General features: G+C 40.9%; 2 protein-coding genes and 1 non-coding gene across 3 annotated transcripts; 2 read left to right on the top strand and 1 right to left on the bottom strand.

Moving 5' to 3' along the window:
• Nucleotides 1-212: 212 nt before the first annotated feature.
• Nucleotides 213-18,973, top strand: LOC145029996 (uncharacterized). The gene is made up of 16 exons (XM_078978438.1): nucleotides 213-219; nucleotides 310-506; nucleotides 554-644; nucleotides 14,893-14,996; nucleotides 15,041-15,606; nucleotides 16,079-16,184; nucleotides 16,266-16,361; nucleotides 16,730-16,886; nucleotides 17,003-17,126; nucleotides 17,208-17,273; nucleotides 17,374-17,568; nucleotides 17,898-18,003; nucleotides 18,238-18,294; nucleotides 18,343-18,442; nucleotides 18,502-18,580; nucleotides 18,673-18,973. Exons 1-16 carry the CDS (start codon nucleotides 213-215, stop codon nucleotides 18,971-18,973), a joined length of 2,352 nt encoding a protein of 783 aa, XP_078834564.1.
• Nucleotides 18,974-21,049: 2,076 nt separating this feature from the next.
• Nucleotides 21,050-23,083, top strand: LOC145031386 (protein LEAD-SENSITIVE 1-like). Its single transcript, XM_078979929.1, has 3 exons — nucleotides 21,050-21,184; nucleotides 21,287-21,360; nucleotides 22,245-23,083. Exons 1-3 carry the CDS (start codon nucleotides 21,165-21,167, stop codon nucleotides 22,889-22,891), a joined length of 741 nt encoding a protein of 246 aa, XP_078836055.1. The 5' UTR covers nucleotides 21,050-21,164; the 3' UTR covers nucleotides 22,892-23,083.
• A 16,086-nt stretch (nucleotides 23,084-39,169) lies between these two features.
• On the bottom strand, nucleotides 39,170-39,276 carry LOC145033153 (small nucleolar RNA R71). The gene has a single exon (XR_013677392.1). It is a non-coding gene; the product is annotated as a small nucleolar RNA R71 (small nucleolar RNA).
• Nucleotides 39,277-72,089: the final 32,813 nt, after the last annotated feature.

Genomic DNA, 72,089 nt, shown 5'->3' on the forward strand with positions numbered 1-72,089 from the left:
CACCTTGTCATTGAACGCCATCGCCACCTCCTCTGCTGCTCCGGTTAAGTCGCGAACGGCCGAAGAAACCCCACCAAGAACGAAGTCAGAACTATGACCGTCGGAAACAAGTCGAGTGAGAACAAAATGCTCACGGTAAGGCCATCTATCACCTCTTTCTAGTTGTTTGAGGCTGTAACCGCCGTTGGTTGCCATTCAGTGGCGTTCCGACAATGTTTTGTGACCTTGTAGGTGGCTGATTGTGCATGTGTTCGCCTTTATAGGCTGATTGCAGAGCTAACAATGGAATATTTGTGTTATTTTGGGCAGGGAAGCAAGGTAAACTGCCGCCACCACCACGTGAGGTGGTGACTGTCATCACAACCGCCGATGTTTCTGCGATCGAGATGTCCATGGGGTGTGTTTTTCATGTCCAACACATGTTGTGTGTGTTGTGGGTGGTTTGTTTGGTCGGAAAAACTGAGAACAGCCACCACCACCATGTGCCGCCATGTAGGTGTGTTTTAGTATGTGTATGAGTGTTTTTTGATGAGTGTGATGTTATATGTATTAGTTGGTTAGCTGGAAAACCAAGAACCATGACCACCACCGTGAGGTGATGGCTGCCGCCGCGTGCCACCACCCGCCACCACAAGGCTGGTTGCGTGCGTGTGTTTATTTTAGTGTAGTGTGTGTGATTATTTTAGGAGTTCATTGTAAATTGTAAAAGCCAAAAGAATAATGCAAGAAACCTCAAACCACCACCATGAGATGGTGGTTGCCGCCACCGGCCGCCATATCGGGTGGCGGTGTGCTTAGTTGTGTCGGGATTGCTTTTTGGATGTTTGGACAAAGGACTAAAACCCTAATTAGCCTATTAAACCCTAATGGGCCCAATGAAGCCCTAATGGACCCAAAAGCCCAAATTGACCTAAGGAAAACCGTAATGGGCTTAAGGACTTGGTTTTGGGCCTATTGGGCTAAGATGGGATTGGAAACCCTAATTAGGGTTTAGAAAACCCTAATATTTGATTTATGGGCTTGGACTTATTGGGACCCACTTTTGGGCCATTGGAATGGAATTGTGTGTTAAGCCCAATCACACCATATGATTTATTTAGAAGAATGATGGACTTAATGATGGGTTTTGAGCATTCTAACGCTTCCTAAGTGTACATTCAACCCTAATAACCTTGGATCTATGTTTGTCTAATTATCATGCAAAGTTGATTTCCAAGGTTATGATCCTATATAGCATACATGGGAACAATTTTAACTTGAATAAAAGATAGAACTACATACCTTATTGTTGATTTTGATCCTTGAAACCTTGTAAGCCTAGCACCCCAAGTGTGATGCCTCAAATGCTTCACACAACACCAAATGATATGGAGTAAACTTGGAGAGAAAGTATAACACTCTAAAAATCGGCTCTAGCCCTCAAGTATGCATACATAGCCGATTCTGGGAGAAACATGAACTTTATATAGTGTTGACACATCAAGGGTTACACTTTGTAAACCCTAATGTGTCATGACTCTTCATTTCCATGACCCATGGGTTTGTAACTCCCATAGAGCCTCCATGGAGCATCCAATGGGTTTAACTCAACTTGATTATCCATGGAGCCTCTTATCCCACTATACAAGATATGGATGATTTACATAATCAACCCATATGTTTCATTAGTTATCTTTTGATCACTTAATTAATTCTATATTAATTCATGATCAAACTAATTAAATAATACTATTAATATATTAGAACTTATAATATATTAATAACCACAAGTGTTATTTCTCTAGTTTAGTCTATCCAATTGCATGGTTGTCACACCCCAAAACCTGAACGGCGGAAACGTTCTGGGGTGGATGACGTCATGTCAAGTATCACAACAAATGCAGTATAGATATCAAACTACAACAATCATTGCATTAAAAGTAATAGTTTTACATCGGTTTATATTGTATAGAATCATCAAAGTAATACAAGTAATAATGTAGATGCAACTTGGTACTAAACGGTCTTCACCAAAAGCGCCTGAGATGTACCTGTCTATTGCTGACTTGAGAATACAAGTTATTTGAAAGCGAGTATCAGCATTTTTACAAATGCTGGTGAGTTCATAAGTATTTAGTGTCATTTTATCCAAATAACTTTATATAAGTAGTAGTTTTAGAGTATACAGTGAATTAGAGTCATTTCCAGAAAATCCTATATTTTCTAATTAAAAGCAGTCTTTTACCGAGACTGGACAGAGTTATGTTGTAAAACGTAATTTTTCCCTTAACATTATCATTATCAAAATATGGTATTGATTTTAAAGAAAGTAGGAGAATATCAGGGAAAATGACATATTCCCCAGCAGTGAAGACTGCTAACTAAGGCAAAAGAAATCATAGACTCCAGGAGAGTATCGAATGAACGACGCGCCTGACTCAGTCTAACGAGAGGAGACACAGACCCCAGACAGTATCAAATGAATGATACGTCTAGCAAGGTCTAAAAACAGTGAATACAGTGTTAATTCCCGTTACCTTAAGGCCATGAATTATAAGGTAACCCCGAGATACTCGTAACCATACTGATAGACACTAGAGAACTTGACGCCCTGCAAGCATTGGAAAGAATGTGACATTTATCACCCCTTGGCTTGGTAGGTCGTGGACTGTAGCTAGCAATCAGGGTGCGGGGGTGTCAATCCCGTATAGATCTATACACAAAATGCCCGCTCTCCCTACCGGTGACTCTGGTTACCAACTAGACAACGGAGAAGGTCGTGTCCTAAAGATGCATCTCGTATAGTGAGATCTGATGTAAAATATTGGACAAGTGATAAAGACTCACAACTGAACTGGCCAATGTAAACCTATATGTCTATGCTTGTATACATAATGTATAACTAATGATCAAACGACCTTCGGATGGATATCCGATCCCACCAGACCACATCTCAACGAAGAAAAGGAAATAGGGCGAACTAGCCTTCCTAAGTCCTTTAAACATTATTTATATAACTATACAAGCACAGGCATGCATTTAACTAAGTAGAAGCGTTAACAGAGTAGAAGTATTTCATGAAGTAGAAGCGTTTCTCAAAGTGGAAGTGCTAATAAGGTATAAGCGTTTACGAAGTAGTAGCATTACTAAAGTAGGAGTGGTTCGTGAAGTAGTAGCATTAGTAAAGTAGGAGTGTTAATAGGTGGAAGCGTATCGTGCAGTAGAAGCGTTAACAAGTAGAAGTGTATCGTGAAGTAGAAGCAAATCGTGAAGTAGGAGCATTAACAAGTAGAAGCGTATTACGAAGTAAAAGTGTATCACGAAGTAAAAGCGTTAACAAAGTAGTAGTATTTAACTAAGTAGGAGCATAAACTAAGTAGAAGTATAACGAAGCAGTAGTATCTAACAAAGTAGGAGTATTAACACATGGACGAAAACTGTGATGGAAATTTTGGAAAACCATTACATTTAAGAAAATCACGACCTGGTATTCTTTTGTAGAATAAGTTTTAAAACCTTTAGAAATCCTTTGATAAACAAGTTTTAAATGAAACTTTGATAAAGCATTATAGGTAAAGAAATCCTTTGTTTAAAATACTGCTGTAACTGAATCTGAATAAAAACATACAGCGTGAGAGTCAATTTTAGAAAAGTTTTGAACAAGTAAAGACGTTTTAGAAAACCATTTACAGTATCATACTTGGTAAAACAGTTAACAGTGTAATGAATCCTTGTGCATGCGGGTTATCAATCACATGTGATTGATATGATCACTGGCATGTTTAACTTGTATCCCCCCCCCCCCATAAAAGCATGTAAAAACATTTAAAAGGTTAATTCAGAGGTATGAACTCACCTGTTGTAAGCGGATCGAACGAAGGTGCCGGTTGGGTGCTCGGTGTCAAGTAAAGACTTGAACACACTTAGTGACCTATTAACATATCATAACATATGTTTACATACAATTAGTAAATATAATACTAATTAAACACGTATACGCATCCTAAAGTGCGGAAAACACTTTGATTGAGTGATAGGGGTGTTCCGGGTAACATCTATGGGCATGTATGGCCTAATAGGGAGTTTACTCTTCAAGAGTAAACTCTTTATAGAGTTCACGGCCCTAAGACCAACTCCCCATGACTTTATGGCCGTAAAATCATGGTGGGGGTGTTCTAGGATGCTTCAAGGTCTTATATCACTCGTGGAATTATGCTAGGCTCAAATCTAGGGCTTATAAAGGGTTTAAGGCCTCACATGGACCATTTTTGGGAGTTTACGACAGTAAAGATGGAGTTTACGGCTGTAAACTCCTACTAACCCTTTCCTTTTGTGTTTTGAGGTCTTAAATGGTAGAGGATAAAGTTCTATGCATTTCTCCAAGTCAAAAGAAGGAGTTAGGGCATCATTTGGGCACTTAATGGGAGTTTACGGCCCATGGACCAATTCTAGGGGGGGTTACGGCGTAAACTCCTATTTCCTTGGTTTAATTGATGTTTAATGCCTTTACTTCAATGGGGGTTGCTTCTAGACATTTTCCAAGGCCATAGGAGGTGTTTGAGGGCATTTCTAACACTAGAATTTGAGTTTACTACCCATGAAAAGGAGTTTACGGCCCAAGCATGTTCTTGGGCAGTAAACTCAATTTTATTCCCCAAAAGTTAAGTTCAAGGTGTTCTAAGTCTGTTTTCGTAAGTCATTTAGCCATATCTAAGCCTTAGGGGTAGTTTGGAGGGGTTTTGGGGCTTAAAAACCCCACTTAAGGGTGTTCACGGTCCAAGAGTGTTCTTGGGCCGTAAACACATCATCTTGCCCCTATTTGATGTCTTAAACACGAATTTGCGTGTTAACTAAGCTATACAACAAGTTAGGATAGATTTCTTACTAGTTTGGGGCTCGAAACGAGCGTTTTTGACTTGAAAACAAGTTATAGAGAGAGAGAGAGAGTGTAGAGAGAGAGTGAAAAGAGTATAAATGAAGTTTACTCTCCCTTATATAGGTGCTTGAGTTGGGGCTCAGTGGAAATCTACCCGATACTGCCACTAAACAGTGCTTTTGGTCGCACCCGATTAAGTGGTCGTATTTTGACTTGGTTGAAACTAGAACTTTTCAAGGGATTAATGAGGGTGTTTCTAATTTGTTTTCAACCCTTAGCAAGTCATTATAAAATTCCCACATTAATTAACCACTTCCATAAAGGCTAACGGACAGTTTAATAAAACAAGGCTTATTGACGGAATGAGGGATTAAATATGACGGAATAAATTTCGGGTTGTCACAATGGTGCCATGAAACCCAAATGGACCATGCCGGGTCGGGTCAAGTACATACCAGATATAGTTATGGACTTAGACTCCTTATCCAACAGTCTCCCACTTGGATAATTCTAATAACTATCACTGAAATACTTCAGGAACTGATCAGCAATCGTAGCTCTTTCAAGGTCTCTCGGAACTGAGAAGATGTTGATACGCCATTTAAGATAAGTGATCATATAATCTTTTGTTCTAGATATCAGTCGGACAAATACATGGAACAATGTCTTATTGTCCAACAGTTTGTTTCCCAATTTCCGATTTGTTTGACAAAGAACTTAATTGAACACATCAACTTAGTTCTGACCGGGACTGGTACATACATCAAAACAAAATCATCGAGGGGCCTAGATATTAGTTTCTAATCCAAGAAGGAACAAATAAACTTCAACTCATATGCTTGTTCTACTACTTGTTAAATTACACAAAAATGCACGTTTTATAACATCGAGTTACCAATGCATTTTCGCACGATCAATGCATAACTAACTCATAATTAACAAGTCATATCTCTAGGTTTGAAGACTTATATGATATTACCATCTCGCAATCGCTCGAGATAAATTCCATGAAGTGATACCAGCGAGCGTGGGTTGAATCCAATACTCATAACTAATGAGCACTCATGAGTGTTGAGGCCATGTCCAACATCTTAGACCTCTACAACCAACTCATGACAGTCTAACTTCATATCTACTTCCAACATATGACTGACTGTGGATAATTTGAATAATATGTAAAACAACATAAATATTCTGGAAGTCAAAACATGCAAAAGAAATAATAGTAAACGATTGACAAGGGATAACAACACTTTACTCATAAATAAACAAACCTTTTATTCATCATCAAATGTCAATTACAATTTACAAATTTCACAATTACCTAACTACTAAGACTAATATCATCCTTCAGCCCTATGCTCCTAGCATGTTGGAGATACTTAACCCTACACAGTCCCTTCGTGAGGGGATCTTTCGGGTTCTCATCCGATGATACCCTCTTTGCCACGAGGGGTCATTCTTCTATACGATGTCTGATGAAATGATATTTTCTATCAATGTGTCTGGATCTCCCCTGATCCCTTGGTTCCTTTGCTAAGGCAACTGCACTTTCACTATCACAGAAAATCTCTACGGGCTTCGATATAGCTGGTACAACTCCAAGGTCTCCAATGAAGTTCTTTAGCCACATAGCCTCTTTTGCCGCCTCACTTGCCGCTATATACTCTGATTCGCAAGTTGAATCAGCCATTGTCTCCTTCTTGGAACTTTTCCAAGAGATTGCTCCTCCGTTTAAGGTAAAGAACCAGCCCGACTGAGAGCGGAAATTATCCCTATCAGTCTGGAAGCTAGCATCACTATACCGTACAACTCTCAAGTCATCACTCCCACCAAGGGTAAGGACCCAGTCCTTAGTCCTTCACAGGTACTTGATAATGTTCTTTACCGCTGTCCAGTGAGCCTTACCAGGATTCCCCTGATACCTGCTAACCATGCTTAAAGCAAAGGCTACATCAGGATGAGTACAGGTCATAGAATACATGATCCAGCCTACTACCGAAGCATAAGGCACCCAACTCATTTCTGCTATCTCATCCTTAGCACTCGGGCTCTGAGTCTTACTCAGTCTAGTGTTACTCTAGATGGGTAACTCTCCTTTCTTGGAATCTTGCATGTTGAATATCTTCAACACCTTATCCAAGTAGGTAATCTGACTAAGTCCAATTAGTCTTTTACTCCGGTCTCTCAAGATCCTTATTCCTAGAATATAGGCAGCTTCTCCTAGGTCCTTCATAGCGAAACACTTCCCAAGCCAGGACTTAACTTCCTGCAGAGTTGGGATGTCATTTCCTATGAGTAGTATGTCCTCCACATACAACACCAAAAAGCTAACTATACTCCCACTAGCCTTGACATATACAAAAGATTCATCTTCACTCCTAGAAAAGCCAAACTCTTTGACCTTTTCATCAAAGAAAATATTCCATTTGCGAGGTGCTTGCTTTAATCCATAGATGGATTTCTCAAGCTTACACACTCTATTAGGGTACTCTGTACTGACAAAACCCTCTAGCTGATTCATGTAAACATCCTCAGCCAACTTTCCATTAAGGAAAGCGGTTTTGACATCCATTTGCCATATTTCATAGTCATGAAATGCAGCTATGGCTAACAATACCCTAATAGACTTAATCTTGGCTACTGGTGAAAAGGTCTCATCATAATCAACTCCTAGAGTATGAGAAAAGCCCTTTGCAACCAGTCGTTCCTTATAAGTGTGTACATTACCATCCATGTCGGTCTTCTTCTTGAAGATCCATTTGCACCCAACTGTCTTACGACCTGGCACATTGTCAACCAAATCCCATACCTGATTATCATACATGGAATGTATCTCACTATCCATTGACTCTTTCCATTTAGCAGAATCGGGGCCTGCCATGGCTTCCGCATAGCTGTTAGGTTCATCCAGACTTACCAGTGTCCCATCACTGATAAGTGTCTCACCTTCCGCTGTAATATAGAAACCATAGTAATGCTCAGTTTATTCCTAACCCTTGTGGAACGCCTCAAAGGTACAATTGGAGGTATAATAGGATCAACAGGAGGTTCCTCCTCAAGTTGACTGCTAGGGTTTGAGGTTCCTTCACCACTTGACTCTTGAAGTTCTTCAAGGTAAATTAGCCTCCCACTGTCTCCTTGGCTTATGAACTCTCTCTCTCTCTCTCTCTCTCTCTCTCTCTCTCAAGACAGCCCTCCTTGCTACAAAGACCACATTCTCACTAGGTCGGTAGAAGAGGTAACAAAAGGATTTTTGTGGGTAGCCGATGAAAATACACCTCTCACTTCGAGGTTTGAGCTTATCATGAGTCTTGCGTCTCACGAAAGCCTCGTAACCCTAAGCCTTGATGTGGGCTAGACTAGGAACTTTTCCAGACCACATCTCATGAGGTGTTTTGGCAACCTTCTTTGTAGGGACCAGATTAAGGATATAGGTGGTAGTCTCTAAGGCATACCTCCAAAATGAGATTGGCAGCGTAGCTCGACTCATCATGGAACGAACCATGTCCAACAAGGTTCGATTACGCCTCTCAGCTACACCATTCAACTGTGGTGTCTTGGGAGGTGTCAATTGTGAGACAACCCCACATTCCCTTAGATAGTAGAGGAACTCAGTACTAAGATACTCACCACCACGATCAGATTGAAGCATCTTAATGTTCCTGCCCAATTGATTCTCGACTTCCTGTTTAAACTCTTTAAACCTTTCAAAAGTCACTGACTTATGCTTGATTAAGTAGACATATCCATATCTACTATAATCATCTGTAAAAGTCACATAATAACGATTAGCATCCCTTGTGGCAGTTTTGAAGGGTCCATATACATATGTGTGTACAAGACCCAACAAACCTTCACCCCTCTCACAAGAACCAGTGAAGGGTGACTTTGTTATTTTTCCAAGTAAGCATGATTCACAACTATCATCTGACTTTAGGTCAAATGATTCCAAAACTCCATCCTTTTGGAGTTGGCCTATGTGTTTCTTGCTTATATGTCCAAGACGACAATGCCATAATGATGCTTTATCCAAGTTATTATCATTAGTAGAATCAATACATAATACATTATTTCCTAAATTATCTACAACAGACACAGCTTCATACACACCATCACAAGGTAATGCTTTAAAATAAAACACATTATTAAAGTAAGCATTTATTTCACCAATTTCATTATCATAAGAAAAGGTAAAACCTTGTTTATACAAAGCATCAAAGGAAATAACATTTCTTGCCATTTCTGGCGAATAACAACATTTATTCAAATCTAAAGTAAATCCACTACTAAGCAACAAAGTATAAACTCCAATCTTGGTGACAGGTGAAACTTTCCTATTCTCCATGATCAAGTTTATTTTCCATGCTCCACATTCTCACTTCTTCTTAGTCCCTGCAATTCAGAACAAATATGAATACCGCAACCGGTATCAAGGAGCCAAGAGTTAGAATAGAGTGAATTATTAGATAAGATAGTGTAAATACCTGCATGGTTGGGTTTAACTTTCCCATCGTTCAAATCTTGCTGGTACTTTGGAAAGTTACGCTTCCAGTGCGCCTTTTCGTGGCAATAGAAGCATTCAGCCTCTTTGGGATCAGAAGAAGGTATAACAGAACCTTTCTTGGTTCCGCTAGAAAAGGAGCCATCAAGGGTCTTACCCTTGGTACCCTTCGAAGGGTTCTTTCTCTTCTTCCCTCTACCTTTCCCGATTTCCAGGATAGGTGCTGAGTTTGGAGTAGTAGTAGGAGTGGTCACAACCGACTTACCTTTAAGACTTGAGTCTGTGGTCTTTAGGAGTCCCTGAAGTTTGCTAATTGTAACTTCCTCCTTATTCATGTGGTATGTCATGCAGAATTGATCATAACACGAAGGTACGAAGTGAAAAATAATATCTATTGCTAACTCCTCAGGGAATTTCACATTCAACTTCATCAATCAATCCATATACCTTTGCATTTTCTGCATGTGGCTTGTGATGGGTTCACCATCTTTCATTCGGGTTGTGATCATAGAGGATATGATTTCATATCGCTCTTGACGAGCACTCTGATGGTAGCGGTCCATCAAATCCTGGTGCATCTCAAAAGGATAGTAGCCCTCATAGGACTTTTGGAGCTCGGTTGTCAGAGTGGCCATCATGATGCATGCCACTTTGGTAGCATCTCTTTCATGAACCTCATATTCAGCAAGCTCCCCAGGAGTAGCAGTTGGCTCAGGCACCTTGAGCTCCTTGTCAAGAACATATTCCTTGTTCTCTTAACGAGTGACCATCCTGATGTTTCTGATCCAGTCAGTAAAGTTAGATCCATCAAAGATGGCTTTCCCATAAAGGTTCATGAGAGAGAAGGAGCCAGTAAGGTTTAAGCCAGGAGTAGCATTGTTGGAAGACATCTGAAAGGAAGAAAGTAAGTTTAGTTTAGATATAGGGATAGTCCTTAATAAAACACCCAAATGTAATATTAAGGCTAGGATCCCATCACAATATATTATAACCTAGAAAAGGGATGCCGTAATCCAAGTTATAACATATTTGAAAGGTAGGTGAATGACGATTCACCAATTTCCACCATAAAAACGAAACATAAATTATTAGGTTTTATTTGGTTTTTAGAAATTCCTAGATTCTTTGAGATTCATTGAACTTTTCAATGGCATGTTTCAATCTCAAGTGTGCCCTTCATGTTTTGTGACTGGGATACCGAGGATCACAAAATAAGGTGTGAAGTAACCATGCAAATTACCTGGTACCCATAATGTTTTTCACTTAATCGTAGTGCCGGTAAACCACACTTACTCCTTCCAACCTCATTAAAAACCTTAAGTCACCCTTTGCCTTCCTTGTTAAGTCCAAGTTAGTGTGCCGATAAACCACACACGCTCCACCAACGACTTAAACAAGGTGCAAAGTGTAATTTCATGGATTAGCACCTTATTCACATTTTTCCTAAAGTAACTAAGATTGGGAATTTATAAAACATTTAGTTACTTTATAATAATCATTATACTTTTAATGAGAATTTTTAAGTAATTGTCCTACCCGTTCGGCTAACGACCCTCCACCAGTCAAGCAAGCGGTGGGTGAGAGTGGACAGCCATTAAGTTGCCATTTTATAGGTAACAACCTTATACCCACCTTATAGACTAGCTTCGTGAATGAGGCGTACTAGCGGTAAGACGACTTTGATCTTATATATATATATATATATATATATATATATATATATATATATATATATATATATATATATATATATATATATATATATATATATATATATTATCATTATTAACTTAAATATTATAAATATAAGGGTTGAATTTTAACTTTTAAAATTCTAAGGGTTGGAACTAGAGTTTTAATCAAGACTTTACTTGTTCCAAATCTTGAGGGCAAGTTTTGTGAACTTTCATAACTTTTCATTTCTTGTAACTTATGAGTTAGTAGAGTATTAAAAATGAAGACTCTTCATTTTTATAACTCATGTGTTATTTTAATGGTTTTTAACAAAGTGACTTTTGGTTTTCTATAACTTGAGGAAAAGTTATGGACTCCATTAAAACACATAATGATCATGAATTAATCTACCACATAGGTTACAAACAATTCCTATGATCATCTAAACATCATAAGAACAAGAACATGAATATGAACACTTTCATAAATCAAAAAATTACAGTTAAAACTTGTAATTTTTGATAATTGTTATTGTAAATGGATTAGCATAAATATTACTCCATCCAAAACATGTTTACAAGAACCAAAACAATTTAGGGTAATGTTTCTAATCCATTTCCAACAACTAAAATCGAAATTCTGAAAATTGCAGCTTCTACTCGTCGAGTGCAAGAACAAACTCGACGAGTAGCTTGCATTTCGTCATGGACTCGTTGAGTCCCCCCCCCCCCCCCCCATGGACTCGGCGGGTTCATACGAGCAGAAAACAGAAAAATGATTTTTTTTAATAGTTTGCACAAATAATCAACAAACAGCCTAGGCTTTGATACCACTGATGGGTTTTGAGCATTCTAACACTTCCTAAGTGTACATGCAACCCTAATAACCTTGGATCTATGTTTGTCTAATTATCATGAAAAGTTGATTTCCAAGGTTATGATCCTATCTAGCATACATGTGAACAATTTTAACTTGAATAAAAGATAGAACTACATACCTTGTTGTTGATTTTGATCCTTGAAACCTTGTGAGCCTAGCACCCCAAGTGTGATGCCTCAAATGCTTCAAACAACACCAAATGCTATGGAGTAAACTTTGAGAGAAAGTATAACACTCTAAAAATTGGCTCTAGCCCTCAAGTATGCATGCATAGTCGATTTTAGGAGAAACATGAACTTTATATAGTGTTGACACATCTAGGGTTACACCATGTAAACCCTAATGTGTCATGACTCTTCATTTCCATGACCCATGGGTTTGTAACTCCCATGGAGCCTCCATGGAGCATCCAATGGGTTTAATCCAACTTGATTATCCATGGAGCCTCTTAGCCCACTATACAAGATATGGATGATTTACATAATTAACCCATATGTTTAATTAGTTATCTTTTGATCACTTAATTAATTCTAAATTAATTCATGTTCAAACTAATTAAATAATATTATTAATATATTAGAACTTATAATATATTAATAACCACAAGTGTTATTTCTCTCATTTAGTCTATCAAATTGCATGGTGTCATGCAACCCAAATGGACCATGTCGGGTCGGGTCAAGTACATACCAGAAGTAGTTATGGACTTAGACACCTTATCCAACACTTAATGGATTAAGTCCTTAGTTGATTAAGTCCTTAATGGGTTAAGTAGGAAAATTAACCTTAATCATCATTTTATGTGAAACCTTAATTTGAGTTGGGCCTTTCTATTGGGCCTAGGTGACTGGGATGATAATGGGTCATCCAGGAGCAAGCAATTGAACTATAATAATTTAATGGGCCTAGAGTAAGGCCCATGTAAGGGGTTTGGGCCCAATTTAAAAAATTGGGCTATAGATGGGCCATAGTTTGGGCCTTAATGATTACATTATGTTAGGCTTTGATTCTTAGTTGACTTTGGGCCTAAGGATTGGGCCTTGGGCTTGAATAAGCCAAGCTTAGGGTAATGCAGTAATTATCCAAGTATATACTTATGGTTATGTAGTGAGATCCAATTATTAATTGGGTGTTATGTGGGTGTTGACAGTTTGGGAATCTGTCATTTCGTAGCTGGGGTTGAGTCTGCGGGACTTCAGCAATGTGGGATTGAGTCTGCGGGACTTCAGTAGTGCCAAGTGAGTCTTCTCACTATACTTTACCTAGAGTGGTAACTATGTGTGACCAAAGAGTCTTATATGCTTGTTTGAGTTGTATATGTTTGTGTTATATGTATTGTATGTTGTATCATTTGTTGCTTAGACCCGATCGAAGGGTCCAACGAACTATGAGGTCGGAAGGCTCTCAACCAGACCGGATCGAAGGGTACAACGAGCCAGACCGGACTGAAGGTTCCAATGAGCTATGACCGGACCAGAGGGTTTAACGACCTATGGGACTGGAGGGTTCCACTGAAACACATTGAACGGAAGGTCTTACAAAGTTATAGCCTCGAGTGGCTAATTACTTGTGCATGGTATTTTAGGGAGCTCACTAAGCATGCGTGCTTACCGTGTTATGTGTTATGTGTTTTAGGTACTTTGCTTCAAAGGAGAGGAGCTGGCTTGATCGCAACGCATCACATTATGGTTTTCCGCACGTGAGATCTTTGGGATTATCGTGCTATGTGTTATGTGTTTCAGGTACTTTGTTTCAAAGGAGAGGAGCTGGCTTGATCGCAACGCATCACATTATGGTTTTCCGCACGTGAGATCTTTGGGATTACACTCTGATATTGTTTTGTGATAACATGTTTTGATTACTTCTACTTGGTTTTGACATGACGTGATATTACGGATGATTTATTATATTGTTGGTTTATAATAACGTAACTAAAAATGAAAAAAAAATTGCCTGTATTTTTGGGATGTTACACTTTACCTAAAGTATATATTCTAGCACCTCGGTGTAAATATGATGAAATATTCATTTTTGTTCACTTTCATATGCTCTCATGTTCGTCTAGTTCTCTTTCTGTTGATTAGGGTTCATATAGTTCTTGTTTGTCCATATTCATTGTAATTTCAAAGTTAGAGTTAGGTAAATGTTGTAATTCATTGAGTGTGAGTGTGATTGTAGTGAGGTTTTTCCCTTGTAAGTACTAGAAAACCAACTGGATCTTAGTTTAATTAATAAAATATGTGTTGATGTTGTCATTTTGTGTGTGATTTTATCGTTATCATTATGGTATCAGAGCCCTTTTGAGCTCATTCGTTTGTTTTTCTTTATCTAGGTCTGTGTAGATATGGTTCTCTCTGTCTCTTTGTCTATGTTTTTGTAGATCTAGAGTTTTCTCTCTATTGTCTAGATATGTGTTGATCTAGGGTTTGTGTTGGTTTTTTTGTGGTTCTGTTTATCTTTCGATCTCTTTTGTGTTAGGGTTTCTTCGTCTCAGAAATCCTCGTTTTTTGGGCTTCTTTGCTGGTTGTGTTCTTGGTTGATCTTCTTCTATTGGTCATCATTTTCTTAGTTGTAAACGACTGATTAAAGTAAACACTAGTGTTAACCTTGTGTTATCATCTGGTGGTCAACATTAACTTAGTCGTCCAATTCTAAGATCTGTGTAAACGATTGACAGATCGGCGGTGTTCTGGCATTTTAATGTCCGATCATCATTAGTGTTAAATTCTGCTGGGAACAAATGATAGATCTAATGGTAACAACACAAGTGCTTGTAGATCATTTTTTCTAAGGAGGTTGTAAGTTTTTCGCGCACTCGTTTGTTCGGGTTATTTGTCTTGGGTGTTATTTTTCTTGTTTCTTTGCACTGTGCACTTATTTTTTGTATTCTTTTCCTTGATTACGTATGCAGTTCAGTGGTTCGGAATATTGCTCAATATGGTTTTTTTGGGAACTACTTATGTTGTCACATAATTTGTAGTAATCATGGTGGGAGAAACTCTCAGTGCTTCTGGCACTAAACCCGATCATTATGATTATGATGATGATGATCCTTTGTCCATGCATCCTTCTGATAATGGAGTCGTTTCTATAATAAATATGAAACGTACTGGAACTGAAAATTATAGGATCTGGATATGCTTTTGAAGGGTAAAAACAAATTAGGGTTTGCTGATAAAACTTTTCCTAAACCTATTGAGGATGAGGTCAAGATTCATAAATGGGAACGCATAAATGTTGTTGAATGTTCATGGTTATTATGTTCTATCTCTGAGTCCATCTATTCTAGCCATGCTTGTAGTGAAGCTGCTTCTGACATTTGGTTTGAATTACATGAAACATATCATAAAGTTGATGGGTCTATTGTGTTTAATTTGCATCAGAAAATTAATTCTCTTACTCAAAGTGATATGTATGTGTTTGAGTATTTTAGCAAACTTGATGCTTTATGGAAGGAATTTGATGGGCTTGTTAATCTTACTGAATATGTTTGTGCTCCTTTTGTAAAATTAAATGATCATTCTAAGCTAATGAAATTAATACAATTCTTATCTGGTCTTGATGACACATTTAATCAAGTTAAAAATCACATCTTACTAATGGAACCACTTCCTAATGTGAAACCTGCTTTTTCTATTGTTTCTCGTGAAGAGTCACATCAAAGAAATGGTTTCATTAGTCAAACTTCTACAAGGTCTCAAGAACTGCTTTTGTTGGTAAATTTAATGATAAAAAAGATTCAAATCTCGTAGTAATCAGAATTTGTAATGTAAAAATTATGGTCTCAAAGGTCACACTATTGAACTTTGTTACAAACTTATAGGTTATCCTAAAGATTTTAAATTAAAAAATGATACTCAAAGTTCAAATAAAACGATACTTAGTAATAATATTGTTGTTTCTGATTTATCTGATGGTCCCATATCAGAATGTAAAACATATGGTTCTAATGACAAGTTTTTTATGACTGGAGATCAATATTCAAAATTCTCGTCTTATAAATGAAAAATAAGGAACTACTGAGGCTGCAACAAATATGACAAGTATTTGTTGTAATTCCTTTGTTTCTAATAAACGATGGGTTATAGATTCACGTGCAAATCATCATATGACACGAAATGAATCTTTTTTAATAATATTGTTGATTGTTCTAAACTTGATTTAAGGGTGGACCATCCTAACGGTACATCTGCAAAAATGGATAAACTTGGAAATATGAATTTTTCTGAATCTATAACCTTATTTGATGTTTTTGTAGTTCCAGATTTTAATGTAAATCTTCTGTATGTTTATAAACTTTGTAAGGATAATAAATGTTATGTTGTCTTTGATGAATCTAATTTCTTTGTTCAGGATTCACAATCCAAGGTGAATGTGGGGATTGGTAATGAGTTCGAGGGTCTTTATTACCTTGACGGAACTAGTTCATCAGGTAAAGGACTCTCTGTCGTTAGCTCTTCTTGCAATGTGTCTAAACTTACATAGCATAATAGGTTATGACATACTGAAATTCAATCTCCAAATGTGCTTAGAGAGAATCTTTTTGTTGGTTATGAGCCCCTCATAGCTTGTGATGTATGTCACAAGGCTAAACACTCTAGGGATACTTTTTAATGTAGTGAACAGAAGTCTGTTGCTCTAGGAGATCTTATTCATATAGATATTTGGGGTCCTTATAGGGTTACTACTTATGATGGTTTTAACTATTTTTCAACAATTGTGGATGATTTTATTATGGTGTGTGGATTTATTTGTTAAAATCTGAAGCTGACGTTTTTTTATTGGTTCTTTGTTTTTATAATTTTTTGAAAAATCAGTTTAATAGCAATGTTAAAATTGTTAGGTCTAAAAATGGTATTGAGTTTGTTAATAAACAGTTTAAAACCTTTTTTGATAAAAATGGTGCTACTCATCAAACTTCTTGCAGTTACACCCACAACAAAATGGGGTGGTTGAAAGGAAACATAGACATTTGTTAAATGTTTCTAGATTTTTACTTTTCCAATCTGGTCTGCCACTCAAGTTTTGGGGTGAGGCTGTTTTAACATCTGTTTTTGTTATAAATTGACTCCCCATACTTGTTTTCAAAGGGAAGTCTCATTTTGATAGGATTTATAAATATTCTCCTAATTTTAATAATCTTAGAGTTTTTGGTTGTTTATGTTTTGCATTGAAACTGAATATGTCTGATAAGTTTGGTGAAAAATCTCAGAAGTGAGTTTTAATTGGTTATTCTAGTGAGAAAAAAGGTTATAAACTTTTGAATCTTGACAATAATTTTGTTTTCTTTTCCAGGGATGTAATCTTTTTTGAAGATGTTTTTCCATTTAAAATGAAAAAGGATTTGAATGATAACAACTTGTTGTCCTTTTTTTGAAACCTTTAATTCTAATCCCTTTCACACCTATACCTATGATGATATCCATCATTCATCTTTTATAGATGAATATTCTGAATCCAGTTCACATATGATGAGCCACAAGACTGATGACACTAGTGTTGCTACTCCTTTTGAGCCCGCTAGTGTTAGCAGCCAGGATAGCATGGTGCAAGTGACTCTATCTCGGGAGGTTGGTCCAGGTGTGTCAAGCTCACCTGAGGGAAGTGGTTTTATAAATACTGAATCATCCACTAGTGATCCTATAAGTACTAGAAGGTATAGGAGAGAGAGTCTAGAATGCCACTTAGGTTTAATGATTATATTGTAGAAGGAAAGCATAACTATGGTATAGAAAGGTCTGTAAATTAATCCTGTTTAAGTGTTGAGAATTTTTGTTTTGTGTCTAATTTGAACAAGACTGTTGAACCTAGGAATTATTTATAGTCTTCTACTGACCCTAATTAGTTTCATGCCATGAATGATGAAATGGAAGCCTTGTATCGTAATAAAACTTGGGTAATAACTTATCTTCCTCAAAATAGAAAGCCCATTTGTTGCAAGTGGGTATATAAAATAAAATATAAGTCAAATGGGGAAATTGAAAGATATAAAGCCAGAGCCAGATTAGTGGCTAAAGGATATAGTCAAAAGGAAGGAATATATTATAAGGAGACATTTTCTCTAGTGGCTAAGATTGTTACTGTTAGAGTGGTAATCTCTTTAGCCATAAATAATTCTTAGAATTTATACCAACCAGATGTGAATAATGTTTTTTTATATGGTAACCTTGAAGAAGATGTATATATGTCTCTTCCTCAAGGCTATAATACTCGAGGTGATAATCGTGTATGTACACTGTTAAAATCTCTTTATAGTATTAAGCAAGCACCTAGGAAGTGGAATGAAAAACTAAGTGCTTCTCTTTATGAATTTGGTTTTGTGCAGAGTATAAATGACTATTCATTATTTGTTAGAAATCAAGGTAATTCGACTGTGATTCTTGTAGTTTATGTTGATGACATTGTTTTAACTGAAAATTGTGAAAAATAGATTGAAAATGTTAAGAACTTTCTTAAATCAAAATATGTGATTAAAGATTTAGGGAAGTTGAAATTTTTCTTGGGCATTAAAGTTCTTTATACTGAAAATGGTATTTGTTTGTCTTAGAGAAAATATTGTTTGGAATTGATTCATGATTTTGGTTTTTAGGTTGTAAACCTGTTAAGACACCTCTTGATTTAAAAATTGTTATAAGTGACATTGGTATTGATGATAAATATTATATTTTGTCTAATATTACAGATTATCGAAATTGATTGGCAAATTAATATATTTAACCATTACTAGACCTGATACATCTTTTACTGTTTAAACTCTTAGCCAACTTATACATTCACCTACGACGTCTCATTTAAATGTGGATCTTCGTGTGTTGAGGTATTTACAACTCAATCCAGGAATAGACATGAGTATTGCAAAAGATGCTCTTAATTCATTAAGTGCCTATGTGGATGTTGATTGGGCAAGGGGTGTTTCATCTAGAAGGTATGTTATAGGATACTGTGTTAATCTTGGTAACTCTATTATCTCTTGGAAAAGCAAGAAACATGATACAACATCAAGATCCTCTACTAAATCTGAGTATCAGGCACTGGCTTCTGTTACTTGTGAAATCATGTAGATTCTTAAATTGTATTTTGATCTTGGGTTTAAAATTTTGATTCCCACTGAAGTTTTTTATGATAATGATTCAACTATTAAATTAGCTTTGAATCATGTGTTTCATGAAAAAAACAAAACATTTTGAAATGGATTTTCATTTTGTAAGAGATAGAGTTTCAAATAGTGTTTTGAAAATTATTAAAATTGCTTCAGAAAATCAGAGAGCTGATATTTTAATCAAGCCATTAAATATAAGACAACATAATTTTCTTTATAATATGTTAGGTCTCTGTGATCCATTTAATTCAAATTGATTTCTGCTTCTTCTCAATGTTTATCTTGAGAGAGGGTGTTGAAATATTGGTATAAAGGTGCAAGATCAACATTATTAAAAATAAGTTAATTGTTTGGAATTTGTAAGTTATTGGTTGTTGGAGGGTATGTTCTGTAAATATCATTTGTGGCAGGATTGTGGTTCATTTACTTCAAAGTCACAAAAACACACAAACTTTGGGTTGGTTAATGGGTAAGGGTTTGATATGGGTTTTACCCATACTAGCCCCGATTCTTTACTCGGAGTATATATTTTAGCAGCTCAGTGTAAATCAAATGAAATATTCATTTTTGTTCACTTTCATACACTCTCGTCTTCATCTAGTTCTCTTTGTTGATTAGGGTTCACAGAGTTCTTGTTTTTTCACATTCTTTGTAATCTCATAGTTATATTTAGGTTATGTTGTAATTCATTAAGTGTGAGTGTGATTGTAGTGAGGTTTTTCTCTTGTAAGTACCTGAAAACCAACCGGATCTTAGTTTAATCAATAAAAGATTTGTTGAGGTTGTCATCTTGTGTGTGATTTTATCATTTCGAATGCTCATGCAAGATCGAGATATGCGAAAAGTTTGAGTTAGGTGTGGGAGGAGAAGGAGGAGGAAGATTGGTTTCATTCGACATCTACAAGATGAAATGAATTTAGTTAGATCGAGTTTGTCCATAAAATATTTTTTAACCCTAAATAAATTATTAACAAGGCCATGATCCATATTTCACTTTGCAATGTGTAAAAGGATGTCGTAAACATACAACAAAGTTACTTAGGTAGGCAAAACAACTTACCAATTTCAAACTTTTGAAACTCCTAGATCATTTGAGATTCATTAACATTCAATGACATGTTAATCTCGATTGGGTTCATCTCAAATTTAATATGGAGATGCCACAAGCCATTAAATAAATGGTGAACCAACCATGCAAAACTGCTTGAACCTTGACATAAAATTATTTTAATATTGATATGCCGCTTAGCTACACACGCTCCATCAACAATATAATTTCATGAGCGAATCATCATTTAAAATTATATTCTCACAAATGGCGTCCAGGTTAATCACACACACTCCATCATTATAATATAACCAAAATGTGCGTTTTCATGGGAAGCACACGACTCACATTTTTACATTATATAAAACATGATTATTTTGTTTTATTACTTGATTAATACTTTTAATCTTGAAAGACAAAATCCAATTAAACCCTTTCGGTAACTCCACTATCAAAATATTATAGGTGGTGAGGGAGGTAAGTGCGAAACATATTAAAAACCGACTTCATTAAGAATCAAAGAGAATTCCTTAAACCGCGTATTAGAGTGGGTGAGCCTAGTCTTGATGCAACGACAATGTCTTTTATTATTAACATGTGAGGGCACATGTGATATTAACATTTTACGTATAGTAAATAATATCATATAATAAATTTAAGCTTTTAAATTTATGTTCTTGACTTTTTTTAATTTAATTTTCTCATTAAAATAAATTCAAGATAATATTAAAATTTTAATCTGGTTTAAATAACATTCAAACATAATTAATTAATAATCAAATTTAAATTCCACTTAAATTTAATAAGACTAAAATAGTAATTTTATATAAAATTGACACCAAATGACACAAAATGAACCCATAAGGAAACACTCAGTCACTCAAGCAAGAAATTGAAATGACTAAGAACTATCCGAATTATAAAATAAAAGGACTAAAGATATTACTTTTAAAGACCATTTATATACTAATATATTCATTACTTTAAGACCAAGACTTTAACTTTCAATGTTTTATTAATCTTGTAAAGGACACTTTAACTTTTCCTGAGAACAAATAACAAATAAACATGAAGGGTTCCATGATCACCATTTTCAGAAGAAAAGATGGGTTTGCTCTCTAACAGGTAAAGACCTTTTCCATTAATCTTCAGATTCAGCTTCACAATTCAGCTCCACGAATATGTGGGTGAAAAATTTGATGAAGAAACTTGATTTTCGCAATGCAGAGTGGACAGAGAGAGTCTGAAGCCAGGAGATCACATATATTCATGGCGTGCTGCTTATATTTACGCTCATCATGGTATTATTCTCTCAATTTTTTACTACTTGTTTTGTTTCTTCATCGATCTCTGTTTCGAATCGAGTTAATTTGACATACGACAGATCTAATTTACGTTATTACATCTAATTGAAAACCCTAGTTTCCGATTACCTTTTGTTCCTTTTGTAATCGATTGTGTTTTATGTACGAATCTTTCTTGTAGCTGTTCGTTTAAGTAGTTTTACTGATGGATTCGCGTTTTCATTTCTGCAAATGAGTAATGATTATGGAAGTTTTCTAAAATTTTCATCAAATTTCGATAGGTTCCAATTCGGATCTATTGTTGATTTGATCATTTATGTGGATCTTGGGGATAACTTCTTTTTTATCTGAATTCCAAAAATATGTTTTTTTTTTTTTATATAACTTATCTTATTGTTATATTAATTTAAAAAAACAAATTAGGAAGATTTAGATCAAGGTTAATGGGTCTATAGTCCTATTTACATGATTTTTGATTGTTTTGTTATTTTTATGATGATTTTTTTTTTTATTTTATATGTTTTCAGCAACTATTTATTGGTGTTGTGATTATAATTTGTTAAACTAATGTTGTCGCCTTTTATTTTAACCACCTTCTAATCTTCTTGCTGTTTTGACTTTTGACTCACAAGTCACACTGCACACTGTTTTAAATTGTGGATCTTCAAGCTATTAAAGGATGAAAGCTTAATTGTTAATTTTTTTTTGCTAATACTTAATGTTCAATATTTGTGTTTCATAAATTAATTATTAATTGTTTTTAGTTTATTTGATTTTAGTTTCATCTAGTAGACTATCACAATGTAATATGTTAATACTAAATTGTTAATGTTGGTTCTTTAATTTAATGGTGTTACTGACACTGACACTGACACTGACAGGTATCTACATTGGTGATGAAAAAGTGATCCATTTCACGAGACACGGTCCAAAAGTAGGAACATCATCCGTTCTCGATGTCCTCATGGTCAGCTCAGTGTCACCACCCTCTCTAACCCCATGCCCTAACTGTACTCACACCGAAAACAACAACGAAGTTATAACCTCTTGTCTCGACTGTTTCCTCGCCGGTGGAGTCCTCTACCGTTTCGAATACTCCACCAACCCCGCCTCGTTCTTCGTCAAAGCCCGCCGCGGTACTTGCACGTTTGCCGCCAGCGACCCGCCAGGGGCCGTCCTCTACCGCGCAAATTACCTCCTTGACAAAGGCTTTGGTTGCTACAACATTTTCAAGAACAATTGCGAGGATTTTGCGATATATTGTAAAACTGGTCTTCTTGTTTCGGGAAAAAAGTCAATGGGTCAAAGTGGACAGGTGGCGTCCCTCATTGATGGGCCCCTTGTGGGGTTTCTTTCGGTTGTTGTTAAGCTTGTGAAGACGAATGTTTATGTTAAGACGGCGTCTGTAGCATCGAGTGTGGCTACGTATTGTGTTACTCGGTATGCTACGGATATTGGTATAAGGAGTGATGTGGTTAAGGTTCGTGTGGAGGATCTACCGATAATGCATCATAATATTGCTACCTAGGATTGGGTGGTTGTGTTTTTTTTAAGAATGTTTTTGTGTGAAATGTTTGTTGCTAGGTCTAGATCTTATGGATTTGAGCTTTAGATGCTTGTGTGTGTGTTTTTTTTTTCTTGTTTTAAGCTCTATGTTAAGGAAAAGGAAAACGAAATGGTTGATGTGTTTGGGGTTATGGATTTTAGTGAGTGATTTTTAGTTTTTGGTGCATAAACATAATTAAGGTATATAAACCTAGTTCCGGAAAGTGATGAAAACACTATTGTCCGAGTAGAAACATAAGATCTGCGAAACAGAAAAACAAAGACAACTGTGATTAAATTTTAGTATGAACATAAGAAGAGATTGAAGTTACAAAGCGCAAAAAAAAAAAAAAAAAAAAAAAAAAAAAAAATCCATAACAAGGACAGCTGTGATTAAATTTTAGTATGAACATAAAAAGAGATTGAAGTGACAGTGCAAAAAAGATAATAAAATAAAAAAAAAGTAAAATGAAAAATTCCATATTAGCATGTTTGTCATATAAATAAATAAATAAATAAATAAATATATATATATATATATATATATATATATATATATATATATATATATATATATATATATTTACTATCTTATAAAAGAAATCTAACTATTTCTAAAAATAGATTGATTATAATAATAATATTTTTTTAAGACGTCCAAATGATGAAGCTGATAGTACAAGTAACCATTAATAAAATAATATTAAATTTTAACCACATTTTGAATTCAAATAATTATCATCAAATCTCCTTATATTTCTCAACAATTTGATATGGTTTCCTCAAATCTCGGATTCATTCAAATTTTGAACAATTTTAGATATCCTTAAATTTAACATATTGATTCAAATATCTCTCCAATCGCATATACCTTTTTGTTCCCTTCTCTGCTATAAAGTCCACCGTCTAGGAACAAAAAATGACTTCATCTCCCAAATAACACCATAGTTTGATTATTTTGTCTTCGACATGTACTTTCATTTGTAACATAACATTTTTGTAGAGGAAACATATCACCGAAAGAATTTACATGCCCCGCCGCTTTGCACGGGTACGCTGCTAGTATATATATATATATATATATATATATATATATATATATATATATATATATATATATATATATATATATATATATATATATATATATATATATATATATATATATTTCATTATGTATCAACTAATTATTTTGCGTACTAGTAAAGTCAGTTTCTTAAATTTAATGCTTAGAAGGACAACCATTTATAAATAATGAGCATAACATACCCAATTAACACTAGATAGCCTGTTTTTCTGCTGTTACGATATGATGACAATATGGTATTTACATCGCAAATGAATGTTATAAATGGTGTAGTTCGGTTTATGGATGAGCAACGGTTTAGATTCGGGTTGAACCGGTCCGAAAACCTATTTTCTAAATTCATGGACCAAAAACCGGACTGTATTGGGGTGTGCGAGTTCCGATTCCCCAAACCGGTTTTCGATTTTATACCTGATTATAAGTTGTTGGACTATTTATGATTTTGTTGTGTTTAATGTTTGCTTAAACAAAAAAATTGCTATACGTATTTTAATTTTTATGATAATATAATATATATTGTCAAGAATTTTCACCATAATTTTTTTTTCTCAAATTCCAAATTTCAACCATTCTTAATTATATTAATTGTTTGTTCCTTACGGAACAGTAGTGTCTTGCTATTGGTTCAAAATATATATTTTATTTTTATTTTTTTTATCAATGATTGAATGGGCGATTTTTTTTCTTTTTCTATTTTAAATAATCTTTTGACCGGTCAATGGCTGTGACACATCTACAACTACAACAATCTACAATTACAAGCGTGTCTTCCACTGCCGCTATATGTCAATAGCAATGTCATTGGTGTCGTCTACTCAATTACATTATACTCCTCGATGCTTACTCTACCCTTTGCTCCCCACACTGCCAACCTTCTACCCTATGCATACATACAAGTAGAGATGGCAAAAAAACACCCGTACCTGATGGGTACCCGAAACCCTAACCTGAGTTTACCGGGTAAATCCTCGAGTTGACCGGAGTTGGGGATGGGGATGAGTATTACCCGAATGCAAAAAGCGGGGATGGAGATGTGGAAGGTTCTATCTGTCGGGTACCCATACCAGTACAAGAAACCGGCCACGATGGGTACCCGATATATATATATATATATATATATATATATATATATATATATATATATATATATATATATATATATATATATATACACACACACACACACACAGTGTGTGTGTGTGTGGCTAATATATAATTATAATCACATGTCAACGAGACGAGAAGAATCGAACACTGGAGATGCACGCCTGACGCCCTAAGTTCGGCACACCTCCCTCCACGGTCCATACGGTGGCTATTGAGATACAAGATTCATCTAAGCTCCATAATAATCATCACTTCTATAACTGGAAAAAGGGAATCAAACTCATGGGATAGATCTCAATCGACACCAACAACTTGGCCAATTCTCAATTTTTTAAATGTGTTATTGGTCCACTTTGACCGAAAACTTAATTATTGATTGATTCGCATGTTTGTTGCAATTCAGTTTTCAGGATTATTTGACATCGATGTTTGTCTCTCTATCGTCTAATACCATGAAGCTATATTGCCAGCAGGTTTGTCCCTTCTTGTGTTTCTAACAATTTGATTTGTGGTTTCGATTTTTTGAATTCCAATTTTTTTGATTTGGTTGCATTTTCATTTCAATCTACACTGCAATATAGGCATAAGAAGATGTTGGATTTTCTTTTTGTTTTGAAAATTTTTGAACCTGCACTTTAGTTTTTACCTATTGGCTAAAGAGTCGAATTTTCCAAGGAAAAGATTGCAAATTTGCCCTTTTGACAGTTTAGCTTGAAAGATAAATTTGCCCTTTTGCAAATTAGTTAATCCATCTTTCTTTTTTCACTATATATACTTCATTTTTTTTTCACTATATGCTTCATTTTCATGATAGTGGCTGAAGATGCTAATTAATTTATTCTAATAATAGCTTTTTTGATAATTTGATTTGTTATTGATAAATGAAAGACATACAAAGTGAAATTATGTTTTATATGACACGAGATAGTAGTAAAGTCTACTAATTTACCAAAAATGTTAATAAACTACATTCATTCTTTGGCACTTCAAGTAAGAATTATATTTAAGATTATTGTAAAATAAATCATTGTTTTTATATTTGTCTAATTTTATAAATGCAAATTAGTATTTTTTTTATATAACTGAAACTGTATTATTTGGATTTTTACTTAGCTTTCAAATTGAGTCAATTATTTAATTTTATTTATGCTTTGTAATAAATGATTATTGGTACTTGGTAGTATCTTGTAAAATAGTATGTTTGATTATAAAATGATTGAGCACTAAATTTTCTTTTTAGGGAGATTATATATTTTGGAAGCTATTTATCATCCAAACCTGACCTTTTTGAATGTGAGAATTAGTGAGACATGTATCTTTAAATTTTCTTGTAGAATCAATTCCTTGGAAGAAACACTGTTTCCAAACTAAAGCTACTAAGTATTTGCTTTGGTATGTTCTTTGAGTTTTCTTTTAATTGACATTTAAGTATCCTGCAATTGCATCTTTGGATATTTAGATCTCATTTTTTACACTTATATACATGATAAAAACAAAAACAAGAAAAGAAGATGTTGGTTGTGATGTAAGATATTCTTTAAGAATGGAATACTGAAACCGATGTATTCTTTAAGAATGAAGGACTGAAAAAGAGAGACGGGTGATTCAACAATGTTGCAAATTGTGTTGGTTGGTTAAAGCTTATCAGAGAAGACAAAAACGATGAACGTAGTAGGAGAATGTAGGGTTTTTGTTTTTTAATGTAGCATTTTGACAAAAAAAAATGTGCGATATATTATAATTTTCTTGTATATATTCTTCAAGAATGATGACAAATTCTTGAAGAATGTAGTATAGAAGGTTGTCTATATTCTTCAAAATGTAATATATATATATATATATATATATATATATATATATATATATATATATATATATATATATATATATATATTCTTTTGTATGTAATAAAAATGGTCGTTTATGGTTTAAGAATTGTTCTTATTTATTTTTATAGCATGTATTCTTGATTACATTTAAACATGATACGTTATTGTCTAGTATATGATGTATATTCGTTAAGAACGTTACTTCTCAAAAAATCTTATTGTTTAAGAATGAAAAGAATAAAAAATTATTAAATGAACTCGTGTGTATTCTTTAAGAATTAAGAATGAAAGAATCAAAATATGTGTTCATAAGTGTTCGAATTAAGCCATATTCTAAAAAAATGATTTAATTCAAATGTGTTGAGTAAAATATGATTTGATTTTCTTTTATTAATTAACATCAATTAATTGCCTAAAATTTAGATGATTCTCATTTCTTTCTCTTTATAAAATGTTATATTTTCCTTATAATTAATAATTGTAATTAGCGATGACGAGATTTGCAGGATGATTCACGATGAGGTGGGCCTTTGACGTTGAGGGATGTTTCTACACCTATTCCTGTCCGGAACATTTGAGGGAATGGTTCGCGCTAAACCAGCTCCGCTTGGGAGCGAAAGACTAGTGGAAGTTTGTGTCAGAAGACTTCACTTCGAGACGATTAGGTTCCCCAATGGAGAGGGAACGGTTGGCGCAAGAGACCTTGTCCTTTAGGCAAGGGACATAGTTCGTGACTGTGATTACACAGATGTTTCACGAGAAGGCACAATTTTGCCCTGAGCATGTATCTTCTGAGAAGACACGCATGAGTCGATATTTGAGAATTCTGAGGAGAGATATCTGGGAGTTCGTGGCGAACTCGATGTACCGAACATTTTCCGAGCTCCAGGAAAATGCTCGGAAGAGGAAGATTGAGTTGGGGACTCAGGCCAAGGAGGAGGTTGAGCCTTAGGAGAGGTGATGTCATGGTTCGATTACCATGATTGGTAGCAGATCGAGAGGTGATGCTATGGTTCGAGTACCATGATTGGTAGCAGACCGAGAGGTGATGTCATGGTTCGAGTACCATGGTGGGTGGCAGATTGAGAGGTGGTGTCATGGTTCGGGTATCATGATTCGTAGCAGATAATGCTTGTACCTTTTTCTAGATTATTCTTTCATGATGGATTAGGTGGAGATCGGATGCGACAACGTATTAGGCCTGAGGGCCATGTTGAATGAGTTTCAAAAGAGGCATCCCTTAAGAGGGAGGTTGAGATAAATTCAAGGATTTTTTGTGAGATGATAGATGCAGTCGCAAGACTCAAGGATGAGTAGAGATGGTGCTTATGGAGGATTGCGGCCTGATTTGAGCAATCAGCCGATAGTAGAGATGTCGTTTTCTGTGACCCGAGTAGTGCTATTTCTATTTCCAGTGGGAGACGTAAGAAGTGTTGAGATATCGGTTTCAGAGTTTGGGAGTACACCCTGCGGGTTGACATTGATGGTGATCTTCCACCAGAGTATGGGGTGGTATATCTGCCGTGAGATGATGATATAACATGAGCAGGTTGTTAGTGGAGACTGAGATGGTCAAGGACTAGGATGCACCCTATTTGAGTATAGTAGGGCGTGTGTTAGTTGTAGCATCGGATAAACAAGAAGAGTGTATCGGGACGGTGGCCCTTTTGTTTATGATAGGTATCGAGTGTGGAATGGAGTCCCTATTCTTGTGATGATTCATGTGATGGAATGTTGGTTGGGAAGAAGAGGATGAGGAGTATGATGATTCATTATTTCCGGATTGAGAGTCAGGGTTCTTATTGGACGATCGAGATTCCTGGTAGTGGAGTAGTATGAGATTCTGAATGACTAAGAGGCAGTCATGGTGAAAAGTTTCTAAAGATTTCATATGAGGTTAGGGGTATTGGAGTTGCTTTATCCCTATCGGGGAGATCATCGAGCATTACGTAGCACCATCCAGGAGTAGGTGCGATGTTACTGGTGGAAACAGTCTGTGACATAGATTGTTAGTGTGCCAATTGGTGTTGGCTCGAGCCCTAAGTGGGGGGGGGGGGGGGACCGGGTACTTTATTGAGGAGATCTAAGATTTGTTCAAAAGCAGTTAGAGAACTGGATATAGAGATCTGCGGTGCAGGTTCATGAGATCATGGGTATTGGTGGTCGAGGCGAGACGTAGAGCGAGATAATGCATGTAGTGCATGTTTGAGAACGAATAAGTGTCCCCATGGCAAGTAGCCATTGGTCAGAGACCTTGAGGTGGTTAGGAATTCTTCAAAATTATTATGGTGATCTCCAGATGGTTGGCTCGTAAGATTAGTCCGGCAACGAAGACAACTCTGGTTCATTGTATGGGTGGTTGTACGGTTCGGAAAGAGTAGAAATTGATTAAGCAACAACTTCAGGGTCGTTATGAGTATTATTGCATGAGTTTTGAACAATACAGAAGGCATTTTCGGATTGTCGCCAATATGTTATGAGTCACTGAAGATTCCTTCATGTTTCAATTGAGAGTTCGGATACTCTGTAGTGGCGTGTTGTGAAATGAAGATTTGTTGTGAGATTCTAAGGAAATGTGTGGGGGTATCTATGTATGATGCTGAAAGAAGGAGATTAGGGGTTGAGGCGGTACATTGTGAGGTTCTGTAGTCATTGCCGAGGTATCCGAGTATGATGACCTAAATTTCGGATTAATGTTGAGTCTTGGGTCGAGACTGCAAGTGGCTTATTGAGTATCTGCGGTACCAGTGGGAGCCCTTGGGTATTGGCATCAGGAGGAATTGTTTAAGAATGAGAGTTGCAGTGGGGAAAGGTGTCTTAGTGATGGTGGTTGTCGTCAGGAGTAATGATGCATAATTCAGATAAGTGTCGGCACCTATCTATGTTAGCCCACGCAACATGTGCTAGTGGACGCAGGGTGGCGGTAACGTGAGAATGAGATGGTGGGGATAAGTCAGAGGTTGTTGTGATGCTACGGGAAGCCATAGTACTCACTATTCAGAGGTTGTTGTGATGCTACGGGAAGCTGTAGTACTCACTAGTCAGAGGTTGTTATTATGCTACGGGGAGCCGTAGTACTCACTAGTCAGAGGTTGTAGTGATGCTACGGGGAGTCGTAGTACTCACTAGTCAGAGGTTTTTATGATGCTACGGGGAGCCGTAGTACTCACTAGTCAGAGGTTATTGTGATGCTACGGAGAGCCATAGTACTCACTAGTTAGAGGTTGTTGTGATGCTACGGGAAGTCGTAGTGCTCACTAGTCAGAGGTCGTTGTGATGCTACGGGAAGCCGTAGTACTCGCTAGTCAGAGGGAGATTGTTGCGATGCTACGGGAAGTCATAGTACTCTCTAGTCAGTGAGATGTGGTTATGAGGAAGTACTCTTTGATATGAGCACGACGCCAAAGAGTTTTGGGCTAGCGTAGCCCTAATAGTTGAGTTTCGGGGAGCCTGGCGGTCGAACCAGGGAAGATACTGGGGTCCCCATATTTGTCGGGAATCGTTATATTCTGACTTGCGTGGTGGTTGTCGCAACAGGAGGGAATTGGAAAAGTGGTATTAGCACGGATTGTAGGTTGAGTCATGAGATGATTGTTTCATTGGGACAAGTGGTTCCAACTTTGGTTCGGACCAAACTCTCGAGTTTGAGCTTGGCTTTGGTAGTGCGTTGGGTAGGCAAGAGGAGATTTTGGATACCGAGATGGATTATTTGTTGATGGGTATTGTTGTCACCCAATATCTTAAACCTGGTGGGGTCAGTTCGTTAGTATGGGAAATACCAGTAGGTGCATGAGGCAAATGAGTATTAATTCGGCTAAGGTCGAGGGTGAGGCGATTTCTGATGGGAGTATGTTATTTGTTTGGGGTAAAGAGAACTTTTGACTTGTGTTACTGGGTTGAGATAGTTGATGTGAGAAAGTAGTCAGCTAGACACTGGGAACATGTTATGAGTAACCTTTGGAAGTTAATGGTTGGTTGAGAAATGACCTAATACCCAGGGTGGAGAAGGGATCATATAGAGTAAGCTGGGGGTTTATGATTACAGATGTCATAGGACATTTTGTGGGAGCATGATTGTTTCTTATATCTGAAGGCGGGGTGTTGAAATTTCTTTGAACTGGTGGGGTTCGATTTCAGGGCAGGAGACGATTCTTTGGTGTAATGTGCCCCCTTCGAATATATATGTATATTTGGGATTATTTGGTACGTATGAGATGGGTGATCGGGGTCCGATTGTTGGGTTATAGTTGGAAAGTCAGGAGGGATATCTTAGCGGCAGAGGGGCTGGTTTGTTCCTAATTTAGGAGTTACTGATCGGGTCCAGGTATCCATAAAGGAAGACATCGTTTTGGTGTGAGATTATTTCAGGGGTGATTTTCAGATGTTTAGTTTCTTTCTATGTGGTTAGAGGAGCGATTTCGAGGGTGAAATCAAATTAAGTGGGGGAGAATTGTAACATCCGCGATTTAGGATATGTTAGTTTGTGATTCAATTTTGAGGATATAAGAGGGACTAGACGACTCGAGACTCTGACTCGCCAAGTCACGTAGAGTTGATTGCGGGAATATAATGAGAGGACTTGACGAGTCCAAGTATGGACTCGCTGAGTAGGTGCTGGACAGAGAAAACCCTAAGTTCTGGGGTTGGAGCCTATTTAAAGGAACTTATGACCTTGGATGCGCCTCATATCTCCTGTGAGAAAACGTAAATCGCCATTGGAGCCTTGGGAGAGTTCTTATGATGAAATAAAGTAATTTGGTGGGTTTTGTGGAAGGAAAAGTGCATGACTCAAGCAAGGAATGAGATGGGGGCCGTGGATCTAGCATCTCTTCGCATGGGACTACTGTAGGAGGTATGAATCTATACTCATTCTCATGTATTTGGTGGTTTTCTTGAATCTAGGGTTTTCTTATTCCTTCTTTAGCTTGGGTTCGAATCTTATGAGCTCCCAAGGTGGAATAAGTCTTAGATCTGGATCTTATGGGGTCCACAGAGTCCCAACCATTCTGCTTTATGCTGTTCCATTGGAGATATGAACCTAGGTTGCCATTTTAAAAGCTGTTTCACCAAAAGAAGCCTTGTGTGCATTGCATGAATGTCAAGATCGGACCTTTACATGATTATTGGGCATGGGGAAGTCATATCTATAGGTTAGAAAAGCAGATCTAACCTCAGAAGGTCGTTTGAGTGTTGACATGGAAGAAACTCACCGAGTCCATAATGTGACAACCCGAAACTTTTATCCTGTGCAATTGATCCATATATCAATATTAAACTCAAATTTATCATCTTTTAACGAAATTGTGGGTCCGTATGAGTGCTATAGGCTAAGTATAACCTAGAAATGAGTCTTAAGAAGGATTAGAAAGTGTGTAGCATCACAAAAATAAATCCAATCACACCAAAGAAGGTGTGTGCGGCCAGCCAGCCGCACACACACCCGACCCTATATATAGGAGAGGACCCCCTTCCATTCACTTTTTCTTCTTTGGATGCACACTACTCTCTCTGTCTCTCTAAAAATCTCATCCAAGAACACTCTAAGGGCCTAAAAAACTTGAAGAACTCCATCATCTAGCTTGTTATTCAGGTAAATCACCTAAATCTAAGCCTAAAACTCTTCATGTTCTTCGTCTTCTTCATCCTTTGAAGGAGTGCGGCCGCACACCTTCATGAGGTGGTCGCACACACACCAAAACTCTCAAAAGTGAAGAGTTTGGCCTCCATTCGCTAGTTGGACTTGGTTTTAGCACTAAACACCTCAAAAATCGACATTTCGGGCACAAATGAGGAGTGTACAACCGCACACCCTAGCCACACACTCCTGTGTGCATCCGCACACACAGTCTGGCTGCACACCCTGGTTGCACACTCACCTTTATGGCCATACACCCACTCTAATGCTTATATTTGGCCTTAAACTTGCAAGGATCACTAAGTATGGGACATATAACACTTAGTTCTAGTGATTCCATGACTTTAGGGTGGTTTTCCATCATGGTTTGTCATGGAATACTCAATCTAATACATATATGTGCAGTATATGTTTATAGGGTCCACATGCGTACAAAACATCGGTTGACACTCGACACTCATAACCAAACGAACATTCAGATCCTACGATAAATTGTGAGTTCATACCCCTACACTTTTATGAGTTTTTCATGTTTTTTAGGGGGGGGGGGGGGGAATACAAGCTAAACATAAAGGTTTTCATAACTTAAAAACTAATGCAATTACAACTATTTCTATCAAACATTTAGATACAATTATCCCTTTTGTAATATGCGGAGCATAAGGGATGTTTTCAAATCATAATTGCATAGTTTTCAAAATCATACGCGAATGTAACAACCATTCAAACTATCATACGTATAGTTTGGGATTTCATTACCAGTCTTACAGATTCAAACTTCATGCAAAGTCAAACGTATACACTATATTAGATTTAGTTTACCCATTACTACGAATACCAAAACTAGAGTATCATGCTAAATAATTATTTTATGTATAACTATTTATACTCTACACCGTTACAAACGATTTCGAACTCGAGAACAACCGAACAACACGTAAACTAGTTAATACAGGATTGTGAGACTATCTTCGTCTTTGCCCCTCGGGGTACCAATAAATCCTCACCGGTAGTATAACCAGAGTCTCCTGGAGGGAGAGCTTGAAATTTGTGGATAGATCTATTCGGGACCGATAATTCCACACCTGAACTGTTAGCTATAGTCAGGCGGGCACGCCTGGGTTGACCAATTTTGTAATCGTACGACGCCTGAAGAACGTCAAGGAGGTCACAGGTCAAATTAGTATGGTTATACAACTCACAATAAGTATAAACTAACTTCTATTTACGGGATTTCTTTCTTCCATAGTTTTATTTTAAGAAATAAAGCTACTATACATACTGGTGGTAACCTGGGTTTCCAAATGATCTCGCATTACATACTTGTGGTAGCCAGGGTTTTCAAACAGAATGTACTTTACATACAGAAACCAATAAACATGTTAGAAATTATTGGATTTTCTTGGTAAGCATGCATACATATTTCAAAACTTGGTAACAACGGTTTTCGATACAAACGATATTTACTTATAATGTAAAGAAAACAATTATACAAACTCAGTGACTAGTTTTCAATACACAAAAAACATGCTTATGGACTCACCAGCTTTATGCTGATACGTTTTCAAAACCGCTTGTATTCTCAGGAGAACGATAGACACGTACCTAGTCAGCTTTTGGAGAAGACGGAGCATATTTGGAGTCTTGTCTTTATATTTTGTTATATAATGTTATGTACAAACTATGTTTTCAAACAGATGTAAATATTCATATGGTAATGTAATGGTTGTGTCTACTTTGATTGCTATGATACGATTGTTTTGATACTACGTATGACGTCTCCGCACCTGGACGTTTCCGCTGCTATTTTTCTGACGGTTCTAGGGTGTGACAGATTGGTATCAAAGCTATTGTTTATAGTGAACTAATGTAACACCCGAAATCAGAAAGGCTAAGAAAAGATTGGAAAACCATAAGTTTAAGGGGTTGACTCGTCGAGTCCAAGGCACACACAGTCTGGCCGCACACTCTTGTGTGCAGCCGCACATACAGTCTGGCTGCACACCCTGGTTGCATAATCACCTTTATGGCCATACACCCACTCTAATGCTCATATTTGGCCTTAAACTTACAAGGATCACTAAGTATGGGAAATAGAACACTTAGTTCTAGTGATTCCAAGACTTTAGGGTGGTTTTCCATCATGGTTTGTCATGGAATACTCAATCTAATACATATATGTGCAATATATGTTAATAGGGTCCACACACGTACAAAACATTGGTTGACACTCGACACTCATAACCAAACGAACATTCAGATCCTATGATAAATTGTGAGTTCATACCCCTACACTTTTCTGAGTTTTTCATGTTTTTAGGGGGGGGGGGGGATACAAGCTAAACTTAAAGGTTTTCATAACTTAAAAACTGATGCAATTACAACTATTTCTATCAAACATTTAGATACAATTGTCCCTTTCGTAATATGCGGAGCATAAGGGATGTTTTCAAATCACAGTTGCATAGTTTTCAAAATCATACGCAAATGTAACAACCATTCAAACTATCATATGTATAGTTTGGGATTTCATTACCAGTCTTACAGATTCAAACTTCATGCAAAGTCAAACGTATAAACTATATTAGATTTAGTTTACCCATTACTACAAATACCAAAACTAGAGTATCATGCTAAATAATTATTTTATGTATAACTATTTATACTCTATACCGTTACAAATGATTTCGAACTCGAGAACAACCAAACAACACGTAAACTAGTTAATACAGGATTGTGAGACTATCTTCATTTTTGCCCCTCGGGGTACCAATAAATCCTCACCGGTAGTATAACCAGAGTCTCCCGGAGGGAGAGCGTGAAATTTGTGGATAGATCTATTTGGGACCGACAATTCCACACCTGAACTGTTAGCTACAGTTAGGCGGGCACGCCTGGGTTGAGCAATTTTGTAATCGTACGACGCCTGAAGAACGTCAAGGAGGTCACAGGTCAAATTAGTATGGTTATACAACTCACAATAAGTATAAACTAACTTCAATTTACGGGATTGCTTTCTTCCATAGTTTTATTTTAAGAAATAAAACTACTATACATACTGGTTGTAACCAGGGTTTCCAAATGATCTCGCATTACATACTTGTGGTAGCCAGGGTTTTCAAACAGAATGTACTTTACATACAGAAACCAACAATCATGTTAGAAATTATTGGATTTTCTTGGTAAGCATGCATACATATTTCAGAACTTGGTAACAACAGTTTTTGATACAAACGATATTTACTTATAATGTAAAAAAAACAATTATACAAACTCAGTGACTAGTTTTCACTACACAAAAAACATGCTTATGAACTCACCAGCTATATGCTGATACGTTTTAAAAACTGCTTGTATTCTTAGGAGAACGATAGACAGGTACCTAGCCAGCTTTTGGAGAAGACGGAGCATTTTTGTAGTCTCGTCTTTATCTTTTCAAATAGATGTAAATATTCATATGGTAATGTAATGGTTGTGTCTACTTTGATTGCTATGATACGATTGTTGTGATACTAAGTATGACATCTCCGCCCCCGGATGTTTCCGTCGTTGTTTTTCTGACGGTTCGGGGGTGTGACAGATTGGTATCAGAGCTATTGTTTATAGTGAACTAATGTAACACCCGAAATTAGAAAGGCCAAAAAAAGAAAGGAAAACCATAAGTTTAAGGGGTCGACTCATCGAGTCCAAGGGAGAAATCGACGTGTTAGAGCGGGTTTCGTGTCGCAAATTAGGTGACCAACTCGGCGAGTCAGGGTTTGGACTCGGCGAGTCTGGTCTGGGTTGGAAAACCCTAAATCTATGACTTTGTTCCCTATTTAAATGCCTCATTCTCTTCCCTAGGGTTCCTTTATAGCCCCTCTCACCCAGAACACCAAACCCTAGCCACCATATCCGTGTTTGGAGGAAGATCTAGCTTTGGAGAAGTAATTTGCAAGCTTTGAAGAAGAAGAAGAAGAAGGAGACGAAGTTGGGAGGTCCAAGGAGAAGCTGGTTGATCTAGGATTAGCTTCTCAACCTCACCATTTTCTGGTAATAAAGCTCTCACCTTGGCTATTGTACTTCTAGATCCAGTTTGCCCCCAAATGGATGGTTTTGAGCTCAAAAACCATAAATTCGTAATGATGAAGCAGTTGTATCGATTCATATTGTAGATCTAGACATCCTTGAGCTCCATGAGCTCAAGAAAGACATCTTTTGGTAGCCATGACCATGTTCAAGCCCAATTAGCCTCCTTATTATTTAATTTGTAGTGTTTTGGCTTCATTGCATCATAGATACACGTAAAGTAAGCATCTTTACGTGTTCAGATAGTCTTAGAAAACCAGATCTATTGTTTGGAGCAAAGGAGAAGCTCTGTGACTCGAAATTATGGGAATGCACGTATGGATTCGGCGAGTGATATTGCCATCTTTATACATGTTTTTAGGCAATATTGAAGTACATTTTTATTAATAAGTTGATAAAATGTTTAGAATAATGGTACTTATGACTTTAAATTGTTATTTTCAGTCAATTAAAAGGATTTTCGAAGAAAGGGACCAAAAGTGACAATATGTAGAACATGGGAGACTTGAAAGACAAGAAAATAATAAATCCACGATAGATACTGAATTCACGATGTGGCAAAGTCGGCCACAACGTGGCATGAGGATTCTAGAAGATAAACATCGCGATTCGTAGGATTCCTTGAACGGTACGAATAACTTGATGTCCACGACGTGGCGCAGGTTTTTGGAGATTATTTAAGTGCTCCTGATTATTACGAAGAAGAAATTTTTGGCAAAAGAAAGGAGTTCCAGAAGGCGAGTCAGAGCAGAAGAAAGGTTCTGGAAGAGTCTTTCAACACCAAAAAGAGTAAAAGGTCCATATTTTAGTTAATTAAGAACATGTTTTGTAACACTTTGATTTGTGTTAGTTTGTTAGTTGCCATGATGAGCAGCTGAATCTAGCTACTCTTGTTTAGCTAGATGAATCTTCCAACTTATGAATATTTCAATGTTTATGGATTAAGTTTAGTTGGTAAAAATTGCTTGTGTTTGATTTGTATAACCTAGCATGTTATTGTTTGTTTCTCTAATTGCTTGATTCCATGTTCTGTGTAGCTTATTGACCATTAACTGCATGAACTTGTTTACCTAATGATTTAGTGAACATTAAATTGTTAGAGCTAGGATTGACCAATCTTAGTTGGTAATTAGAGTAAATAAGCTTAGGTGTGCTAGAGAACGTGTATTGTGACCATAATTGCATTTATATTACAAATCTTACATAACATATTTATATTCATAATTAGTTTTGTGTTTAATTATGTGTGAACATACATGGTTTGACATGAATTAATTAGTTATTGGTAAAGTTAGAACTAAATTACTAATACAACTGAAAACCAACTTAATAATCCGTAATCATTAGCTAGCCATAAGGAAGAAGTGGATTCAAACTAAACAAGAGTGTGTTTTACTTATTGAATTTGAATTAAGTTCATCTGATCTTGTAAAATCAGATAAAACCCCTTTTAAACTTGTTAATAATTAGGAAATTAACTAGAACACCGTTCCCTGTGATCGACACCCGACTTACACAAACTATACTGTAATCTGACTAGGTACATTGCCTATAAGTGCATAGTTAGTTAAGTTTGTTAGGTTATAAATATTAAAATTAGTGATTACTTTTGTGCACATCAAGTTTTTGGCGCCGTTGTCGGAGAACGGCTTAGTTTTTAGCTTATTTATTTGGATTAAATTAATCGATCCTTCTTGTGGAGTAAAAACCACAAAAAGTTAATTTTTCAGCAAAATAAATTTTTCTATCAGTCAGAGAGTCCACGACGTGGCCAGATACCTGCCACGACGTGGACTATTAAATAAACTAGATTTTTAGTTGTTAGTTAGTTTTTCTTATTTTAGTTCAGTTTTACGTTTTTAGTTTAGCAAGTTGCAGGAGTTCATGACCAGAAGCTCAAACACACCCTTGGTGCCACCACTTGAAGATCCCGAGTCTCCAATTCACAAGAAAAAGACACCCTTACAAGAATTGAAGTCAGCTTTTTCTAGGAAGTCGGGACAGAGGACAAGAGAGTCAAGTTCATCCTCGAGGCACAAGAGCAATTTTGAGCACTTGGATCATATACCCGTCCAAACCGAGTCCAAATACGATACCGAGCCGGAATTTGAAGAACATACAAGCAAACCAGAGAACGAGCCAATGAACGAGATAGCAGCAATTGAAGAGATGTCCATGGGAGCTTACAAGAAGTGGATCCGAGAAGATGTAGGTCCCGGTTTAGTCCAAACCGCAATACCTGCCACTGCCACATTCGAGTTGAAGGGGCACATATTGACTGCACTGAAGGATATTCCATTTTTTGGGAAAGATCATGAGGATGCTTTTAAGCATCTAGATGAAGTCAACGACATTGCAGATTACTTCAATGTCCCAAATGTCAAAAGAAACACAGTCTTTCTTAGGATGCTTCTCGTCACTTTCAAAGGAGCTGCTAAGGAGTGGTTAAAATCACTTCCACCTGGTACAATTACCACTTGGGCTCAAATGCGTGAGCAATTCCTGGACCAATTTTTCCCACCATCCACGATAGCCAAACTCAAGAAGGCAATAGCCAACTTTGAGCAACTGACGGGGGAGTCATTATACGAAGCATGGGGGCGGTACAAGGGCTTGCTCAGAAATTGCCCTCAGCATGATCTAAATGTGCAACAAGAGATCTCAGTCTTCTATGATAGGGTCAACGTTATGACGAGACAACTCCTTGACTCTCAAGGACCATTAACAAAGAAAAATCCAAGGGAGGTCAAGGAGTTGATTGAAGAATTCGCGAAGCACTCTCGCGAATACCACAACCCTAGGCAAGATGGAATCAAAGGCGTTGGAGGGGCCCTAACTAAAGAAATAACAGCTATAATGGCCATGCTGAATAATATGGATCGAAGGATAACACAAATGGACCAGTCAATACATGCCATAAGAGTAAGTTGCGAGAGATGTAGTGGTCCACACTTGACCAAGGACTGCAATGTAGATGAGTTTGGGAACAGGAAAGCTCAAGTGTGCTACTCTAGTGGGGATAAGTATGACGAGGACTGGAGGAAACCGAAGAAGGAGTGGCTGCCATATGAAGAGTATAAGAAGCAAAAAGAAGAGAAGTATAGGCAGACAGGTCGAGGCTTTTATCAAAAGGAGCAGCCACCGGCCGAGAAGAAACCCGACCTAGAGACCATTTTGATGAAATTTATGGAAGCTTCGGAAAAGAGACATGATGCCACTGATTCTGCTATTATGTAACAACAAACTTTAATAAAGAATCAGCAAGCCTCCATCCATAACCTTGAAGTACAATTTGGTCAACTAGCCACTCTGGTTCATGAACAATTGTCCCCGAAGAATCCCGAAGTAAAGACCCAATCTCACGTAATGGCCATCGATACTGAAGAAGAAATCTCTGAGTTCCTAGAGGCATTGGAAGAAGAACCACAATAGCCTGATCCAAAACCAAAGAAGTTAAAGTTCGAAAGTGAAAAAGTTGCTGAACCAGCTTCGCCACGACGTGGCACTCTAATGGCCACGATGTGGAGCATGTATGATCAAAAATTCTTTGAACCCGTTCCCGCTTATTAGCCACCATTGCCATTTCCAACCCGAGCTGCACTTAGTCTACTGGAGAAGGATCATTTAGAGTTTGTAAAGCATGTGAAGGGAATCCCGATTAATACTCCCCTTGTCGAGTCCTTATCCAAAACTCCCGAGAACCAGAAATTACTGCAAGATTTGATAGACACTCGAAGGCAATTAAAGAAGTAGTCTAAAGTGATTCTAAGTGAACAAACTTCAAAAGCCGTGTTGGGAATGACACCAGAAAAGATGGGGGATCCTGGACGCCTCACTCTTCCGTGTGAGTTTGGTAACAAAATGAAGGTTAATGCTTTAGCCGATTCTGGGGCTAGCATTAATTTGATGCCTTATTCATTTTATCAAAAATTAGAAATTCAGAAGATGAAGGCTACAAAAATGAAGATTCACATGGCGAATCGTTCAGTGACAAAACCCCGGGGCATCGTGGAGGATATTTTGGTGAAAATTGGAAATTTTGTTTTTTCCAATAGACTTTGTAGTTTTGGATATGAAGGAAGATCCCGATGTTCCAATAATCCTTGGTCGTCCATTGCTTAACACTGTTGGAGCTCTTGTTGACATCCGTGAGTCTAAGCTCACTTTGAGGGTTGGAGATGAACAAGAAGTTTTTGGAATACAAGGTGACTTCCAAGAGGATAAAGAAGAGGTGTTCACAATTAATGAAGATAATGAACTTGAAGAACTGGAAAAGCTTATGGAAGAAGAGATCAAGGCAGTTCATCAAGTCAAAAGAACAAAACCGAGGGCATCTGTTCCATATTTGATTGAAGTCATAGCTTACAAGAGTCCGCATTCTTGGGTGAGCAAAGAGGATGAGGAGATGACAAGTGATGAAGAGGAGGTCACTTCAAGAATGACAAAGTCGGTGGTGAATGAAGAGGAGGATGCTATGGAGTGCAAGGAACAAACTAAGGGCACAAAACGCAAGCTTGAAGAAGAGGGCAAAGCTAAAAAGGAGAATTCAAAGAAGGCATATAAAAGGCGAGTTCAAGCTTACAAGAGGCGATTCAAGGAACAAAAGATCTTAGTGGTGGACTCTTCAGAAGATTCAACGTAGAAGGCACGGAGTCCAGCTCAAGACTCCAATAAAAAGAAGCGCTTCTCAGGAGGCAACCCGAGATTGGTTTGCATTTTCTTTTCGTTTACTTATTTTTTTTAGTTTTTAATTAGGAAAGATAACAATTCATCATCCAATAACTGATACTTAGTAAAGAATTAGCTGTGGGAACTTTAATTAAATAATGAAATGCAAAGTAGATAGTTAAAATTTAAGATTTTGAAAATTTTTGCAATCAGGCATTTGCCACGTCGTGGTAAAAATGAAATCACGAGAACAGATGACAGTTTTAAAGTCCACGATGTGGGCATAGCCAGCCACGACGTGGCCTTTAAAAAGTCACGGGGGACCATTTCCTTAAAACCCTTTGACCAACATCCCCATTCCCCATTTGATATTGCCGTACGAACGGGAACACAATACCCCACAGCCAATTTCTTAATCTACTTCCAATTTCCTTGCAAGTTCTTGTCAATTAACTCTACTTGGTTTGGGTTCTACTCATTAGTTGTAGTTATATCTTACAATTTTAAATTTTCATGGTTAGGGTTTATGTGATTCACGAAATTGGTTGAAACTAGTTGTTAATTATAGGTTGCATGTCCCTTAAATCTCCATAGGAACAAACCCCGAGCACTAATTTTGGTAGAAATCGCGTACAAAATGACCGATCCACACACAAGGTTCGACTGCGGTCCACGACGTGGCGAGCCGGGCCACGTCATGACTTCTAGCAGACAGTTAAATCTGTTTTAATGTTTTAGATTTTTGTTGTTTTGGTTTGATTGTGTATGCAGAAATGGGACCACGAAGAGCTATTCCACAGGAGGAAAACCCGATTGATGTAGCGAGTATACACCCTTTATATCAGTTTCCTCAAAACATTACCCGACCATTGTTAACTACTCATGAGAATCGGTTGGGATGGCTATACAATAGGGAATTTGCAATAGCCCCAAGTATTGATTGGGGATGGCTTGGTGGTGTGGGAATGGTTGCTGAGTTGGAATGCTATTGGTCGAAAACATACGTAGGAGATCAATTTTCTTTCACTTGTCACGGGTAGAGGAATTTGTTTGCCATTCAAGAACCCGTATACTGGGAATTATCGGTGGAGTTTTTCTCTACCGTATGCTTCGTGGAATGCACTATTGATTTTACCTACAACCGGGCACTTGTGTTTCGTTTGGGTGGTGTTTATAGAGAGTGTAGTCTTCGGGAATTTGCTTGGCGTATGGGGCTTTATACCGAAGTGGAGACTCAATCTCCATTTTTCATACCGTTCTTGCTTGGATGCGTTTAGGATTTTAATCCCGGTATTATGGATGTTCAGTTCTGGCGGGGCATTTCTAGCCATGAGTACAATACTCGTGACTCGAGTGAGTCACAAATTCAGAATCCTGTTTTCCGATTCTTACATCGCCTGATCACTTTTTCAATAAATCACAAGCATCATAGTGATAAAGTCCCCATTCAGAATTTGTTTTATCTGTGGACTCTTATTACCCCGGGAGTTTTCTGTAATTTACCGTATATGTTGGCGAGGTTCATGGGGAAGAAAGCGGCCAATTCTAGGCCTATGAGCCCGATTACCGCGGGGGGGGGGGGGGGGGGGGCATTTGGTTACTCGCTTTGCTAGGTCATATCATATTTTGACCCATGACTTTGTGAGGAATCTTACTCGATTCCCGGACACAGATTTGACCATTGAAGTCTTGGGAGTTATGCGGGCGGTGGTGAATGTCGGGGGTCGTTTTGTTATACCGCCGATAGATGACGAGCAAGAGGAGGCGCAGCCAGGGCAGCAACCACCAGCCAGACCGTGGCGTCGGAATGTGCGAGCTAGAGGTGAGGTCGAGAGAGAGCATGCTACTTCATAGTATGTAAAGGGAGTGCCCACCGACCCTTTTCAGAGCCAGGTGGGAACTTATTTGGATAATCTCCGGGGGCATGCCATTTATCATACCCAACTTACTGAGGGTATTTATTCGCATTTGGGTGTGACCCGACCAACTTCTATGCCACCACAATATCCTTATTTTCTAACATGGGAGGAGCTTTGGCGTCCGCAGAATGACGGGGCAGGACCAAGTGGAGCGTAGGACCAAGGAGATGATGATTGATTTTATTTTATTTTATTTTTATTTTGTTTTGTTTTAAGTAGTTTTTTTATGTTTGAATTTGGTTTGTAATGTAAAACTTTCTTGAACTATGATGTTACTCTTTTATTTCTTTTGGTTTGTTCCATTTTTCAGAGTAGCATTGGAATTCTAAGGAGCGTACAAGGTTAACTCTGGAGTTGCGTTTGTCTAGTCAAGTCAAGGAAGCTTAGAGTTGTGCGTTGGAACCCACAATTCAAGATAAGTGTGGGGTACGTTAGTAGGAGAGAGGTTACAGTTGGGAAGTATATTTACATAGAACCGTCTTAAACCATTTAGACATTGGTCAAGCTACTAGGATGCAATAAAGAAATAAGGCATTTTTGCTGATGTCCAGTTTCCACGATGTGGGCTCCTTACGCCACGTCGTGGCGCTCATGCAATTTGAAGAAATAAAGTATCCTGTTGTTTGTGTTTTCATCTCATGTCACGATGTGGTGCTCTTTGCCACGACGTGTCTTGGTTGTTTCTTTCCCACATTTCTACCTACTAGCACCCACTTTGAAGAATTGAAGTTTGGAGTCATGTTCATGATTTATTTACATATTCACCCAGTTCTACACCGAGTTTCTATTTTTGGAGGTCCATATTCAAGACGCACGTTTTCCACACTTTTGGAGATGCTCACGCCACTATCCCAGTGGAGTCTGTTCCTTTTTCTCCCTTTTCTTTAATTTTGATTTTTTTATGCATAAAATGAGGGCATTGTATGAAATAAGTGTGGGGTAAGGGTAGAAAAAGTAAATTGCTAGATAATCATAGAATTTGATAGTAAAAATTGAAGATTTGGAAATTGAAATTTTTAATAATTGAATCTAGTGATAATAATTTGAGTTATAATTGCTAGTGTTATGTGGGGTGATCCGATGAAAGTTCAAATGTTTAGTTGAGCCAATATACGTTATAGTGCATTTGTGGCCTCCCTTATTTTAGTGAAATCATGGAACAAAAACATAACCCCACTTGGTTTGAGGGATGCAATATGTTTAGCAGCCTAAACCTGAAATGTATCCAGGAAAATTATTATCATTAACCAATAAAGGTTGAGGTTGAGCGCCTCTGCTTAAGCATATAGGTTTTGAGTGAAACAAAAGTGAGGTACATGTAAAAAAAGAGAGTTACGAGAAAAGTTTGAAGAATTTTGGAGAAAATAAAGTGAAGTTCAAAAGATCAAAATTCCAAGAAATTTCAAAAAGTTGAAGATACCAAAAATTAAACAAAAAAGGTGGTGAATTCAAACAAATCAAAGATCAAATTACCGAAGAAGTGAAGAATTCCAAAAGAGCTCCATAGTGGTATCATAGATTGTAATTCTAGATTATGTATGCTTAGGTTGCTCAACTAAAAATACCTTGAGGATAAGGAGGTTTTCTACGGATGGATACGGAGGGTTGCATAAAATGAGCATTGTTCGGAAAAAGTTGGCGAGTGTTTATGAAGATTGTGAGTATTTAAAGTATGGGGGTACTTTAGGAAAATTTTAGACACAAATGTATGCGTTGAGGTCTTGGCATAATGGCTGAGCGAGAGTCTGATTGTTCTATGTGGTGTTAGTAATTAAGAGTTAAGTTTAAATTTGCTTGAGGGCAAGCAAAGCCTAAGTGTGGGGTATTTTGATATTTCCATATTTATACATGTTTTTAGGCAATATTTAAGTACATTTTTATTAATAAGTTGATAAAATGTTTAGAATAATGGTACTTATGTCTTTAAATTGTTATTTTCAATTAATTAAAAGGATTTTCGAAGAGAGGGACCAAAAGTGACAATATGTAGAACATGGGAGACTTGAAAGACAAGAAAAGAATAAATCCACGATAGATACTGAATTTACGACGTGACATGAGGATTCTAGAAGATAAACATCGCGATTTGGAGGATTCCTTGAACGGTACGGATAAGTTGATGTCCACGACATGGCCTGGATAGCCACGACATGGCGCGGGTTTTTGGAGATTATTTAAGTGCTCCTGATTATTACGAAGAAGAACTTTTTGGCAAAAGAAAGGAGTTCCCGAAGGCGATTCAAAGCAGAAGAAAGGTTCTGGAAGAGGCTTTCAACACCAAAAAGAGTAAAAGTTCCATATTTTAGTTAATTAAGAACATGTTTTGTAACACTTTGATTTGTGTTAGTTTGTTAGTTGCCATGATGAGCAGCTGAATCTAGCTACTCTTGTTTAGCTAGATGAAGCTTCCAACTTATGAATAGTTTAATGTTTATGGATTAAGTTTAGTTGGTAAAAATTGCTTGTGTTTGATTTGTATAACCTAGCATGTTATTGTTTGTTTCTCTAATTGCTTGATTCCATGTTCTGTGTAGCTTATTGACCATTAACTGCATGAACTTGTTTACCTAATGATTTAGTGAACATTAAATTGTTAGAGCTAGGATTGACCAATCTTAGTTGGTAATTAGAGTAAATAAGCTTAGCTGTGCTAGAGAACGTGTATTGTGACCATAATTGCGTTTATATTACAAATCTTACATAGCATATTTATATTCATAATTAGTTCTGTGTTTAATTATGTGTGAACATACATGGTTTGACATGAATTAATTAATTGTTGGTAAAGTTAGAACTAACTTACTAATACAACTGAAAACCAACTTAATAATCCGTAATCATTAGCTAGCCATAAGGAAGAAGTGGATAACAAGAGTGTGTTTTACTTATTGAATTTGAATTAAGTTCATCTGATGTTGTAAAATAAAATAAAAAAAAACCCTTTTAAACTTGTTAATAATTAGGTTAATTTAATAGTAAGTAAATTAATTAGAACACCGTTCCCTGTGATCGACACCCGACTTACACAAACTATACTGTAATATGACTAGGTACACTGCCTATAAGTGCATAGTTAGTCAAGTTTGTTAGGTTATAAATATTAAAATTAGTGAGTACTTTTGTGCACATCAGCGAGTCTGGGAGATGACTCGGCGAGTCGGGCTAGATACCAATCTTAAATCGCGTAGTAACTCGGCGAGTCACATGAGTGGACTCGGCGAGCAGTTTGAAGATGGAGATGAACTCGACGAGTTGGATGAACAACTCGGCGAGTCACATGAGTGGACTCGGCGAGAAGTTTGAAGATGGAGATGAACTCGACGAGTTGGATGAACAACTCGGCGAGTCTGTTGAAGATTTCCTTGGACTCGGCGAGTCAAGTTGCAAAACCCCAAACCTTTCGAGTAAAGACTCGGATTAGTGAATTGAGTGGGGACCCAGTGAGTTAGACAGGTTAGGACTCGGAAATCAGTAGACTCGGCGAGTCTTGGTCTGACTCGACGAGTCGAGTCGCGAATGAAAGGGGTTTCTGAACTTATGAACTCGGCGAGTAAGTAGGCCGACTCGGCGAGTAAGGTCAACCTGGAAGGTTGACTTTGACCAGGACTTTGACCTTGACAAGAGTTGACTTAGTTGACTTTTGGAGGACTGTCAGACTAAGTGTTATGTTGATATTGGTAGCACGGTGAGCTAGAGGAGCAGCGCCTTAGAAGGTTGTCGGTTAGCAGCCAGAGGGTTATCAACAGATTTCAACAGTTCAGGTGAGTTTTCCTTCCAGTAGGAACGAGTCTAAGGCCACAATGCCGACCCGTTTAGCTAGCAGTAATTTCCGGACTTCATTCCGATGCAGTAGTTAGTATGTTGATGCCTTAGGCTCAGACAGGATTTATGTGTTATGTGTTCCGGGCTACGGCCCGATGTAGTATGCAGTATATGTGTTCATGCTAGTTGATATGTTTATGTTATGCTATGTTCAGTTAGTTTCGGACTTCGATTCGATGAAGTTAGTCCGGACTTCGGTCCGATGCAGGGGACAAGGTCCCAGTCAGTTTCCGGACTTCGGTCTGATGCATGGGGCAAGGCCCCAGTTAGTTCAGACTTCGGTCTGACGCAAGGGACAAGGTCCCAGTCAGTTTCCATACTTCAGTCCGATGCAGGGTCAAGGCCCCAGTTAGTCCGGACTTCGGTCCGATGCAGGGGACAAGGTCCCATTCAGTTTCCGGACTTCGGTCCAATACAGGGGGCAAGGCCCCAGTTAGTCCGGACCTCGGTCCGATGCAGTGGGCAAGGCCCAGTATGTGCTTTATATGTTATTGTATGGTATCTGGTAGTTTGGGGGAGCTCACTAAGCTTCGTGCTTACGGTTTCAATTTTTGGTTTCAGGTACCCAGTTTTCAAAAGAGGAGCTCTGAGAGGTTGCGGTGCACACACCATAGTCAGTTTGCCTAGGAATGTTGACTCTGATAATAAGATTATGTTTTGGATTAATACTCGGAAATTACATAATGACTTATGATGCGGTTTTTATAAATATGGTTTTAGTAACGTTTTTAAAAGAAAGTTTTTAGTCGTGATTTTTGGGTAGTTACAAGTTGGTATTAGAGCCTTAGTTTGAGGGATTCAGACACACTTGAGAGTGTGTCTGGACTCAAACTAAAGAAACGGTAAAAGGTTTTCAAAAGAAACACATTTTCGAAAGGAATTTTTGGTAAAGAGAAGTTTGAGAAAAGAAAAGAGTTTTAGAAAAAAGTGAAAAGAATATTTAGAAAGAAAATAACTTGAAAAGAGAAAAAGCGAAAAGAATATTTAGAAAGAAAATAACTCGAAAAGAATATTTAGTTCCAGTTCCAGTTTCAGTTTCAGTTTCAGTAGAACAACATGCTAGTATAGGACTAAGGATATAGGAGGATGCCTTATGTGCCTGGTTTATATGTTTCAGCCTTATGAGAATTGCATGCTAGTATTGAGTAGACAGCAGTAAGATAGACTGTTTAGGTTATGCCTGATAGTATGAGTTCAGCATTGTATGCTAGTGTAGTTTCTTGATAGCAGGATAGAATTGTTGGAGTAGTTTCCTGTGTCTGAATGCTGCTTGCTTTGTGCTTTGTGGGGCTCCGAGTGATGGGAGTTAGCTAGTAGGTGAATACGTCATATCACATGTGATCAGGGTTGAATAATCTCAAAGTGCTGGATTTGGCCCTATTTCACAGCTCTCGTTTAAGTCTAACCATTGTGGGGACGATTCTTTTACTCGAAGGATTATCTAAGCCTCGTCACATGTGATGGTATTCAGGTGGTGGCTAATTGGCATTACGAGGAGACCTTCAACAGCTGAGGAATGTTTGGGTGGAGTTAGAGGTTCCCTAGGGCAAGCCTAGGATGAGAGTAGTAAAGATTAGCAGTAGAGAAAGAGGACTTGGTGGAGTTGAGGTAACTCTTGAGGAAAGTACGTATAGATGTGGAAGGTAGTATGGGCCCGTACTACTGAAAGCAGAGGATCTGTACTCGATTCGAGAGGGGCCGAGGCAAAACCAGGGAACTAGTAGAGGGTGTGAGAGGTCCCTCAGCAGCGGTGTGTATTGATCAGTAATGTGTTATGCTTTCAGCATGGTGACGTTGCACGAGATATCAGTTGGCAGTTTAGGTGCTGGGGAGGGATCTGGCTCAGGTTCTAGAGTCGGGGCAGCTTGATGATCAGATGAGGGATTTCATTTCCACAGAGATTATGCGCAACATCATTGATCAGACTCCAGTGATTTTTTGTTCGATTAGAGAGGCCATCGTGGAGCTCATGTACAGTCATCTTCAGGCTTTTAGGGCTGGGATAGTTTCAGGACAGTTTGGGGCTCGTCTAGAGCCCGATTCTTATGAAGTTCGGGGATCCATTAGAGATGAAGATTCCATTTCTGGATTTTTCCATCAAGGGTCAGGGGTGAGTGGGGCACCCTGTCTCCAGGAGAGACCCTTGCATGATTGGGTAGTTAATGAGGTTTCACTAGTCATTCGCGAGGAGTTACCTAACATCATTGGACGGGTCACTGGTAGGTTGACCGCAAAGCTCCGGGATCGGACAACAGTTGGTCAGATGATGGATGGGATCGATGAGGTAATGAATGAGTGAGAAACGGACAGGGAGTCGGAAAGGAAGAGGAAAACGGATGAGACTCAGTTAGCCACAGGTTCAGGCAAGAGGCCCAAGGGGTCGGATTCGAGATCGAGGGACTATCAGAGTCGCAGTCAATGCGGGAAGTGTGGTAGGACGCACGAGGGTGCGTGCAGGCGTAGAAGTGGTGGCGATGTTGGATGTTTCAAATGCGGACGGATTGGCCATTTTAGCAGAAATTGTATTGTTACCATCGCCTAGGGACTTGACCCGATATGTTTCCATTGCAGTCAGAGGGGCTACACGAAGGCCCACTGTCAGAGTTTGCATACAGCAAGGTAGGTGATAGCTCCTACCCCTGAGACTTCGAGAACCACTATTGGTTGTCGGGGCCGAGCAAGGGCGCCCATGGCTCGGAGCCGAGTATTCCGGTTGATTTCAACAAGGATTCGAGCAGCACTGAATGATGGGGGTACGTATCTTTTACCTTCCTGTCAATTATTATTCATGATATTATTGTTATGTTGCTGCATTGATATCAATAAGCATATGTGTTGGGTATTATATTACCTGCTTGTGACTGAGTTTTATGCCATCAGCATACCTTGGAATTAGAATGGTAAATTGGAGGTCGTCCCCTCTAGATCAGGTTACTTCAGATGTGGTGACTGTAGGATGTATGTGTAAGATTTAGTAGTGCCTCACTACTTTCGGAATATGTCATTCGGGTATTGATTAGTTATATCCTCAGTAGTGACGATTTAAAGCTTCTAGCGAAGTAACTAGCGGATAGTAGGGAAGTGAGTTGGGGATGCATACCCTGAACACAAGCTCTCAGGATGTAGTCACTAAAGCAAATACAGTATAGGATTGAAGAGTGCACGGTTAGTTAAGCAGGAATGGTTCAGATCTGGTAAGGGTTAGTTGGAGCGCCAATAGAGCAAAACATGGGTGGGCAGCGGATTGCCCCTTTTAATGGAAGGAAGGTTTGGGAATCCTTTCGACCAGTGAGCAGTAAGGAGTTAGCCGGATCCAAGTGAGGGAGAATCCTCCGAGTATACAAGGGTAAGAGCACCTAGATCCAGAATGAGTATGTGACCTCTGAGAAGAAAAGATAGTAGCACAACGATTGATGGATTGATGAGTTCAGGATTGGGAGTTTGAGGAACTTCCCAATAGTTAGTTCATGTAATTGAGATGGTTAGTAGTTGGTTAGGAATCCAGGGTTGGAGGACTGCCTGTAGGACTCTAGTGAGTCGGAATGAGGATCTTTAGAACGGTTAGAAAGAGATGCTCTCGTGTTAGTAGTCAGTGGATGAGACAGCCTGCAGAGCATGGTAGAGCAGGGGGAAAGCCGCGACATTTTTCCAGCAGCAGCAAGTTAGTAGTAGAGTGTCGTAAGTCTGCAGGGGTAGCCATAGCATTCACTAGCATTCAGATAGTAATAGAGTGTTGCAAGTCTGCGGGGGTTGTCGTAGCATTCACTAGCAGTCAGATAGTAGTAGAGTGTTGTAAGTCTGCCGGGGTAACGGTAGCATTCACTAGCAGTTAGATAGTAGTAGAGTGTTGTAAGTCTGCGGGGGTAGCCGTAGCATTCACTAGCATTCAGATAGTAGTAGAGTGTTGTAAGTCTGCGGGGGTAGCCGTAGCATTCACTAGCAACCAGATAGTATTAGAGAATTGTAATTGTGCGGGTGTAGCTGTAGCATTTATCAGGTTGGTAGGCAGCATGAGCGTGTTGTTTGGATGCGTGGGAAGCAGTAGTACCCACCAGTTCGGGTGCAGCAGTTAGGATATGGGAATCCACGGGTTAGATTTCGAATTTCCCAAATGGTTCAGTTATGGTTAAGTCGGAGATTTATCAGTGGATCGTCACCACAGTTATGAGATCAGGGAAGCAGTGGACCGCTTAGGTTCATGTATGTTAAGGGATACCGTTAGTCTGGGAGCCATCATTTTTAGTCTTGGATTCAATGATGTCAGGATTCGACGTATGGACCCAACCGGTTGGACCGCGAGGTTGTTAGAGCCACAGTGATAGGATGACTAGTGGAAACTAGTTCCAGAGAAATATTTCGTTCAGAAGTCATGGGAGCGATTAAGTAAGGAGTCCTTGGGGTCCATAGTTGAGTTGGAACTCAGTGTTGTAGATAAACGGCGAATGATTGGAGACCAGGAAAGTCTTGAGATATTTTCGGAAGCAGTCATAAAGCGGTTCAGTGTTTCAGCCAGTTCAGTGCTTCAGTCAGTTCAGTGTTTCAGGCAGTTCAGTGTTCCAGGCAGTTCAGTGTTTCTGGTAGTTCAGTGTTTCAGGCAGATCAATGTTGCAGGCTATTCAGTGTTTTGGATAGTTTCAGTGTTATGGACAGTATTAGTATGTGTATTGGAATGCAAGTGCTGACGGTGTAGTTGGTTGATTTGGGAATGGCAAGTCCCTCTCAGCAGGATCAGTTGAGTCTTCTGCCAAGTATAAGTGATCTTCAATGATAATTAGGCAGGTAGCCTTTCTTTCAGGATGGAAGACTCAAGTTATTGGAAATTGAGTAGTCAGATGAGAGATAAGCAGGCTGGTTCCAGCAGCATTGATTCAGTATGAGCGGCAGAGTGGATAGAACAGTTATAGATAGTCTAAGTATCTTCAGAAGTCGCTGGAAGTGAGTAGGAGATTGGGATGGGGTGTAGTGACCAATGGGAGTCCGGCAACCCATATATCGGCAGATTAGTTGAACCAGGGTGGTCTCAGTGCATCCAGTAGGCATATGAGGGGCAACAAAATTTTCCGTCAGAGGTAGTAACGATAAGGGAAGTATGGTAAGAGGCAGCAAGTTGACAGAGGGTGTTTCGCCTCTCACAACAGGGTTGGATAATCTCAGAGGGGAGGGTTTGACCTTGTTGCGCAGCTCTCGTATGAGTCTTAACCGTTGCAGGGATGAATCTTTCACTCGAAGGATTATCTGATCCATTTGCTGGGAAGGGTGCTCAACACTAAGTTATGGAAATAAGAAGCAGTCAGTATGTTCCACCAGTAGTGACCAGCACTGAGAGTGGCTGGAGTGATAGACATCGTGAAGGGTATGATCTTCACAGTAACAAAGGAGGTGAATAACTATAGAAGGCAGCCTCGAGAAGGCCAGAGAACGCATGTGGAAAATAGAGTATACCCCTCAAGAATGCTTAGCCTATGTACTCGGGGAGTACCGGAAGGATTGTCAGTTGAACATAAGGTGTTCTTAGAAGGGTTGAGGATTAGATTGTACTCGGGGATTTTAACTGCAAGGATTAGGCCATCCAGAATGACCGGGCAGAAGGTCAAAAAGGGTTAGAGTCACCAGGCAGGGTGTTGGAGGAGAATTGCAGGTCAGTTGACCATAGCGAACTTTGAGGACGAAGTTTAGTTTAAGTGGGGGAGAGTTGTAACACCCGAAATCAGAAAGGCCAAGAAAAAAAGGAAAACCATAAGTTTAAGGGGTCGACTCGTCGAGTCCAACGGGGAACTCAACGAGTCGGAGCGGGTTCCGTGTCGCATATTAGGTGATTGACTCGGCGAGTCTGGTCTGGGTTGGAAAACCCTAAATCCATGACTTTGTGCCATATTTAAATGCCTCATTCTCTTCCCTAGGGTTCCTTTATAGCCCCTCTCACCCAGAACAACAAACCCTAACCACCATATCCATGTTTGGAGCAAGATCTAGCCTTGGAGAAGTAATTTGCAAGCTTTGAAGAAGAACCGAAATTAAAAAGGCCAAGAAAAGAAAGGAAAACCATAAGTTTAAGGGGTCGACTCATCGAGTCCAAGGGAGAACTCGACGAGTCGGAGCGGGTTTCGTGTCGCAAATTAGGTGACTGACTCAGTGAGTCAGGGTTTGGACTCGGCAAGTCTGGTCTGGGTTGGAAAACCCTAAATCCATGACTTTGTGCCCTATTTAAATGCCTCATTCTCCTCCCTAGGGTTCCTTTATAGCCCCTCTCACCCAGAACACCAAACCCTAGCCACCATATCCGTGTTTGGAGCAAGATCTAGCCTTGGAGAAGTAATTTGCAAGCTTTGAAGAAGAAGAAGAAGAAGGAGAAGGAGTTGGGAGGTCCAAGGAGAAGCTGGTTGGTCCAGGATTAGCTTCTCAACCTCACCATTTTCTGGTAATAAAGCTCTCACCATGGCTATTGTACTTCTAGATCCAGTTTGCCCCCAAATGGATGGTTTTGAGCTCAAAAACCATAAATTTGTAATGATGAAGCAGTTGTATACGTTCATTTTGTAGATCTAGACATCCTTGAGCTCCAGGAGCTCAAGAAAGACATCTTTTGGTATCCATGACCTTGTTCTAGCCCAATTAGCCTCCTTATTAGTTAATTTGTAGTGTTTGGGCTTCATTGCATCATAGACACACGTAAAGTTAGAAACTTTACATGTTCAGATAGTCTTAGAAAACCAGATCTATTGTTTGGAGCAAAGGATAAGCTCTGTGACTCGAAATTATGGGAATGCACGTACGGACTCGGCGATTCTAGGAGATGACTCGGCGAGTCGGGCTAGATACCAGTCTTAAATCGCGTAGTAACTTGGCGAGTCACATGAGTGGACTCGACGAGCAGTTTGAATATGGAGATGAACTCGACGAGTTGGATGAACAACTCGGCGAGTCTGTTGAAGATTTCCTTGGAATCGGCAAGTCTATTCTTGGACTCGGCGAGTCAAGTTGCGAAAACCCAAACCCTTCGAGTAAAGACTCGGATTAGTGAGTTGAGTGGGGACCCAGTGAGTTAGACAGGTTAGGACTCGGAAATCAGTAGACTCGGCGAGTCTTGGTCTGACTCGGTGAGTCGAGCCGCGAATGAAAGGGGTTTCTGAACTTATGAACTCGGCGAGTCAGTAGGCCGACTCGGCGAGTAAGGTCAACCTAGAAGGTTGACTTTGACCAGGACTTTGACCTTGACAAGAGTTGACTTAGTTGAATTTTAGAGGACTGTCAGACTAAGTGTTATGTTGATATTGGTAGCACGGTGAGCTAGAGGAGTAGCGCCTTAGAAGGTTGTCGGTTAGCAGCCAGAGGGTTATCAACAGAGCTCAACAGTTTAGGTGAGTTTTCCTTCCAGTAGGAACGAGTCTAAGGCCACAATGCCGACCCATTTAGCTAGTAGTAATTTCCAGACTTCATCCCGATGCAGTAGTTAGTATGTTGATGCCTTCATGGCTCAGACAGGATTTATGTGTTATGTCTTCCGGGCTACGACCCGATGCAGTATGCAGTATATGTGTTCATGCTAGTTGATATGTTTATGTTATGCTCTATTCAGTTAGTTTCGGACTTAAGTTTGATGAAGTTAGTCCGGAATTTAGTACGATGCGTTGTCGGTTAGCAGCCAGAGGGTTATCAACAGAGCTCAACAGTTCCAGTGAGTTTTCCTTCTAGTAGGAACGAGTCTAAGGCCACAATGCCGACCCGTTTAGCTAGTAGTAATTTCCGGACTTCGTCCGGACGCAGTAGTTAGTATGTTGATGCCTTCATGGCTCAGACATGATATATGTGTTATGTCTTCCGGGCTATGACCCGATGCAGTATGCAATATATGCGTTCATGCTAGTTGATATGTTTATGTTATGCTATGTTCAGTTAGTTTCGGACTTAGGTTCGATGAAGTTAGTCCGGACTTTGGTCCGATGCAGGGGACAAGCTCCAAGTCATTTTCCGGATTTCGGTCCGATGCAGGGGACAAGGTCCCAGTCAGTTTCCGGACTTCGGTCCGATGCAGGGGGCAAGGCCCCAGTTAGTCCGGACTTCGATCCGATGCAGGGGAAAAGGTCCCATTCAGTTTTCGGACTACGGTCCGATGCAGAGGCAAGGCCCCAGTTACTCCGGAATTCGGTCCGATGCAGGGGACAAGGTCCCATTCAGTTTCCAGACTTCGGTCCGATGTAGGGGGCAAGGCCCTAGTTAGTCCGGACATCGGTCCAATGCAGTGGGCAAGGCCCAGTATGTGCTTTATATGTTATTGTATGGTATGTGGTAGTTTGGGGGAGCTCACTAAGCTTCATGCTTACGGTTTCAGTTTTTGGTTTCAGGTACCCAGTTTTCAAAAGAGGTGCTCGGAGAGGTTGCAGTGCACACACCATAGTCAATTAGCCTGGGAATGTTTACTCTGATAATAAGATTATGTTTTGGATTATTACTTGGAAATTACGTTATGACTTATGATGCGGTTTTTATAAATATGGTTTTAGTAACGTTTTTAAAACAAATTTTTTAGTCGTGTTTTTTGGGTAGTTACAACTAAGTATACCAAACCTGACATGGTATACAACTATAAACACTAGGGGGCCGAAGTGCTCTGATTTAAAAGTATACTTTAAAAATATAAGTATTTTCACTCCAAGTATACAACTATACCTACATACCAGAAACCGTATCGTGAAAAGAACCAAGTAAAAGTATTTGGATGCTGAACACTATGGTTAAACCTGGGTAGTTATGTAATTATGTCTAAGGTCAATATAGTCTGATCAACTATATTCATTCAAGACATGACCACCATGTGCTTGGGAGTGACTGTGGTGTTGCAACAGGCCTAAAACTTACCAAGTATTCCTACCACAAGTTATCGATAGAACAAAACCATCAACATAAAATACTATAGGAGTATTTTAGTCAAAGCCGAATACATTGTAGAAATTCATTCCAAGTGTTGCTACTCATTCTTTCCTAGCGATAGTTTACTTGCTTTAGTAACTCCTTCCTCTTTATCGCTTAGTAGAACACTTTATCTATCATATAGAGATACATCCTCTTTCATATCTCTTGGTTCTAAAGTCAAAGGGACTTATCATTTTCTTCTTCTTGATATAGAAAAAGATGGCTCCAAAGAAAAGACCCAACAAAAAGAACAACAATTCCTCAACGGATCCAACGCCACCACCACCTCCCCAATTTGATCCCGCTATGTTCCAGGAAGTTGTTACTGCCTCCGTGACTGCCGCTTTGTCACAAATAAATCTTGGTGGTTCTGGTGGTTCCGGGAGTGGTATTTATTCCCAAAACCGTGAAGGCATTCAAGGGCATCATAAGTAGTGCTCCTATAAAGACTTCATGAAAGCAAAACCCACATCTTTCGATGGCACTGGAGGTGTTATTGCCTTGATCGATGGTTTGAGAAGATCGAGTCTATCTTCGAGATATGTTCCTGTTCGGAAGCTAACAAGGTAAGATTTTCCGCCTGCACTTTCTGTAACACTAAATTTTTCAAACAAATTTTTCGATTTTTATAAAGCATAATTCCACCAATATTCATAGAAACACCCCTTTTAATTGTTCAACAAAATAGTACAAAATCCCAAGATCAAAATGTCAAGCTCCAAACGTGTGTGTACGGATCAAGCCGGCGCCTTCCCACGGTCGTCACTAGTACCTGAACAAATAACATCAACACTGTAAGCACAAGGCTTAGTGAGCTTCCCAAAATACTACATATAACACATATTAGCCACTCGAGGCTATAACTCTGTGGGTCCGTGCACCCAAACTCTGTGAACCCTCAGGTTCTAACTCTGTGAACCTTCCGGTTCTAACTCTGTAAACATGCACAGCATCAAACACATAAAAGTAATGCAACACAACACATAACATACATAGCATACAAATACTCTATCACATAACTCTGGTTACCTACTCAAGGTAAAGTATAGTGAGAAGACTCACCTCGCGTGTCTCGGTAAACCGTAACCCTGAAATCGCTAAACACTCGATCTGCCGAGCTGAAGTCCCCCTATAGCACAATACATCTCTAATTAACACTTTCCCAACTAGGGTTGACCATACCATAACAAGACAATCTAGGTCAACGCTGGTCAACGGTCAACTTGACCGGACTCGGCGAGTGCACTATAGCGACTCGGCGAGTCTGAGCGCATTCACCGATTTCCCTGGAATCCTCTCTTGACACGTCGAGCATCCCCTCCCAACTCGACGAGTTTCCACCTGTTACGAGTTGTGGGGCCACCACGACTCAACTCGCCGAGTCTCAAGAACAAATCGGCGAGTCCGGTTTGACTCGGTCCACCTGTCCATCCTGACTCCCCCTTGACCCACTGAGTTCACTCATCCCAACTCGGCGAGGCCACTCGCTGAGTGGTCGTGCAACATTCAAGCTACTCGCCGAGTCTGTTCTTCGGACTCGGCGAGTCCGTGCCATGCACTGACTCAATCTTGCTCTAAAGGCCACATCCAATCCACTAATCCATAGATCCAGTCCCCCCATGCTTATTTAGCACGTAAAGTCACAATCTTGATGCATAAATAACCTCTACATGATCACAAATGATGTTTTTGACTCTACTACTTCAACACAAGGCCAAGGACTCCATTTCCACCCATAAAGCTTGATGAGTGAGGCCCTCTGGACCTCTATGGATCCAGATCCATGGTCTCAACTCAAAGAGGGAACCAAAGGGGCACCAAATCACCCCATAAATGATCATATTAAGCCCTAACTTGCATCAAGTTTCACCAAACAGAAAATGGTCTGAAAATAATACCTCTAGAGTGATGATCCAAGCTCCAAATCCACGAAATAGCAACCTCCTTTGCTTCCTCTTGCCTAGGGCCTCCTTCTTCTTGCTAAACAACACACACAAGATCAAGATTGGCTCTCTTTCCTTCACAAACGCTCAAGAACTCTAGGGACACTCTCTGGGGGTTGGGTGAGCGCAAATGACGGCCATAAGGCCCCTTAAATAGGCCACAAACCCGGAGATTTAGGGTTTCATAACACAGCGCAGACTCGCCGAGTCCATACCCTGGACTCGCCGAGTCCAAGTGCGCACCCTCGATCAATCCCGCGTCCCTACTCGGCGAGTCTGAGCCCCAACTCGCCGAGTCCCTCTCACAATATAACACAATTAAACTTACATTATACCTGTTAAAAATCCGGATGTTACAACTCTCCCCCACTAGAACTGGACTTCGCCCTCGAAGTCCCGCTCTAAAACAGCTCCGGATGTTGCTCCCGCATCATACCCTCCGGCTCCCAGGTCATCTCTGATCCCTTCCGATGTTGCCACTGAACCAATACCAGAGGTACCTCCTTGTTCCTCAGAACCTTGATCTTCCGATCCCTAATAGCCACTGGTCTCTCCGCATAATTCAGGCTCGCATCAACCTGAATATCCTCAAGTGGAACCACTGCCGACTCATCGGCTATACATTTCCTCAACTGCGATACATGAAAAGTGTTGTGAATCTGTCCCAACTCTGTTGGTAACTCCAGCCGATAGGCTACCCGGCCTACCCTGGCGATCACACGAAACGGGCCAATAAACCGGGGTCCCAATTTGCCCCTCTTCCTGAACCGGATCACTCCTTTCCAAGGAGAGACCTTCAGGAGAACAAAGTCGCCGACCTGAAATTCCAACTCGGACCGGCGTCTATCCGCGTAACTCTTCTGCCGGCTCTGAGCGGTCAATAACCTCTGCCTGACCAGCTGTATCTGCTCTGTCGTCTGATTCACGATCTCTGTATTGCCCATTACCCTTTGCCCAACCTCTCCCCAACATATGGGAGTCCGATACCTCCTACCATATAACAGCTCAAAGGGCGGCATACCAATGCTCGAATGATAGCTGTTATTGTAGGAAAACTCCGCTAGAGGCAAATACGAGTCCCAACTACCCCCAAAATCCAATACACAAGCTCGAAGCATGTCTTCGAGTGTCTGTATCGTCCGCTCACTCTGACCGTCGGTCTGCGGGTGGTATGCGGTACTAAAATGCAACTTAGTACCCAACTCCTCATGAAATTTCTTCCAAAAACGGGAAGTGAAACGCACATCGCGGTCTGAAATAATCGAGATCGGCACCCCATGCCGAGATACAACCTCCCTCACGTAAACCTCCGCCAACTTCTCTGCTGAAGAACTCTCACTGATGGCAAGAAAGTGAGCGCTCTTTGTCAATCTATCCACAATCACCCAAATTGCATCAACTCCTCTGGCAGTCCTCGGCAATTTGGTGATAAAGTCCATAGTGATCTGTTCCCACTTCCACTCGGGAACCTCCAATGGCTGCAACTTTCCATGCGGTCTCTGGTGCTCGGCCTTAACCCTACGGCAGGTCAAACACCTCTCAACGAACCAAGCGACGTCTCTCTTCATGCAAGGCCACCAATACTCCTTTCTCAAATCCAAATACATCTTCGTAGCACCGGGATGGATCGAGAATTTCGATCTGTGAGCCTCCTCCATCAAAGTAGCACGCGTACCGCCCACAAACGGTACCCAAATCCTGCCCTCATAAGTCATAAGGCCTCGACTATCCGATATAAACTCAGAAACCATCCCAACAACCCGCTCTCTCTTCTGCATCTCCGGACGCACGGCCTCGGCCTGAGCCCCACGAATGGCGTCCAGAACTGGAGCTATCACGGTCAATCTCAAACATACATCCCGCAGGGGAGTACTCTCCGCCCTGCGACTCAACGCGTCGGCTACCACATTAGCCTTGCCCGGGTGGTACAAGATCTCACAATCATAATCCTTGACCACGTCTAACCATCTCCTCTGCCGCATATTTAGGTTAGGCTGATCCATCAAGTACTTCAAACTCTTATGGTCCGTGTAAATCGTACAACGAACTCCATACAAGTAGTGCCACCAAATCTTGAGGGCGAACACCACTGCCCCCAACTCCAAATCATGTGTGGGGTACCTCGTCTCGTGAGGCTTCAACTGCCTCGATGCATAAGCTATCACATGACCCTTCTGCATCAATACCGCTCCCAATCCTAGGATCGATGCATCGCAGAATACCACAAAACCTTCCATACCTTCCGGAAGGGCTAATACTGGAGCTTCACACAACCTCTGGCGAAGCGTCTCAAAGGAGGTCTGCTGCTCGGGACCCCATGCAAATGCCACACCCTTCCGGGTCAATCTGGTGAGTGGAACCGCAATCTTGGAGAAATCCTTAATAAATCTCCGATAATACCCTGCCAACCCGAGGAAACTCCGTATCTCAGAAGGTGACCTCGGCACCTCCCACCTCATCACTGCGTCAACCTTGGCCGGATCGACCAATATCCCCTTCTGGTTAACGAGATGTCCCAGAAACTGGACCTCCCGTAACCAGAAATCGCACTTGGAGAACTTTGCGTAAAGTTTCTCCGCTCTCAAAACCCCAAGCACCTCCCTCAAATGCTCCTCGTGCTGCTCACTAGATCTCGAATATACCAGAATATCATCAATGAAAACAATCACCGACCGATCCAACATCGGCCGACATACCCTGTTCATGAGGTCCATGAACACAGCCGGGGCATTAGTGAGCCCAAAAGGCATCACCACAAACTCATAATGCCCATAACGCGTCCTGAATGCTGTCTTCTGGACGTCCTCGTCCCGCACTCTCACCTGATGATAGCCCGACCTCAAATCAATCTTGGAGAACCAAGATGCTCCCTGTAGCTGATCGAATAAATCGTCAATCCTCGGTAGCGGGTAACGGTTCTTGACCGTCAGCTTATTCAATTCCCGGTAATCAATACACATGCGATGCGAGCCATCCTTCTTCTTCACAAACAAGATGGGTGCTCCCCACGGCGAGCTACTCGGCCGAATAAACCCCTTCCCTAGCAACTCCTGAAGTTGCGAGGATAACTCCTGCATCTCCGGAGGCGCAAGGCGATACGGCACCTTAGCAATAGGCGCGGCCACCGGAACCAAATCGATGCCAAACTCCACTTGCCTCGCGGGAGGCACACCTGGTAACTCTTCGGGAAATACATCTGGAAACTCCCGCACCACCGGAACTTCCTCCACAGAGCTCGGTCTCTCGGAGATCACTCGCGTATCCATCACATACGCTACATAACCCTTACAACCCTGCTGTAAACACTGCCTCGCCCTAGCAGCCGAACAAAAGGCTGATCCAGAACGTGTACCCTCGCCGTATACTGAAAGAACTCCCCCACTAGGATCCCGTATAGTCACCAGCTGTTGCTCGCAATCGATAACCGCACCGAATCGGCTCAACCAATCCATGCCCACTATAACACAGACATCACCCATCGCAATCGGAATCAGGTCGATCGGAAACTCGACCCCGAATATCTCCAATACACATCCCCGGAAGACCTCTGTAGCACAAATCACTCTGTCGGCGGCTATGGAAACCCGCAGGGGCCGACTCAATACTCCACGACTAACACTGATACGCTGACTAAATGCCAAGGACACAAAAGATCGACTCGCACCCGAGTCAAATAACACTAAAGCAGGTACAGAATTCACAAGGAAGGTACCTAAGCATAGCATGATATAAGCATAATATCTCAACACCATAAACAATAATGAAAAGGAAACATACCAGCCACAACGTCGGGTGCAGCGCGGACCTCTTCCGCAGTCAACTGGAAGGCTCTCCCCCGAGCCCTTGGTGCCTCGGCCTTCACGGGCCGACTCTCTGCAGCAGCAGCTCTGATGGCGGCGGGAGCAGACCCCTGAGATGCCCCGCGCAGCAGCGGACACTCCGCCTTCCGGTGTCCAGTCTGATTGCAGTGGAAGCACACTGCAAATCCCTTGGGGCAGTCCTTAGCCATATGCCCCTCCTTGCCACATTTGTAGCAAGACCCTGCCCGACAGGCGCCATCGTGACCCTTGCCGCACTTCCCACAAGTGCGGCCCTTCTGGCTCCCGGGTCTGGGATCAGCGGGCTTGGCCCGCTTGGCTGCCGGCTGGGATTGTGCCGGCCGCCGATCCCTCCCCATAGACTCCGCCTCCTCCCTGGCCTGAGTCTCAAGCTCAATCTCCCTCTTCCGAGCATTTTCCTGAAGCTCGGCAAATGTCCGGTACGAGGAGTTCGCAGCGAACTCCCGAATATCCCGCCTCAAAATGCTCAGATAACGGCTCATACGTGCCTGCTCGGTGGACACGTGCTCAGGGCAAAACATCGCCCTCTCCTGAAACATCCTCGTAATCGCTGTAACTGACTCGGTACCCTGCTTGTGGGTCAGAAACTCCTGTGCCAGACGTTCCCTCTCCACCTGAGGAACATACTCATCTCGGAACATGGAAGTGAACCTCTCCCAGGTCACTGCCGAAAGCTCAATCGGTGTGAAATGCGCAGTCACAAACTTCCACCAGTCCTTCGCTCCCAAGCGAAGCTGGTTCAGCGCGAACCGAACCTTCAAATGCTCAGGGCACGAGCAAGTGAAGAAGCATCCCTCCATATCAGATATCCACCTCGTAGCTGCCACCGGGTCCTGCGTACCATCAAACTCTGGTGGCTTGGTGTTGCTGAACTCCCTGAACAACATCGCATCACCTCCCTGGGGTCTTGCCGCAGAAATCGCTGCGGTAGCTGTTGCAACCGCAGCCTCAGAAAGAGCGGCATAGCGCTCGTCAAACGTCTCAATCAAAGCGGTCTTAATGGACCCGAACATCTCTGGTATCTCGGCTCTGATGACCGCAGCCACCTCCTCATGAATGATCTGTCGAATGTCCTCATCACTAGATCCGGCATCCTCCGGCATGTGTCGTGTCCTCACCATGATCAACCTCTGAAATACAACATGCGATAATTAGAATTCACTTGAACACTCTTACATTCAACAATCCACCCCTCCTTGATTCTTGGCATCCCCAGATTCTTATTTGAACTGTGTACCGCTCTGGTGCTTTTAGTAGTACGGGCCCAATACTACTGTCCGCACCGTCTCGGTACACACCCCAAATCGTCCTCTTCGGATCCCAGTCCCCAAGTACTCTATTATACTTAAATCTCTCTGAACAGATCTCACACAAAACCCTAGCTGCTACCTAATTACTCTCAGCGTCTCATAGCAGCTCACCATTCCCTAAGCTAAGGCATCACAAAACAGGACACCCTAGCCCTATCAGCAATACCTAGCCTACTCTAGCATGCACACACATCACAATAATAGTTATTACATAACAAAAGATATTTTGGGAATTCACCGTTCGGGCGCTAACTGATCGTACACACGTTTCTTCCTGGAAAACCCTTTACTCTTAGAAAATTTTGGTTTTTATTTTGAAATTATCTCTTTATTTCCTCAGTTTGAGTTCAAATACCCCCGAAGGTGTACCCGAATCCCTCAAACCAAAGCTCTGATACCAATTTGTAACACCCCCCTCTGGCACGTATCACAATATTGTCCGCTTTGGGCTACTCGGCACGAGGACTTCCCAGGGGGTCACCCATCCTGGTACTACTCCCGCCCGAGCACGCTTAACTGCAGAGTTCTTATGAGATCTGCTGCCCTCACGACTTTAAAACACGTTGTGACAAGGAAGGTATCCACACCCCTTTATAAGGAAATGTTTCGTTCTCCTTCCAAGCCGATGTGGGATCAGATCTAACCCACTTTCACCCCCCATTACAGGGTTCGACGTTGTAACAGCTCAAATTTTCAAATAAAAATTTCATTTAAAATAAAACATCATTATTCAACAAAAGAATTTATTCCAAGTTTATTGCAAAAATACAATTAACGAATCCCCAAGATCTTCAACAATGGCAGTGTGTACGTGTCACGCCGGCGCCTTCCCACGGTCATCACTAGTACCTGAAAAACATAAACACATCTGGTAAGCATAAATGCTTAGTGAGTTCCCCAATATACAACTTACACACATACGCCTTTCCAGGCCCTGACCTTCCGGTCTACATAACATTGCCTTCCGACCCGTAAAGTAATTACCTTCCGGCCCATAACATATCGCCTTCCGGCCCGTATTATATTGCCTTCCGGCCCATAGTATATTGCCTTCCGGCCCATAACATTTACAAAGCATAACACATATAACATAACACACATAGCACATATATCATACATCATACCTGTTCCTGCTATCACATAACATAATGCCTTCCGGCCCGTATAAACATACATAACATGTATAGCATCTACCTTTCCAGTTATAGCATAAATCACATATATCACATACGACCTTCCGGTCACACCGTCAAACCCTTCCGGGTGAAGTATAGTGAGAAGACTCACCTCGTAGTATGCAAGCTATAAACCCTTGGAGCTACTCGCACTCGATCCGCTAATCTGCAGACTCCCTATAATACCACATACCTTTATTAATGATCTTATCAAACAAGACAACTGTCCCTACTAATTACATACAGGTCAACGGTCAACTTGACCGGACTCGTCGAGTGCAAAGGCGACTCGGCGAGTCTAGACACCCCGACTCCACTCGCCGAGTCTAAAGAACGACTCGACGAGTCCCAGTAAGTCTTCAAGCAACTCGCCGAGTCTGAAGAACAACTCGGCGAGTCCTAGTGAATCTTCAAGCTACTCGTCGAGTCTGATCTTTGGACTCGGCGAGTCCTCGCCATGCAGTCAATCAACTGCCTCCTGTAATTCGCATGATTCCGTAATATATAGATATGGGACTTCCTGGACCTTTAGACATACTATTACTGGGATTTAAACACTTGTAACAACACTATAATCTATCAAATCCTTAAATGGGTTTCCTAAACCCTAGATTCGTGTACAACACCAAAACTACAGAAATGATCCGAGGATTACCTGGAAAACGTGTTCCCTGTGTCCCCAACCTTCAGAGCTCAACCCCTTGATCCTCCTTTGATCACCACCTTGCCTCTCCTTGCCTAACAACCTATTCAAGCTTCCACTAGCCTTCTCCCTTGCTCCAGATGCCCACAGTCGTTTAGGTTATCTTCAATCGGCCAAAAGACGAGACATGACGGCCCTAAAGACATTATATACGATCCAGAATCAAAACGGCTAGGGTTTCAGCTGAACAGCGTCGACTCGCCGAGTCCCTAATGGACTCGTCGAGTCCAGTCGCGAATCTGTGACTAAGACCGTGGTCCTACTCGGCGAGTCAGGCATCAACTCGCCGAGTCCCCCCTAAATATTCCCCAAAATAGTTTAAAGTAATACCTGAAATTCCGGGCTGTTACAACTCTCCCCCACTAGAACTAGACTTCGCCCTCAAAGTCTCACTCTGCGAATAACTCCGGATGTTGCTCCCGCATTTCACTCTCCGGCTCCCAAGTCATCTCCGATCCCTTCCGATGTTGCCACTGAACCAACACCAGAGGTATCTCCTTGTTCCGCAGAACCTTGATCTTCCGGTCCCTGATAGCTACTGGTCTCTCGGCGTAATTCAGGCTCGCATCCACCTGAATATCTTCTAACGGAACCACTGCCGATTCATCGGCTATACACTTCCTCAACTGTGATACGTGAAAGGTATTGTGAATCTGACTCAGCTCTGCTGGCAACTCCAACCGATAAGCTACCCGACCTATCCTTGCAATTACACGAAATGGACCTATGAACCGGGGCCCCAATTTTCCCCTCTTTCTGAACCGAATCACTCCTTTCCAAGGAGAAACCTTTAGGAGAACGAAGTCGCCAACCTGGAATTCGAGCTCGGACCGGCGTCTGTCCGCGTAACTCTTCTGTCGGCTCTGGGCGGTCAATAACCTCTGCCTCACCTGTTGAATCTGTTCGGTCGTCTGAAGTACGATCTCTGTACTGCCCATCACTCTCTGTCCCACTTCTCCCCAGCAAATGGGAGTCCGACACCTCCTACCATACAACAACTCAAAAGGTGGCATACCAATGCTCGAATGATGGCTGTTGTTGTAGGAAAACTCAGCCAACGGCAAATGCGCATCCCAACTACCCCCGAAGTCTAACACACACGCTCTAAGCATGTCTTCCAATGTCTGAATCGTCTGCTCGCTCTGACCGTCGGTCTGGGGGTGGTATGCGGTACTAAAATGCAGTTTAGTACCCAACTCCTCATGGAATTTCTTCCAGAACCTGGATGTGAAACGTACATCGCGGTCCGAAACAATCGAGATCGGCACTCCATGCCGAGATACTATCTCTCTCACGTATAACTCTGCCAACTTCTCTGCTGATGAACTTTCGCTAATGGCAAAGAAGTGTGCACTCTTTGTCAACCTATCCACAATCACCCAAATCGCATCGACTCCTCTGGCAGTTCTCGGCAATTTGGTGATGAAATCCATCGTGATCTGTTCCCACTTCCACTCAGGAATCTCCAAGGGCTGCAACTTACCATGCGGTCTCTGGTGCTCGGCCTTAACCCTACGGCAGGTCAAACACCTCTCAACGAACCAAGCGACGTCTCTCTTCATGCAAGGCCACCAATACTCCTTTCTCAAATCCAAATACATCTTCGTAGCATCGGGATGGATCGAGAATTTCGATCTGTGAGCCTCCTCCATCAAAGTAGCACGCGTACCGCCCACGAATGGTACCCAAATCCGACCCTGAAACGTCAGAAGTCCCCGTCCATCCATAACGAACTCTGAAATTAACCCAACGACCCGCTCCTTCTTCTGCATCCCGGATTTCACAACCTCGGCCTGTGCCCCACGAATAGCATCTAATACCGGAGTCATCACCGACAATCTCAAACATACGTCCCGCAATGTAGTGCTCTCCGCCCTACGACTCAATGCATCGGCTACCACATTAGCCTTGCCTGGGTGGTATAGGATCTCACAGTCATAATCCTTAACCACGTCTAACCATCTCCTCTGACGCATATTTAGGTTGGGTTGATCCATCAAATACTTCAAACTCTTATGGTCCGTGTATATAGTACAACGAACCCCGTACAGGTAGTGACGCCAAATTTTGAGGGCGAACACTACTGCCCCCAACTCTAAGTCATGCGTGGGATACCTCGCCTCGTGAGGCTTCAGCTGCCTTGATGCATAGGCTATCACATGGCCCCTCTGCATCAACACTGCACCCAGTCCCGAAATCGATGCGTCGCAATATACGACAAAGTCCTCCATCCCTTCCGGGAGAGCTAATACTGGGGCTTCGCACAGTCTTTGACGAAGTGTCTCGAAGGAAGTCTGCTGCTCGGGTCCCCATGAAAATGTAACACCCTTCCGGGTCAATCTGGTGAGCGGCACCGCGATCTTGGAGAAGTCCCTAATAAACCTCCGATAGTACCCCGCCAACCCAAGGAAACTCCTGATCTCAGAAGGTGACTTCGGTGCCTCCCAACTCATCACTGCTTCCACCTTGGCCGGATCAACCAATATCCCTGTCTGATTAACAACGTGTCCCAGAAATTGGACCTCCCGTAACCAGAAGTCACATTTGGAGAATTTTGCATATAGCTTCTCCGACCTCAGTACCTCAAGGACCTCCCTCAAATGCCCCTCATGCTGCTCTCTAGACCACGAATACACCAGAATGTCGTCGATAAATACAATCACAGACCGATCCAGCATCGGCCTGCATACCCTGTTCATGAGGTCCATGAACACTGCTGGGGCATTGGTGAGCCCAAAAGGCATCACCACGAACTCGTAATGCCCATACCGCGTCCTAAATGCTGTCTTCTGGACGTCCTCATCCCGCACTCTTACCTGATGGTACCCTGATCTCAAATCGATCTTGGAAAACCAAGATGCCCCTTGCAACTGATCGAATAGATCATCGATCCTCGGTAACGGATAGCGGTTCTTGACCGTCACCTTGTTCAGCTCCCGGTAATCGATACACATCCGGTGTGAACCATCCTTCTTCTTGACGAACAGGATCGGTGCTCCCCACGGCGAGCTACTCGGCCGAATAAATCCCTTTCCCAACAATTCCTGGAGTTGCGAGGACAACTCTTGCATCTCTGGAGGTGCAAGACGATAGGGCACCTTCGCGATAGGCGCAGCCCCTGGAACTAGATCGATACCAAACTCTACTTGCCTCACAGGAGGTACTCCCGGCAAATCCTCGGGAAAAACATCTGGAAACTCGCGCACCACTGGGACCTCCTCCACTGTCTTCGGTCTCTCTGAAGTCTCCCGCGTATCCATCACATACGCCACAAAACCGTTACATCCCCGTTGTAGGCATTGCCTCGCCCTAGCGGCCGAACAAAAAGCTGATCCCGAACGGGTACCCTCGCCGTATACCGTAAGAATTCCCCCACTAGGGTCTCGTATAGTCACCAGCTGACGCTCGCAGTCAATGACGGCGCTGAATCGGCTCAACCAGTCCATGCCTACGATGACACAGACATCCCCCATCGCAATAGGAATTAGGTCAATCGGAAACGCGACCCCGAAGATCTCTAGCACACATCCCCGAAGAACTTCCGTAGCACAAACCACCCTCTCGGCCGCAATAGAAACGCTCAAAGGCCGACTTAACGGCTCACGACTAATGCCGATATGCTGACTAAAGGCTAACGATACAAACGATCTACTCGCACCCGAATCAAATAACACTAAAGCAGGCATAGAGTTCACACGAAAAGTACCTACACATACATTAACATAAGCATGACATTTCAACCTTTAAGTAAATACGTGAATGATAACATACCTACCACAACATCGGGCGCAGCGCGGACCTCCTCCGCAGTCAGCTGAAAGGCTCTCCCGCGAGCCCTCGGGGCCTCGACCTTCGCCGGTCGGGTCTCAGTAGTCCTGGTAGTAGGTGTATCTCCCTGACGAAGCTGCGGACACTCGGCCTTCCGATGGCCTGTCTGGTTGCAGTGAAAGCAAACCATAAACCCCTTAGGGCAATCCCTGGCAATGTGTCCCTCCTTGCCACACTTGTAGCAACCACCAGCTCGACACACACCCTCGTGACTCTTGCCGCACCTCGCGCAACTGCGGCCCTTCAGACCTCCCATCCTCGAATCAGCGGACTTAGTCCGCTTGGCTGCCGGCTGAGGCTGAGCCGGCCGCCGATCCACCTGCCGAGACTCGGCCTCCTCCCTCGCCTGAGTCTCCAACTCGATCTCGCGCTTCCTGGCGTTCGCCTGAAGCTCAGTGAAAGTACGATAGGTGGAGTTTGACACAAACTCCCGGATTTCCCTCTTCAAAACGCCCAAATACCGGCTCATCCGCGACTGCTCCGTAGATACCAGTTCAGGGCAGAACATTGCCCTCTCATGAAACTTCCGCGTGATCACTGCCACGGAATCAGTACCCTGCTTAAGGGTCAAGAACTCCTGAATCAATCGCTCCCTCTCCACCGGGGGAACGTACTCATCCCTGAACATCTCCGTGAACCTCTCCCACGTCACCGCTGTAATCTCCGCCCCAGTGAAGTTCGCCATCACGAACTTCCACCAATCCTTCGCTCCCAGTCGAAGCTGGTTCAAAGCGAACCGTACCCTCAGGTGCTCCGGGCATGAGCAAGTATAAAAGCACCCCTCAATGTCGGCGATCCACCTCATCGCTGCAATCGGATCCTGTGTCCCATCGAACTCAGGGGGTTTCGTGTTGCTGAATTCTCGGAAGAGCAACGAATCGCCCCCTTGCGGCCTGGCAGCGGCCACCGCTGCGGTAGCGGCAGCGACTGCAGCTTCGGTCAGTGCGGCGTACCGCTCCTCAAACTCCTCCATCAGGGTGGTCTTAATGGACCCAAACATCTCCGGGATCTCAGCCCGAACCGCCGCAGCTACCTCTTACTGAATCATCTGACGAATCTCCTCGTCATTCATACCGCTCGAACTCGCTCCGTGGCGTGTCGTAACCATGATGTCTCTGAAATACAACATAAAACTATCAGAGACTCCATCAAGTACATTTGTACTCGATAACGCAACCCTACTCAGTCTCCGGTATCCAGGGATTCTTACTTGGGTCTTCCACCGACCCGGTGTCTTCGGTAGTACGGGCCCAATACTACCGACCACACCGTATCAGTATTCGTCCCAAATCTTCCTCCCCAAACCCCGAATAATGAGTACTCTACCTCTAGTATGCACTATCTACTTGCACGCTACCAAATATCTCATATAAGCAATCTCCCTAGACTAAGGCATCACAAAACAGGCCTTTCTAGTCCTATCATGTATACCTAGTCTTCTAGCATGCATAACAATTCATAATTCAGTGCATAACATAACATTGTAAGGTATTTTGGGAATCTTTACCGTTCGGGCGCTGGCTGATCGTACACACTGCTCCGTTCTTGTTTTACCGCTTTACCATTTATGAAATGTTATGTCCTTATTATTTTAAAAGATTTTTCCTCAAATCCTCGGTCTGAGTTCAGTTGCACCCGAAAGTACACCCGAATCCCTCAAACCAAGGCTCTGATACCAATTGTAACAGCTCAAATTTTCAAACAAAATTTTCATTTAAAATAAAACATCATTATTCAACAAAAGAATTTATTCCAAGTTTATTGCAAAAATACAATTAACGAATCCCCAAGATCTTCAACAATGGCAGTGTGTACGTGTCACGCCGGCGCCTTCCCACGGTCATCACTAGTACCTGAAAAACATAAACACATCTGGTAAGCATAAATGCTTAGTGAGTTCCCCAATATACAACTTACACACATACGCCTTTCCAGGCCCTGACCTTCCGGTCTACATAACATTGCCTTCCGGCCCGTAAAGTAATTGCCTTCCGGCCCATAACATATCGCCTTCCGGCCCGTATTATATTGCCTTCCGGCCCATAGTATATTGCCTTCCGGCCCATAACATTTACAAAGCATAACACATATAACATAACACACATAGCACATATATCATACATCATACCTGTTCCTGCTATCACATAACATAATGCCTTCCGGCCCGTATAAACATACATAACATGTATAGCATCTACCTTTCCAGTTATAGCATAAATCACATATATCACATACGACCTTCCGGTCACACAGTCAAACCCTTCCGGGTAAAGTATAGTGAGAAGACTCACCTCGTAGTATGCAAGCTATAAACCCTTGGAGCTACTCGCACTCGATCCGCTAATCTGCAGACTCCCTATAATACCACATACCTTTATTAATGATCTTATCAAACAAGACAACTGTCCCTACTAATTACATACAGGTCAACGGTCAACTTGACCGGACTCGTCGAGTGCAAAGGCGACTCGGCGAGTCTAGACACCCCGACTCCACTCGCCGAGTCTAAAGAACGACTCGACGAGTCCCAGTAAGTCTTCAAGCAACTCGCCGAGTCTGAAGAACAACTCGGCGAGTCCTAGTGAATCTTCAAGCTACTCGTCGAGTCTGATCTTTGGACTCGGCGAGTCCTCGCCATGCAGTCAATCAACTGCCTCCTGTAATTCGCATGATTCCGTAATATATAGATATGGGACTTCCTGGACCTTTACACATACTATTACTAGGATTTAAACACTTGTAACAACACTATAATCTATCAAATCCTTAAATGGGTTTCCTAAACCCTAGATTCGTGTACAACACCAAAACTACAGAAATGATCCGAGGATTACCTGGAAAACGTGTTCCCTATGTCCCCAACCTTCAGAGCTCAACCCCTTGATCCTCCTTTGATCACCACATTGCCTCTCCTTGCCTAACAACCTCTTCAAGCTTCCACTAGCCAGATGCCCACAGTCGTTTAGGTTATCTTCAATCGGCCAAAAGACGAGACATGACGGCCCTAAAGACATTATATACGATCCAGAATCAAAACGGCTAGGGTTTCAGCTGAACAGTGTCGACTCGCCGAGTCCCTAATGGACTCGTCGAGTCCAGTCGCGAATCTGTGACCAAGACCGTGGTCCTACTCGGCGAGTCAGGCATCAACTCGCCGAGTCCCCCCTAAATATTCCCCAAAATAGTTTAAAGTAATACCTGAAATTCCGGGCTGTTACAGACGTCCCTGTCGAACACATCAACCCGTGCCCTAGCTCTGATACCAATTTGTAACACTAAATTTTTCAAACAAATTTTTCGATTTTTATAAAGCATAATTCCACCAATATTCATAGAAA

The sequence above is a fragment of the Lactuca saligna genome, chromosome 2 (assembly GCF_052625555.1).
Source record: "Lactuca saligna cultivar CGN05327 chromosome 2, ASM5262555v1, whole genome shotgun sequence".
Lineage (NCBI taxonomy): Eukaryota > Viridiplantae > Streptophyta > Magnoliopsida > Asterales > Asteraceae > Lactuca > Lactuca saligna.

Bases quoted from the DNA above. Each gene is read 5' to 3' on its own strand.
- LOC145031386 (XM_078979929.1), top strand. From the start codon at position 21,165: ATGGGTTTGCTCTCTAACAG. The intron at 21,185-21,286 runs GTAAAGACCTTT...TTCGCAATGCAG, and splicing joins ATGGGTTTGCTCTCTAACAG to AGTGGACAGAGAGAGTCTGA. The intron at 21,361-22,244 runs GTATTATTCTCT...TGACACTGACAG, and splicing joins TTATATTTACGCTCATCATG to GTATCTACATTGGTGATGAA.
- LOC145029996 (XM_078978438.1), top strand. The intron at 18,004-18,237 runs GTAATCTCTTTA...GGTTTTGTGCAG, and splicing joins AGATTGTTACTGTTAGAGTG to AGTATAAATGACTATTCATT. The intron at 18,581-18,672 runs GTCTAATATTAC...TTAAACTCTTAG, and splicing joins GATGATAAATATTATATTTT to CCAACTTATACATTCACCTA.